The following is a 72,089-nucleotide window of genomic DNA, read 5'->3' as shown; positions in this document are numbered from 1 at the left end:
ATACTATAATGAAGATACCAAAAATAAAAAAAAAACATGGAGATAATTTTTAGGCAATAAAATAATGCTGACAGAGAAAAATTGCCAGGTCTTATCTGTCCTAGACATCTAAACCATGCTGAATGCATTAGAGCTCCGATGAGATGAGAGAACGTGATTATAAGAACATAATTATTGGCAAAAATGGTACTGCATAAAATGAAGAAAAATCAGAATTTCCCAGGAAAGCAAGAGCTGAGGGACTTAATCATTACTAGACTTGCCTAGAACAGATAAGATCAAAAGCAAGGTGTAGTTCCATATTGGAACTCCAGCTGGCTAGGTACCAGGTTTCCAACTCTCCGCTCTCCCCAGCAGTGGTAATCCAGCACAGTAGCTTCCCAACTACTACTCTAACATAAAAGAAATGAAATTTCTTCAATTTTGAAACAAAAGATGCTAAACATCAACACTAAAGCCTATGGACACTGGCAAAGCTATGTATATAAATAAATATAGACAGTGGTGGTGTAATACAATATTGTAGTACAAAATGTTTCCAACTCCCCCCTCTCCCCAGCAGTGGTAATCCAGAACAGTAGCTTCCCTACTCAAAACAGTTCTCAGTAGGATGGGTGTGCAGTGCAACCAGGATCCCTGGTAATAGAGATCGCTCAATTGAAAACTGCTAAGGGAGAGGGAAATGAGGCAAAAGTGTAGAGACCAACAGAGAGACCAGGAACTGGGAAATCTTCAGGCAAATAGGGAGAGAGTACTTGGCCCTCAAGTCATACAAGTGGACCCAAAAAGAGACCCTTGAGAGTTTCCCTGCAGGGACTGGCAAGTGGCACTCCCCCCTTCTAGGCATCCTGAACCAGGACCAGCCTTCCCACCCTGGTTACCTTCACCATCTTGAGGACAGAGATACCAGCTAACAACAGACAACCCCACTTATTGGATGAGAACAGAAGCATGAAAATACTGACCGATAAAACTATCAACAATCCTGGTTTCTTTCTTCAAGAATTTATTTTTCTCTTTTTCTTTTCTCCCTCTGTCCCCAAGCCTTCACATCCCCAACATATGTGAAACTTTCCATGAATTAGAATTCTGAGGACTGAGTCATCTGAATAACATATTATAGATGTGTTATATATGTTATTGTAAAAACAATAACATATACAACAACAACACATCTATAATATGTTATTATTTCTTTTCTTTTTATCCCATCCAATTTGTATTATTTTAACATCCTTTATTTTTCTGAATACATTTATGTGTTTGTTTTATGTACTCTACTGTCTTCCCACATACTTGTCTACCCAAAATTACTTCTTATCTATTCTCTTTCTACTAATCTACTAACTCTCTTCATTAGATTTCTCTTTCACATTTCCTAAGATATATTAACTCTATATCCTCACATCCTCAACATATCACCCTATGCCTTACCCCCAGTTCATTGTTCACCATCAGAAACTATAAACCCTTTTATAAACCTACTGATTACATTATAGATAATAATCGAATTCAACATTTCTCTATATTGTGACCAAACTGTAAACGTCTTAATAGCAATGAATTATTCATAGGTGATACATTGTTAATATTGGGATCTGTTAACATTGTCCTTCTCCACAAAAAAAGAGGTATTGGAACACTAAAGGATAACTACAAGCCTATAGGGTAAAAACAATAACACCCCAGACCCACAGAGCTAGAAGGGAAGACACACAAGCAACATGAAAAGAAAAGGGAAGAAAGTGCCCCAAACAAATCAAGATACCACATTATTAGAATCTATAGCACCCATGGCAGAAGGAATTCCAGATGTACATGATTAAAATGTACTGTGAATTGAAGTATGATATAAGAGAGGAAATGCAGGAAGCAAAATATCACTTAAACAGGGAGATAAAGTTTCTAAAAAAAAATCGAACAGAAATCCTTGAAATGAAAGAAACAATAAACCAAATTAAAAGTTTAATTGCAAGCATCACCAACAGAGTAGACCACTTGGCAGATAGGACATCAGATAATGAAGTCAAAATATATAATCTTGAAAAGAATGTAGACCACAGAGTGAAAACGGTAAGACGCCATGAGCAGAACATTCAAGAAATATGGGATAGCATAAAAAGACCAAATTTAAGAGTTATTGGGATAAAAGAAGACATCGAGTTCTAAACCAAGGGAATGAACAATCTATACAATTAAATAATATCAGAAAATTTTCCACATATAAAGAATGAATTGGAAAACTAAATTCAAGAAACCTACAAGATGGCAAATATACAAAATCACAACAGTTCCACACCAAGGCACATTATAATAAAAATGCATAACATACAGAAAAAGGAAAGAATTTTGAAAGCTAAAAGAGAAAGAAATCAGATTACATATAGGGGAAAACCAGTTAGGATAACAGCAGATTTTTCAACACAGTCCCTGAAAGCTAGAAGGTGCTGGGACAACATATATCAAGCTCTGAAAAAAAAAATAGATGCCAACCTAAAATCTTGTATGTAGCAAAATTAAGCTTTAGTTTTGATGACAAAATAAAAATCTTCCATGATAAAAAAAAATGTTAAAAGAATTTACAGCTAGAAAATAAGCACTACAAAACTTCCTTGGCAAAATATTCCATGAAGAGGAAATGAATAACAATTTTTTTAAAAAAGCAGAGGAAGGTAATACCCTAAAGGAAAAAATTAATCAAAGAAGAAAACATGTCAAGTTAAATAACAAAAATAAACAAATATGGCTGGGAATATAAACCATGTCTGAATAATAAACCTGAATGTTAATGGCCTAAACACATCAATCAAAAGACAAAGGCTAGCAGATTGGATTTTTTAAAAAAGACCCAACAATATACTACCTTCAAGAGACTTATCTGATAGGAAAAGACATACATGGAGAGAAGGTGAAAGGTTGGGAAAATTCAATCCACTCACATGGACTGCAGAAGCAAACAGGGATTTTCATCCTCATATCAAATAAAGTAGACTTGAAGCCAAAGTTAATAAAAAGAAATAGAAAAGGACATTTTATACTGCTCAAGGGAAGCATACACCAACAAGACATAGCAAAAAAAATATATATATATACATATATATATATATGTGTATATATATATCCCAAACAATGAACAATTGGATGAACAATCTATGTTCATCAAATAAATTCTTCTCAAGTTCAAGACTCAAATTGACCACAAAACAATAATCTTGGATGACATTAACAAACCACTCTCACCACTGGATAGATCTTTGAAACAAAAGTTGAACAAAGAAACTATAGATTCTCAATAATACAATCAATATCTTTGACTTAACTGACATATATAGAATACTTCATCTTTGATCAAGCAAATAAACTTTCTTCTCAGCAACACATGGATCCTTCTCTAAAATAGAACATATACTATGCCACAAAGCAACTCTTAGCAAATACAAAAAAGTATAGCTATTACCCTGCATTTTATCAGATTACAATGGAATAAAATGAGAAATTAATGATAAAATAAAAAATAAAAACTACTCCAATACTTGGAGACTAAACAAAATGCTACTGAATGAACATTAGGTTACAGAAGACATCAAGGAGGAGATTAAAAAATTCTTAGAGGTAAATGAGAACATGGACACAACATGTTGAAATCTCTGGGACACTGAAAGCATTACTAAGAGGAAAGTTCATTGCATGGAGTTCATTCCTTAAAAGAAGAAAAATTCAACAAATAAATGAACTAACATTACATCTAAAAGCCCTAGAAAAAGAAAAACAAATCAACACCAAAAGCAGTAGAAGGCAAAAAATAATTAAAATTAGAGTTGAAATGAATGAAATTGAGAAAAAAAGAAAAGAAAGAACTGAAAAAATTGACAAGGGGTTGGGAAAATAGCTCAGTTGGTAGAGTGGTTGCCTAGCATGAACAAAGCCCTGGGTTCAATCCCCAGCATCACCTAAATACAAAACAAGAAAGAAAAAAAATTGACAAAACAAAAAGTTGGTTCTTGAAAAAATAAACAAAATTGACACTTAGCTACACGAACAAAGAGAAAGAGAGAGAAAACTCAAATTACTAACATACGTGATGAAAAAGGTAATATCACAACAAACACTACAAAAATATAGCAGATAACTAGAAATTATTTTCAAAACTTATACTGTAATAAAATAGAAGACATGGAAGGCATTGACAAATTTCTTAAGTCACATGATTTACTCAAGATGAATCAGGATGATATACACAATTTAAACAGACCAGTATGAAGAGATGAAATAGAAGATGCCATCAGAAGCTTACTAAAAAAGAAAACCACATGACTGGATGGATACAGAGCTGAGTTCTACAAGACCTTAAAAGAAGAACTAATATCAATACTCTTCAATTTATTTCAGGAAATAGAAAATGAGGGAGTATTTCCAAACTCATTCTATAAGGCCAATATCACTCTGATTCCAAAACCAGGTAAAGTACACATCAAAGAAAGAAAACTTCAGACCAAGATCTTCAATGAACATAGATGCAAAAATTCTCAATGAAATTCTGGAAAATGTAATACAAAACATATCAAAAAGATAGTGCACTATGGTCAAGTGGGATTCATCCCAGGGATGCAAGGTTGGTTCAAATATGGAAATCAATAAAATTAGACATCAATGTCAATTAGACATCAATAGTCTAAAGATAAAACTCATATGATCATCTCAATAGACACAGAAAAAGCATTTGACAAAATACAGCATCCCTTTATGTTCAAAACACTAGAAAAACTTGGGATAACAGGAACATATCTCAACATCATAAAGGTATCTACGCTAAGCCCCAGGCCAACATTATTCTACATGGAAAAAAATTGAATGCATTTCCTCTAAAAACTAGAACAAGACAAGGATGCCTTCTTTCACCACCTATATTTAACACAGTTCTTGAAACACTGGCCAGAGCAATTAGACAGATGAAAGAAAGTAAATGGATATGCATAGGAAAAAAAGACCTTAATTAACACTATTTGATGATGATATGATTCTATACCTAGAAAACCCAAAAAGATTCACCAGAAAACTTCTAGAGCTAGTAAATGAATTCAGCAAAGTAGCAGGATATAAAATCAACACCCATTAATCAAAAGCATTTCTGTATATCAGTGACAAAACCTCTGAGAGGAAAATGAGGAAAACCAGCCCATTTACAATAGCCTCAAAAAATAAAATAAAATAAAATACTTGGAAATCAACTTAACAAAAGAGGTGAAAGATCTATATAATGAAAATTACAGAACCCTTAAGAAAGAAATCAAAGAAGACCTTAGAATATGAAAAGATCTACCTTGCTCTTGGATAGGCAAAATTACTATTATCAAAATGACCATACATCCAAAAGCACTATACAGATTTGATGCAATTCTGATCAAAATCCCAATGAATTCCTCAAAGAAATAGAAAAAGCAATCATGAGGGGCTGGGGATGGGGCTCAAGCGGTAGTATGCTCGCGTGGCATGCGCGGGGCACTGGGTTCGATCCTCAGTATCACAAAAAAATAAAATAAAATAAAGATGTTGTGTCCATCGAAAACTAAAAAATAAATATTAAAAAGTCTCTCTTTCTCTCTCTCTCTCTCAAAAAAAAAAAAAAAAGAAAAAGCAATCATGAAATTCACCTGAAATTATAAGATACCCAGAATAGCTAAAGCAATTCTCAGCAGGAAGAGTGAAGCATGTGGCATCACTATACCAGACCTTAAACTATACTACAGAGCAATAGTAACAAAAATAGCATGGTATTGCCACCAAAACAGACAATGGTACAGAAGTAGACCAATGGTACAGAATAGAGGTCACAGAGACTGACCCATAAAATTAAAATTATCTTATATTAGACAAAGGCACCAAAAACATGCATTGGAGAAAAGATAGCCTCTTCAACAAATGGTCCTGGGAAAACTGAAAATCCATGTGCAACAAAATTAAATTAAACCTCTATCTCTCACCATTCATAAAACTCAACTCAAAGTGGATCAAGGACTTAGGAATACAACCAGAGACCCTGTATCTAATAGAAGAAAAAGTAGGCCCTAATCTTCTTCATCTAGGATTAGGGCCCAAGTTCTTTAATAAAACTCCTATAGCACAAGAATTAAAACCAAGAATCAATAAATGGGATGGACTCAAATTACATAGTTTTTTATCAGCAAAAGAAACAATCTGTGAGGTGAATAGAGAGCCTACATCTTGCTAGTAAATTTTTACCCCCAAACACATCAGATAGAGTCCTAATTTCTAGGGTATATAAAGAATTCAAAAAGCTAAACACCAAAAAACAAATAACCCAATAAATAAATGGGTCAAGGACCTGAAGAGACACTTCTCAGAAGAGGATATTCAAACAATGAACAAATATATGAAAAAATTTTCATTATCTCTAGCAATTAGAGAAATGCTAATCAAAACTACTCTAAGATACCATCTCACTCCAGTCAGAATGGCGGCTATTATGCATACAAACAACAATAAGTGTTGGCGAGAATATGGGGGAAAAGGTACACTCGTACATTGCTAGTGGGACTGAAAATTGGTGCAGCCAATATGGAAAGCAGTATGGAGATTCCTTGGAAAACTTGGAATGGAACCACCATTTGACCCAGCTGTCCCTCTCCTCCATCTATACCAAAAGGATTTAAAAACAGCATACTACAGGGACACAGCCACATCAATGTTTATAGCAGCACAATTCACAATAGCTAAACTGTGGAAGCAACCTAGATGCCCTTCAATAGATGAATGGATTAAAAATGTGGAATATATACATATATACTCAGCAATAAAAGAGAATAAAAACATGGCATTTGCCGGTAAATGGATGGCGTTGGAGAAGATAATGCTAAGTGAAGTTAGCCAATCCCCCCCCCCAAAAAAAAATGATGAATATTTTCTCTGATATAAGGTGACTGACTCATAGTGGGGTAGGGAGAGGGAGCATGGGAGGAATAGATGAATTCTGAATTGGGCAGAGGGGTTGGAGGGGAAGGGAGGGGGCAGGGGATTAACAATGATGGAGGAATGTGATGGTCATCATTATCCAAAGTACATGTATGAAGACATGAATTGGTGTGAACACATTTTATATACAACCAGAGATATGAAAAATTTGTTCTATATGTGTAATAAGAATTGTGATGCATTTTGCTGTCATGTATTTAAAAAAATAAAAGCAATTTGAAAATAAATAAATTTTAACTTTGAAAAAAGAAAAAGAAGGACATCATATAATGATATAACAATCAATTATCAGGATATAACAATAATAAATATACAAGTACCCAACAGCAGAGAACCTAAATATGCAAGGTGGACACTGACAGATCTGAAAGCAGACACAGATTGCAACACATTTACATTAATACACTTCAACCTACTACATTCAATTTTGAACAGAAAATCCAGAAAAAGAATCAATGTAGAAACAGCTGCATTAAACAATACTATAGACCAAAATGACATTCTATTTGGCAACCACAAAATACATAACTCCTTAAGTGAATACAGAACATTCTCCAGGATAGGTCATATCTTAGGCTGCAAAACAAATGTAAACGAATTTAAGAATATGAAAATCATGCCAAGTATATTTTCCACGGCCACTGGTATGAAAACTGAAATCAGTAAAAGAAAGAAAAACTGAAAGGTTCACTAGTATGTGCTATTTGGCCCACTCTTGAACTTGATTAAAGAAGAAATCAATAGAAAATAGAAATAAATTAAAACAAAATCCAAGACACAACATAACAAACCTGGAATACAGGAGAAGCTGTACTAAGATGGAAGCTTATAGGAATAAATGCATCCAACAAAAAAGAAAAAAAAAGTGTGAAAAGCCAAAAACTAAACCTCAAGAAAAAAGAAAATGAAAAACTGAATTAGGCCCAAATTTAATAGAATAAATAAAATAATAAATATGTGGAGAGAAATAAATAAAATAGAGCAGAAACAATAGAAAAATCGATAAAACACAGAGTTCATTGAAAAGATAAAATTGACCAACCTAAGCTAGACTAACATAGAATATAATAAATAAGTCTCAAATAAATAAAATCAGAAATAAAAAAGGACAGATCATAACTAATGTCATAAAAATAAAAGTATTATTAGTCTACTATAAATAATTATTAGACAAAAAAATGGAAGACATAGACATAATAAATTCCTAGAAATATATATCCTACCAAAACTTAATCAACAAGAAATTGAAAATATGAGCAAATAATGACTAAGGTGATTAAATTATTAATTTAAAAACTTCTACCCTGTTTTATTCATCTTTTTCACTGCTGTGACCAAAAAGACTAACAAGTTTTAAAGGAGGAAAAGTTTATTTGGGGCTCACAGTTTCAGAGGTTTCAGATCATAGATTATTGATTCCATTGCTCTGGGCTCAAGGTGAGGCAGGAAGGACACCATGGCAACATCGAAAAGGATAAAATATTTACAAATAAGTTTCACCAAGGATAGGAAAGACTGTACACTGAAAACTACAAAACATTGGTGATAGAAATCAAGATACAAATAAATGGAACAATATCCCAAACTCATGGATTGAAAAACTTTAAAACTGTTAAAATATCCACAAAACTAAAAGTAATCCACACATGCAGTGCAATACTATCAAAATTTCAATGGCTTTTTTATGGTTTAGATCTGGAGTGTTCCCTAAAGGCCCATGTATTGAAGGCTTGGTTTTCAATGAAGCAGTGTTCTGAGGTGGGCCTTTTGAGAAGTCACTGGATCATCAGGGTTCTGACCTCATCATGAGTTAATAATTCATTAAGAGATTTGTATTTAATGTTGTTATTGGGAAGCGATGGAAACAGTAGGTGGTATGGTCTAGCTGAAGGAAGTAGGTCACTGGAAGCATGTCCACAGCCCTTTCCTTGCCCACCTCTCCCTCTCTCATTCTATTTCCCAGACACTAAGAGGTAAACAGCTTTAATCCACTACACCCTTTGGCCATAATGTATAATTTTATTTATGTTCTCTAGATTCTATTAGTGTAGATAGCTATCTTTTCAGATTTATTCTTAATTTTGAATATTATTGTGGTTATTTTTGTTTATCATGGAAGGATTTTATTTCGTCATCAAATTTGAAGCTTAATTTTGCTGGATGTAAGATTTATTGTAGCTATTACCACATTTTTATTTCTCTTTAATTATTCCCCAGGAACCTTTTGCAATACCAGGTTATTTAAAGCACAATAAGAGGTAAGAACCTATTTCCACAAGCTCTGTATTCCTCAGGGAATGGCTGGGCTTAGGATTTCATTGTGAATAATTAAAATTACAAAACTATCTTATGTGCTGAAGAAGTACTTTAATAATAACAGAGGAGGGGTTCTCAAATCGCAAAAGGCCATGACGTAAGTAAATAAACAGAAAAGGTTACCTTCATCTAGACCTTTATTTTGACCATAAACATGAGTATTGAAACAAAGGAGCAAAAAAGATTTTCAAATTTACTCTTCAGAACTCATGGCAGGTTACAAACTGCAGGGTCCAATTCTCAGAAGCCTCTCACATGCTTTCCACCTTCTGGGGTGCTATTTTACTCCTCCTGCAGAACTTTCTTCTCAGCACATACCACCACGTGAGTTACAATTTTCCATACCATGCAGCAACGTGTCAACTGTTGTGCATCTTTTTGCTCTGAATATGTAAATATTTGGTTCAAACAAAATTCAGAGACAGAAGCTTAAAAATATGTTTATGTTTCAGAGTCTAGGGAACATATTTATCTAGCTTTCTTATCATTTTAAAATATTATTGAGTATTATTTACAAGGAGGCCTGGGGATTTTGTGTGAAAATGTATAATGATAAACTTTTAGAGGTAGATTTATTATCAATATTATCTTAATTCTTTGCTGGTTCTATGAAAGAAACATGGAAATCTCTGATTCCATTCTAATATCTTATCTGTGCAACCATCATGTTGCTATCAGTTTCATTAGTTTAATATGCTTGGGTCTTATATGAAACTATCCTCTTTAGAATACAAGCCCATTTTGCATCTGTGTGGTTTTTTGTTGATGCACTATATAACCTTTGGATTGCAACTTTAGTATCCCTGACAAACATTACAACAGAAGATTCAAGCAGGGTGAGTATTGTCTTTGGTTTAAAGTATGATGGTAGGGTTTCAATTTCACTGAAGTAAGTAAGTAGCTACAGTAGCATCCTGAGAAATTAGGAAATAGGACAGAATATAAAGGACTAAAACAAAATGAATTAATTTTTTAGTCAAATGAGTTATAAAGAAATTTAATAGCTACTAAGACTTGTAGGGCAGCTAAGTGAATATTTGCTTCAATAACAGATTGCAACATTAATCATATGTAAGCATTCCCCAGGTAAGGACATCTTTGAATCATTTTAATATTACTTGTCTCATATTAAAATGAGACAAGTAATATTAAAGTTCTGCCTTCTCTCTGCCTATCCATATAATCACAATACATGTCTATAATTTAAAGATTTAAACTTGTAATAATCTTGAAAGCAAGATTCACCTTGCTGTCTCCAGAATAAAATGGCACTCATACTTCCTCCAATACTGTACAACATTCTACCCTGAAAAAAAAATGATTCAGTCATTCAGGATAATAAAATATTAAGTAAGGAATTTGTTTTAACCTTACTATGTGGATCACATTCAATCAAAGGAGAATCTATATCCATAAAAACAAAAATACAAACAAAAGAGTCTTGTTATTTCAGAAATTACACTGTGAGCCATACTACCATACTTCTCTACCTGTCGTGAAGTGATTGACAGATGAAACAAATAAATTGAATCATCAGGCTGCATTCACACTTCAAACATTCTGCATCATTCCACAAGCAATGAGATAAGGTTGATCCTCAACATTCTTTGGGATTGGTTCCAGAATGCCCTGTGGATACAAAAATCCCCAGATATTCAAGCCCCTTGAAGAAAATGTAGTGTTTGCACATAATATGCCCATTTTCTCCCATATTCTTTAAATCACCTAGAGATAATTTATGAAACATAACATGATGTAAATATTGTGCAAATGATTATTAGACTGTGATGTTTGGGGAACAATGAAAAGGAAAAAGTTATTCTTAGAGCAGATGCAAATTTTTCTAACATTTCCATCTGCAGTTTATTGAAAACATAGCTGTAGAACCCACAGTTACAAAGGGAAGACTGTATCAAAAACAGTCATTTCAATTTAAACACTAAATGTGATAGCCAAGAGCATGGTCCTAAGCAAATGAGGCACATAAGAGTTAAACTTCATCTCTGTGACAACAGACTGTGAGGGGGTGGCACAAGTGAGTGAAGCAAAAAATCATGTTTCAAGGTTGTTTCAACAGAAAAGACCTACAATGGCTGTAACAAGTACTAAAGTGTTTTTATACCAAAAGGATGCAAAAGAATAAGCACAGAAATCAGCTGTTAAAAAAATAATATGGAAACTACACACAAAAAAAAAAAACACAACTTCTGTCCATTTCACAATGGTATTTTTGCTTTGCTTTGTTTGGGCACTAGAGAAAGAACCCAGAGGTGTTTTACAACTGAGCTACATGTCCACACAACATTTTTTTCAGTCAGGGTTGTCACTAAATTGTGTAGGTTGTTCTTAACTTGCAATCACACTGCCTTAGACTCCCAAATCACTGGAATTACAGGTTAGCTCTTCGGCAGCAAAATTGTTCACATTATATATTGTAGATGTTGACAAAAATTTCTCTTCTAGGTCATTAGCCCCAAGTAGCAGATCTCATTTTCACATTCACATGGAGATCAATCAAAATTTTCAACCAGAGAATTTCAGGTATAAAAGTGTAGAACTCTTCCCCACAACATGCAGCTGAAATCACCATTCTTGATAAACAAACAAACAAAAAAAAAACACTTCCTAAACACCAAATATGCAATGAATATTATATTAAAAAACATATATTTTATCCCTGAAAAGTCTATTTAAAACCATTTTACAATATCACAAAAAGGCAAAAAGAAGAATATGCTCAGCTTCATTAATTCTATTACCATGAGTCAGGACCTTTGGAAATATTTTAATGTAATACTTCACTTGCTACCATTATCAATATGACCAATTTTAATAAATTATCTTTATATTATGCTTTAGAAAGAGCTTCATATGCACTGAGACTATGTGGTAAACATATAGCAACTTACAGAAATGTAGATGAAGCAACTTACCAAACTATAAAGATGCACCACCTTATTTTGGCTTTGTATTATTATCTGTAACTTACAAAATAAAATTTTACTCTTGAGAAAAAAGTTGTGGAGACTACTGTCTTATTGCTATTAACAGACACTTGATTGTTTATAATTTAATGAAAAAATATTTAAAAGAATAGACCACAATGAATCCTAAATATATATGTAATTATGATGTACTAATTAAAATAATAAAGGTGATTAATAAAGCAGAGCAAGAAATCAGGGGAAGGGAAGTACTGGGGAATGAGAGTGATCAGATTATGTGATGGGCATATATTAATATGGCATAATGAATTCTATTTTATGTATATATAATTATAATGTACCAGTGCAATAAAAATAATAATAAAGTAATTTGATGTTTCCAGGGAAAAAACAATATTCAACATTAAATGACAATAACCTCTGTGATCTCAGTGACTTCTACACCAATGAACGGGTCCAACCAAGAACACACACCCTCTGTTACCCACTTCATCCTCATGGGCTTTCCCTCCAGCCCAGAAATGCAGCTCCTCTACTTTGGGCTCTTCTCCATGACCTACACTCTGACCCTGATGGGGAACGCAGCCATTGCCTGTGCTGTGAGGGGAGACCAGCGCCTTCACAAACCCATGTACATCCTCCTGGGCAATTTCTCTCTCCTGGAAATATGCTATGTCACCTCCACCGTCCCCAACATGTTGGCCAACTTTCTCTCCACAAGCAAGTCCATCTCTTTTGTGAGCTGTTTTGCACAATTCTACTTCTTCTTCTCCTTTGGTTGTGATGAGGGCTTCTTCCTTTGCTTCATGGCCTTTGACAGGTGCCTTGCCATCTGCCGTCCCCTGCATTACCCACGCATCATGACCAGACAGCTGTGCACTGGCCTCGTCATCTTTGGATGGTCATGTGGGTTAATCCTCTTCATAACCCCAGTTGTTCTCATTTCACAGTTACCCTATTGTGGACCAAATACCATCAACCATTTTGTGTGTGATCCTGTCCCACTGATGATGCTGTCCTGTTCTGAAGACTCCACCACCCAGTTCATTTACTCTGCCTTCAATGCTTTCTTCATGATTGGCACTTTTCTCTTCATTCTTTGTTCTTATGCTCTGGTGATTCTAGCTGTGGTCAGGATGCCCTCAGCAGCAAGCAAACACAAGGCTTTCTCTACTTGTGCTTCTCATCTAGCTGTGGTGTTCCTGTTTTATGGCTCTATTATGGTAATGTATGTTAGCCCTGGATCCAGACACCCAGTGGAAGTGCAGAAAATCATTACCTTATTTTATTCTGTGATAACACCCCTCTGTAATCCTCTAATTTATAGCCTGAGGAACAAGGAAATGAAAGCTGCCCTCAGAAAAGTCTTTGGGACTGAAATATTGCTCATAAAACATAAATCAAACATCATAGCTAACTGAATTCCTTCTCAACCTACCTAATCAGACATGGTGGAAAACATTTTCTGGAGAATTCAATAATTTTGGTTAGGGAACTATTAATAAAGCCCCTTGTATCTTAAATATTACTCTTTACAATGATGGGTTAGCTTTGTTTAAGAAATAATATTATCTCAGAAAATTCATATAGAACTCAGTTTCTAAAAGGCAGTATAGATACAGTTTCAGAATTATTATTTCAGAATTAGGTGAGCACATAGAAATGTACTATAGGTCCTATCCTTGTTTCCAAACTCATGCCACATTTACTGTTCTTCACTGGTTACCAAAATAGAGAAAATATTTCTGTACGAAAAATGTCCAGCCATACTGGTGTGATCTTATCACTCCACCTCCAAAGAACACATGGTTTTACTGTAAGGATTTCAAAACAAAAAAATTAATAACCTTAGCTAGATGTAAAATGGGAGGTCATATGACACCCATGGTACAGATTAGGAATTCAGTAGCTATTTTTTTACCCCAAAGAGATGCACTAAATGTAATGTACTAGACACTCATCAGAATATCACTCTCTGTGCTAAAGTTAGTGTCGTGACAGGTTTGAGACCACATTCTATTTCAGTGTTTTTGCTTTGAGACATATTTAAGAATTACAATATTCCTCTCTAAATATCTTTTCTTCTCTGGGAATGGAACCACCATTTGACCCAGCTATCCCTCTTCTCGGTCTATACCGAAAAGTCTTGAAAACAGCATTCTACAGGGACACAGCCACATCAATGTTTATAGCAGCACAATTCACAATAGCTAAACTGTGGAGCCAACCTAGATGCCCTTCGATGGATGAATGGATTTAAAAAAATGTGGCATATATATACAATGGAATTTTACTCAGCAATAAAAGAGAACAAAATCATGGCATTTGCAGGTAAATGGATGGAGTTGCAGAAGATAATGCTAAGTGAAGTTAGCCAATCCCCCCCAAAAAAACAAATGCAGAATGTTTTCTCTGATATAGGGAAGCTGACTCATAGTGGGGTAGGGAGGGGGAGCATGGGAGAAATAGATGAATTCTAGATAGGACAGAGGGGTGGGAGAGGGCAGGGGATTCGAAAGGATGCTGGAATGTGATAGACATCATTATCCAAAGTACATGTATAAAGACAAAAATTGGTATCAACATACTTTATATACAACCAGAGATATAAAAAATTGTGCTGTATAAGTGTAATAAGAATTGTAATGCATTCCACTGTCATTTATTTTTTTAAAAAAATAAATTAAAAAATTTAAAAAATTTTTAAAGTAAATAAAATGCTTTGAACTAAGTTATAATAAAAGCTTAAAAATCAGAAAAAATATCTTCTTTAAAGTGTATATAATCACAATTGTTAGTTTGATAATACCTTTTATTTTAATCCTGGTCATCAATCCTCATTAACTCTCTAAAATATAATGAAAGACAGTCAGAAAATAAGATGGAGTTTACAAAACTGCATTACAGCTGATAGAAAAACACTTACATTAAAAAGCAAGGTACAAGTGTAATGGTCTTCCTTAAAGAAAGAAGAAAGGATTTGAGGTTATCTGGGCTTTAAGAGAAAGTCTTTCTGAGCAGTTTCAAAAGAGAAGGGATATTGCTATGGTCTGGATCTAAAATGTCCCCCAAAGACTGATGAGTTGAAATTGTAATCCCCAATGAAGAAATGTTCAATTCAGAGGTGAGTATTGGGAAGTGATTGGACCATGAGGGTTTTGCTCTCATAAATGGACTAATCAATTGATGGGTTCATAATTGTATGGACTATTTGGAAGTGGTAGAAACTTCCTAGGTAGGGCTTACTTGGAGGAAACAGATCACTGGGCCCATGGCCTGGAAGAGTGTATCTTATCCCCAGCCCTTCCTTACTCTCTTTGCTTCCTGGCTGCAATGAGCTGAGCATCTCTGTTTCACTACGTGCTGTCCACCATGACAGTCTGTCTTGCCAAAGGCCCAAAGCTATGGGGCCAGGTGACCATGCACTGAATCCTCTAAAACTGTGAGTCACAATAAATTTTTCCTACTTTAAGTTAATTATCTAGGTATTTTTGTCACAGTGACAAAGATCTGACTAACCCAACCTTCTTGAAGCAGATTTTTTTGTTGTTATTTTTTGTTTGTTTTTTTTTATTTCACAGAAATAAAGTGAATAAAATGTGAATAATTTCTTGAACAAATCATTTTCATAGAAAAACAATTCACAACCTCACCCAAAATTTTTAGTGTAGTTGTAAGATGATGACATCTTCCTGATTATTTTAACTTTGAATTCACTTTAGTTTCCTAAGTTTCTTTCATTCTATAGTCATTTATCTTTCTGAGAAGATATTTAAAGGAGATTTTAAATGTGTGGTTAAGTGTATAAATTTAGTTAAGTGTATTGTTAGCTGTTATTAAGGTGTGTGCATTTCTTCTTTGATGAACTTTGAACCAACAATTAACTAGGTTTTGCATATCTCAGACTATCTGTAGCCCAGCAAAACTTTAACCTCATAATTCAGATTGTTGCCACTTAATGTAATGAAATCCAAATTAGTAACTCTTGTTAAATTTAGAACTTATTAATTAAAAATATAACAAAATTTGAACTTCATAGTGGTCTAATACATTTTTAGACACAAACTATTTATAAGGATATAAATAAAAATCTCTTCTACTCAGTAGATTATTTCTTGTCTCCCCAACCCCCTCAAACACTACCAAAATCTTAAGTTTTTTTTAAGTTGACATTTTTTTTCAAACCATGTAAACACTTTTCTCATAAGAAAATAACATCCTTACAGCCTGCTTAATTTATTTCAATAACATAAACTATTTCTGAGTATTTATCAGCTTATATTAAAACAAACCACTTGTGCTCATGATCTACAAATTTTAAAGTATGTATCTGTTAGAGTCTGTAAACAAGTCGGGATGGCGCCTGGCATTTTGCAGAGGGAGTGGTTTGAGAAGTAACACCAGTGAGCCATTAAGTGTGGAGGTTCCTTATTGGTTGACTGCTGTATCTAGTTTATGTTAATTAGATAAACTGTGTGGAATGTATAAATACCCCTCCTGTCCTACAATAAACGGCTCCCACTCCTGCTGTATCAATCTACACAAGTTGCTCGTCACCCCCCAGTTATTTTGCTGCAGCCGGACTGCGGCAAGTATCCAGACACAATCCATGTGAAGAAAAAAGAGTGGGAAAATTCATATTTATCAATGTCATATTAATAGGTTAGAAACTTATCTAAATGTTCCATAGTTTCAAAATATCACACAATTGATAAATAATAGTGGAGAAAAAAATTACTATAGGATATATTTTTGTTGAACTTTTATTTTCACCTGCAAGTATATAGAACAGTTTAATGTAAAAATTAACACAAATTTACCATGTTATATTCAAAATTTATCACATACCTTTCACATCCCTATCTCAGTTTCTCAGAAACTGCCAGAGAACCCACAACTTATTAATGAATTTAACCTTGAAATGTTATGGAGGTCAATACAGAGAAATGACCTCTGGCTTTAAGTGGGAAGTGAAGCAGGTTTCACACAACCTGCTAACTAAAAGAGAACCTCAGGCTTGGGTCACAATTTGTTGAGAATATGCCAAAAGACAAAAATTCACTCTACTAGGAATGATTTATTCTAATTGCCAGTGATTGCTACTACATAACATGAAGACAGAAGAAAGGAGTGGAATGTAGAAGATGTACTGGGGCTTCTTTTGGCACTTTCATGCTCAGTGATAACATTGAACAACAACAACAACAACAAAAAACATATACAGCCTGACAAGGCAGAGCAACTAAGCTCTCAGAATCCTCAGAGATCAAGTTTAGGTTACCCCAGAGGGAAATTATGTAGATCATCTGAATTGTTCTCTGAAGATGAAGAGCTACAATAAATGGTAGAGGAGGAGATGATGAATATCTGTGGTCATTGGATCAAGTTTTGAGTTTAGTTTGAGATACCTCCAAAATATCTAAGTAAAAGTAAAAATATTATCTAGCAGTCAGATGAAAACATCATATAGCAGTTCTCTTTGGAAATTCTAAGGATGTACATTGTAATTTGATATAATTATGGCAAATAAGTGGTAACCAAAGTATGCTAGAATAAAATGGCCTACTTGAGAGCATAGCATTAAAAGATTTGAAGGAGCAGCTAAACAGCAGCTTGCCCTAGTCGGGTGGAATTGAGCGCTGAGGAGTTCTGGCAGCGTAGAGAAGCAAAATTTCAGATCCTGTGGAGATAAAGTGCGCCACACTGCCACTCTTGTCCCCACAGGGCATGGGACTGAGGACTGAAGTTTGGACTTAGTGGAGAAATAGCCCAGTTCCCTCCTCCTCACCAGACACCCCGGCGCGGAAACTGTCAGTCACCATCTTGGAAAATCTACCTCATCAGCTTTAGGCGGATCACATGGGCAGCGAGATAGGCAACATAACAAGTGGGTGACCCCCAGCCTCCACATCCACCCAGCTGGGATAACTCAAAAATTTTCTCACCAACTCTTGGTGGGCTGGGTGTGAAAATCAGAGCTGAGTGAAACTGAAAAGGCACCTGATCTCCAATTCCTCCTTCCCCGCCAACTGTAATAACCAAAACCTTTCTCACCAACTCTCAGTGGGCATGACTATCAGAGGGAATAAGTCAGAATAGGTTGCCGGTTTCCAACTCCCTCTCTCCACAGCTGTGATGACTGGGTGACTATCCAACAAAGAGAGTGCTCAGTTGATCACAAGTGTGGGGTGGCCAAGGCACCGAATACCCAGAGTGAAACCAGAGCTGTGGAAAAGAGTCCCAGTAATTGGGGCCTGGCGGGCAGGAGAAGTGAGGGTCATGACACTGGGAGCAACCCAAGGAGACCGGGATTGGAGAGGCTCCGGGCAGGGGAGAGAGAGCCGCCCCACACGAATTGCTTCCTACATCCTGAGAGCAGAGACTCAACCTGGAATGCACAATGCCATCTACTGGAGGAGAAGAAAACAGAATTCTAAGAGTGCATTTTTTTCTCTCTTTCTTTCTTCTTCTTTTCTTTGTACTTCTCTTCCTACTTCTCTTCCCCTACCAACCTCCCAAGCATTACTACTTCTACTAGGTGTAACTTACTAAATGCAATTAGGTGAATGTTTCTATGCTTTTTATAGCCCTCCCAAGTACTTAGCTACTCCCAAATACTCCTGTCTATTCTCCTGTTGATAACCCCCTTCATTAGAGCTCTCCTTCAAAGTAGCAAAGATATATTAACCCCCATATCCTCACATCTTTCCCCCTAAACATAAAATTCTATGTCCAACCCTCAGTTCTCTATATGCCACCAGAATCTGTGTGCCTTTTATGAAGCTAATGAATTTACTTTAAATTACAATTGAACCCATCATCTCAGACATTGTCTCCCTTCACAAAGGAGAGATCTCAAAGCTATAGAAAAGCAGCACAAATTAATAGGAGAAAATAATAACACAGCAGTCTCACAGAGCTGGAAATAAATGTGAGTGTGGGAGGCCAACCTTACGGGTGACTGAGTTACACTCCCCAGCTGGGTGCTGAGGCGCTCAGTTACAAAAATGAGGGTGTCTTGCTACAGCCCCATGGGTGAAGCTATGCTCACCTGTTTCCTTTGTAATATAACCCCTTGCCCTGTTTAGGATAGAATCTTCCATGGAAGTGCCTTGAGTGTGTCCCCTTCTCTTACTGTGCCCTTGGGTGTGGCCTACCCAGGTGTCAGTCAACCTGCTGACAGTGGACATCATGAAGACAGACTCAGCCCCATGAAACCTGACCCCTTGCCTCATTTGAATAGCTTCTCCTCAATAAAAGAGGTCAGCACGTGCTCTCGCTCTCTCTCTCTTCCTGCGGACCCTTAAGGTCAGAGGAGCCTTCACAGTGACCCCAAAGAAAAAGGTATTTGTGTCTCTTGTGTGGTTATTTCGTGCAGCCCAGTTAGCCCAGTTTAACTAGAGTGACCCCTGAGTCTTTTAGTTGCGAGAACAGAAACCTGGCACATGAGCATCATAGAAAAAAACAAGGGAAAAATGCAGGACAACTCAACAATAGAGGAGTTGGTAGCTACAGCAGAGAAAATTTCAGATAAAGACCAAGATATACATGCCCAGATGATCTGGAGTCTCAAGGAAGACCTTAGACAGCAAATCCAGACAATGAAAGATCACATTGACAATGAATTGCATAAACAAATCCAAGAAGCAAAATAGCAACTCTACAGGGAGATAGAGGTTATACAAAAAAAAAAAAAATCAAACAGAAATCTTGGAAAGGAAGGAAATTATAAACCAAATTAAAAACTCAAGTGAGAGTATCACCAGCAGAGTAGAACAATTTGAAGTCAGAACATCAGACAACAAAGACAAAATATATCATCTCGAAAAGAGTCTATCAACTCAGAAAGGCTGATAAGAAACCACGAGTAGAACATCCAAGAAATTTGGGATACCATAAAAAGATCAAATTTAAGAGTTATTGGGATAGAGGAAGGTATAGCGGTCAAAACCAAAGGAATGAGCAATGTGTACAATAAAATAATTTTAGAAAACTTTCCAGACATGAAGAATAAAACAGAAATCCAAATCCTAAAAGCCTACAGGACGCTGAATGTACAAAACCACAAGAGACCCACACCAAGACACATTATAATTAAAATGTGCAACATACAGAAAAAGGAGAGAATTTTAAAAGCCACAATAGAAAGGAGGCAGATTACATTTAGGGGTAAACCAATTAGGTTAATGGCTGATTTTTCAACACAGATGCTGAAAGCTAGAAGATTCTGGAACAACGTATTTAAAACACTGAAAGATAATGGGTTCCAACCAAGAATCTTGTATCCGGCAAAATTAAGCTTCAGGTTTGACGATGAAATAAAAACCTTCTATGATAAACAAAGGTTGAAAAAGTTAGCAGGTAGAAAACCAGCACTGTAAATCATTCTGGGAAAAACATTACAAGAAGAGAAAATGAAAAACAACAATGAAAATTAACAGTGGGAGGTAGCACAGTAAAGGGAAAAACTAATCAAAGAGGAAAAACAAATCAAGTTAAATAACAAAAATAAACAGACATGGCTGGAAGTATATTAACCCTAAATGTTAATGGCTTAAGCTCACCAATCAAAAGACATAGGCTAGTAGATTGGATTTAAAAAACAGATCCAACAATATGCTGCCTACAGGAGACTCATCTGATAGGAAAAGACATACACAGACTGAAGGTGAAAGGTTGGAAAAAATCATATCACTCACATGGACCTCAGAAGCAAGCAGGGGTGTCCATCCTCATATCAAATAAAATAGACTTCAAGCCAAAGTTACTCAAAAGGGAAAAGAAGGACACTATATACTGATAAAGGGAATCATTCACCAACAAGACATAACGATCATTAATATATATGCCCCAAACAATGGTGCAGCTATGTTCATCAAACAAACTCTTCTCCAGTTCAAAAGACAAAGAGACCACCAACACAATAATCATGGGTGACTTTAACAGACCTCTCTCACCACTGGACAGATATCCCAAACAAAAGTTGAATAAAGAAACTACAGAACTCAATAACACAATTAATAACTTAGACTTAATTGACATATATAGAATATATCAACCATCATCAAGCGGATACACTTTTTTTCTCAGCAGCACATGGATCCTTCACAAAAATAGACCATATATTATGCCATAGGGCAATTCTTAGTAAATATAAAGGAGTAGAGATATTACCATGCATTTTATCCAATCATAATGGAATAAAATTGGAAATCAACAATAAAACAAGGAAGAAAAATTCCTACATCACTTGGAGAATGAACAATATGCTACTGAATAAACAATAGGTTACAGAAGACATCAAGGAGGAAATTTAAAAATTCTTAGAGATAAATGAAAACACAGACACAACATATCAAAATCTATGGGACACTATGAAAGCAGTACTAAGAGGAAAATTCATTGCATGGAGTTCATTCCTCCAAAAAAGAAAAAGCCAACAAATAAATGATCTCACACTACATCTCAAAGTCCTAGAAAAAGAAGAGCAAATCAGCAGCAAATGCAGTAGAAGGCAAGAAATAATTAAAATCAGAAACGAAATCAATGAAATCAAAATAAAAGAAACAATTGGAAAAATTGACAAAACTAAAATTTGTTTTTTTGAAAAAATAAATAAGATTGACAGACCCTTTGCCATGCTAATGAAGAGAAGAGAGAGAACCCAAATTACTAGCATATGGAATGAAAAAGGCAATATTGCAACAGACACTACAGAAATACAGAAAATAATTAGAAATTATTTTGAAACCTTATACTCCAATAAAATAGAAGATAGTGAAGGCATCAATAAATTTCTTAAGTTATATGATCTTCCCAGATTGAGTCAGGAGGATATACACAACTTAAACAGACCAGTATAGAGTGAGAAAATAAAAGAAGCCATCAAAAGATTACAAACCAAGAAAATCCCAAGACCGGATGGATATACAGCAGAGTTTTACAAAACCTTTAAAGAAGAACTAATACCAATACTCTTCAATCTATTTCAGGAAATAGAAAAAGAGGGAGTACTTCCAAATTCATTCTATGAGGCCAACATCACCCTGATTCCAAAACCAAAGACACTTCAAAGAAAGAAAACTTCAGACCAATACCTCTAATGAATATAGATACAAAAATCCTCAATAAAATTCTGGCAAATCAGATACAAAAACATATCAAAAAGATAGTGCACCATGATCAAGTGGGATTCATCTCCGGGATTCAAGGCTGGTTCAATATACAGAAATCAATAAATGTAATTCACCACATCAAAAGACTTAAAGATAAGAACCATATAATCATCTCAATAGACACAGAAAAAGCATTTGACAAAATATAGCATCTCTTTATGTTCAAAACATAGAAAAACTAGGGATAACAGGAACTTACCTCAACATTGTAAAAGCTATCTATGCTAAGCCTCAGGCCAGCATCATTCTAAATGGAGAAAAATTGAAGGCATTCCCTCTAAAATCTGGAACAAGACAGGGATGCCCTCTCTCACCACTTCTATTCACATAGTTTTGGAAGCACTAACCAGAGCAATTAGACAGATGAAAGAAATTAAAGGTATAACTATTGGAAAATAAGAACTTAAACTAGCACTATTTGCTGATGATATGATCCTATACCTAGCAGACCCAAAAAGTTATACCAAGAAACTTCTAGAACTAGTAAATGAATTCAGTAAAGTATCAGGATATAAAATCAACACCCCATAAATCAAAGGCATTCCTGTATATCAGTGACAAATCCTCTGAAATGGAAATGACAAAAACTACCCCATTCAAAATATACTTAAAAAAAATAAAACACGTGGGAATCCACTTAATAAAAGAGGTGAAAGACTATACAATGAAAACTACAGAACCCTAAAGAGAGAAATAGAAGACCTTAGAAGATGGAAAGATATACCTCGCTCATGGATAGGCAGAATTAATATTATTAAAATGGTCATATTACCAAAAGCACTTTATAGATTCAATGCGATTCTGATCAAAATCCCAACAGCATTCCTTGCAGAAATAGAAAAAGCAATCATGGAATTCATCTGGAAAAATAAGAGACCCAGAATAGCTAAAGCAATTCTAAGCAGGAAGAGTGAAACAGGTGGTATCACTATACCAGATCTTAAACTATACTACAGAGCAATAGTAACAAAAACAGCATAATATTGGCACCAAAACAGGCTGGTAGACCAATGGTACAGAATAGAGGACACAGAGACCAACCCACAAAATTACAACTACCTTATTTTAGACAAACGTGCTAAAAGCATGCAATGGAGAAAAAAATAGCATCTTCAACAAATGGTGCTGGGAAAACTGGAAATCCATATGCAACTAAATGAAATTGAATCCCTTACTCTCACCATGCACAAAAGTTAACTCAAAATGGATCAAGGATCTAGGAATCAAACCAGAGACTCTGTGTCTAATAGAAGAAAAAGTTGGCCCTAATCCCCACTACGTGGGGTCAGGCCCCAAATTCCTTAATAAGACACCTATAGCACAAGAGTTAAAACCAAGAATCAACAAATGGGACGAATTCAAACTAAAAAGTTTTTTCTCAGTAAGAGAAATAATATGTGAGGTGAATAGGGAGCCTACATCCTGGGAACAAATTTTTACTCCTCACACATCAGATAGAGCTCTAATCTCTAGAGTATACAAAGAACTCAATAAGTTAAACAACAACAACAACAACAAAAAAAAAAAAAAAAAAAAATAACCCAATCAATAAATGGGCCAAGGACCTAAACAAACACTTCTCAGAAGAGGATATACAATAAATCAACAAATACACGAAAAAATGCTCACCATCTCTAGCAATCAAAGAAATGCAAATTAAAGCTACTCTAAGATACCATCTCACTCCAGTAAGAATGGCAGCCATTATGAAATCAAACAACAACAAGTGCTGGCGAGGATGCGGGGGAAAAGGTGCACTCATATATTGCTGGTGGGACTGCAAATTAGTGAAGTCAATTTGGAAAGCAGTGTGGAGATTCCTTGTAAAGCTGGGAATAGAACCACTATTTGTTCCAGCTATTTCCCTTCTCGAACTATACCCAAAAGACCTAAAAACAGCATACTACAGGGACACAGCCACATCAATGTTATAGCAGCACAATTTACAATAGCTAGACTGTGGAACCAACCTAGATGCCCTTCAATGGATGAATGGATTAAAAATGGCATTTACATACAATGGAATATTACTCAGCACTAAAAAATAATAATATAATGGCATTTGCAGGGAAATGGATGCCATTAGAGCAGATTATGCTAAGTGAAGTTAGCCAATCCCTAAAAAACAAATGCCAAATGTCTTCTCTGATATAAGGGGGTGACTCAAAATGGGGTAGGGAGGAAGAATATGAGAAGATTACCACTAAATAGGGAAGAGAGGTGGGAGGGAAAAGGAGGGAGAAGGGAAATTGCATGGAAGATGGAAGAAGACCCTCATCGTTATACAGAATACATGTATGACAATGTGAGGGAAAAAAAAGTGTGTCACATTAGATTGGGTAGAGAGAAGTGATGGGAGGGGAGGGGAAAGAGGTAAAGGAAGGACAGCAGAATAAAATAGACATTATTATTGCTATATATATATATAGGTGACTGCATGACCAATGTGATTCTGCAACCTGTATACTCAGAAAAATGAGAAATTATACCTCATCTGCTTCAAATGTATGATATGTCAAGATCATTGTACTGTCATGTGTATCAAATTAAAAAATTTAAAAAAATAAAATTTGAGGGTCTGGAATCCAGCCTCACAGAACTTTAATGTTTAATGGCCAAAGGGAGGGTGAGCCTCACAACTAGAGGGAAAGCTATAGCAGAAGTGTGGAAATGAATGTTATGTGTATTTATGTTTTGTGTATTAGTTAATTTTTTTTAAAAAAAGTTAGAATGTGATAAATATATAGAGTGGAATATTATTCAACATTGAACCTTAATAAAACTGTAGGGAGATTGAATAAGTTGAACCCCTGACATTTTCTACACACACACTCACCTAAACTTGTCTTTTTATTATTTTTTATTTTTAAATTATTTTTATATTTTATTATTTTTCTCCATTTAAACCCATTACCCATTATCTATGTAGTTTACTTAATGTCAGTCAAGTAGAGCAAATGTCAAGTAAGCAAATCTGGGACTTTTATCCATTTTGTTCATTGCTATATCGATGATCATTCAGAAAATTGCCCATAACAGAGACATTGAGTTATTGTTGTCACATTAACAAACCAGTTTTTAATACTAAAATATAAACATAATAGTCAATTTTATATTTAAATACAAAGATGAGTCTAACTATAAATGTAAGACTCCATCTAGTCTAGAGATAACCTCCACTATTAAATGGTTATGTCATCATTTTATTGCTGATAGGTTTTCTGACATATTTTACATGGAACATGTAGTTCCATTTCTATATATAATCAGGATGTATTTGTTAAAATAATAATTCTTCCAAGATATCCAAAAAAGGCAAAGCCTTCATAAATCATTGCTCTAAAACTACATGTAGACACAGGAACAGGGAGGTGGAGGGCATGGAGAGTAACCTGAGCTGACTATAAGTATCAAGACTTTTTCAGCATAAAAACCCTACAAAGATAGTTGTTTAAAATCCCTGTCCTGTGTGCAAGGCTTAGGCAATTACCATGATATATCAAAGTGTTACCACTGTCCCATATGTGAAATTTGAGTATTAAACTCTCTGACTTGAAAAAAATATAAAACTATGAAAACTAATTCAAAGGCAGGGAGACTCTCTAAGAAGTCTTAAATACACAGGTCTTAAACTCACTATTATTGCAAATTAGTTTCAATTTGGTACAATATATTGAGTGGAGAGAGCATCAGAATGATAAAAATCAAATCTGACTACAAATAATGGCACATGACTCCTCCCAGCTCAGTACTAAATGAAGAGCTCTGTGAGTCTCTTTTCCTTCTCTCAAATGACAAAAGGAAACAGGAAAGACTCAGAGTTTCACACCTGCTCAGGGGAGGCATAAATGGCAGTAGAGGCAACCCAAACACAAAGGTGCCTGGCTCTCCACCAGCCTGGATGCTTCCAAACCTGATCTCAGCAGAAAAATGAGCCGGCACCCACTGCAGGTGGACCACTTTATTCCAATTACTATCAAATGCCAGTTTCTGCCCCATAGTCACATCCAGAAACCCAAGCAGGACCTAGTGTCCACCAGGGGCCCTTAGCTCTGCTAGTAAGTGACTTTGGTCCCAAAGGAAGGAATTATTTTTGCTCAATTGTTTTTTGATTTTTTGCCACTCCACTGGAACACTTGGTTTTACTGGGCAATGAATGAGCTAGGATGATCCTGGCACATTCAGGCTACCTGACTCAAGCTCTCCCTGTTTCACTGACTCAGGCCAAAGACAATGTGATGAGGCAGAAGCCAAAGAGCTTGCTGCAAATGCCTCAGAGCCAGGGTCGTCATGCTAACAACTGAGAGATCACAGAGAAGAGAATGATAAGAGAGAAGCCTGTGGGGAAACTTGAAGAGTTATTGCAAAATGTACAATGTTTAAACTTGCAGTGGAGAAATGTATGGGAGTGTTCTGGAGAATGATACTTTTTCAGAAAGTTTGGCTTTGCAACATTTTCTTGGGGAGATGTGGTTTTATGGAAGAATTTTCCTGAGTTATATCTCATCTTGGACTAAAAAGGATATTGAGGTATACAGATTACTGTAATACCAAGAACTTCATGTGAAGAAAGTTATTCAGCCATGAAAATGGCAGAAAAATCAATAAACAGTTTCTATAACAGATCATTAAATAGGATATAAAAAAGTTTTAAGGTATAGTCTGAAACCCCAAAGGCTGTAAGATGTCTTCCAAAGTGTAAATTTGCAGTATCCTTGAGTTAGCATTGAAAGGAGAATAGGTTGGAGTTGGGTGACAGAAGGAACCTAGTGATCTAGGTGATGCGACTGTGGATAATTATTCTAAATTTCTCCCAGCCAACAGTGTGTAGCTCAGGCAGATGAGTAGGAACTTACAGGCCCGGGACTTCCATCAGTTTGCTCAAGAAATTATGAGGATCATTCTGCCACCTTGTGGCTTGGGACCAACTTGCATAAAAGTTGAAGAGTAAAAGGTACTGAAGGGAATCACTCAGTGAAGAAGGAAGGTTCAGAAACCCATCCTCCTCTCTCCTCTCTATAAATATTAACTTCCCCAAGACATCCCATCCTTATCCTCAGTGGGTGATGCTGTATTTACTTAATTGCTAAAAATGAATAGGATCTGAAATTTAGCTCTTGAGTGGAGTTTTTGTTAAGATAGAGTACCTATTTTTTTTTCTGATTCAAGTGATTTGGTATACTGTAATCTCCTTGAGGTCAAAGATGAATTAATTTTCTCTGCAGAGTCCAACTTCCAATGTTTCTTCATTAAATCAGGCTGTTTCATAAAACCAGAGAGAAAAAACATGATGGCAGGAGGGGAGTGAGCCACCCTGTGCCTCTCGCCTCCAGTTCTGCAGGTCTCGCCTAGTTGGAATACTACATCTCTAAAAGTGTTAGAGATCTTCTAGCGAGCTGCTCTCTGCGGAAATCACCAGGACTGTGACCCCATGTGGGGGTCTGGGCATTCGAGCAAGATCCAAAGCCTGAAGTTCCAGTTCATGCATGACTTGGCGAGTGCCTTAGCAAAATCTCCTATCACCACATCTACAGATTGCCAAGACTTTGCTCCACTCCAATGCAAGTCACTCAGCAGCTACCTACCCACAGCACAATGCCATTGCCCAATTCCCCCCACCACACCAGGCTCCTCTCACCTCACCAGACACCTCTGAGCCATCTTGACTCAACACTCTCACCATTTAGCTGGGGGAAGTTCCCAGAACGGATCTCCAGTGGCCAGGTACCAGGTTTCCAACCTTCCCCCCTCCCCAGTGGCAGTAACCCAACACAGTAGTTGACCAACACAGATATGCAGAGCGACCAGGTAGCTACCACGGGCGCCCCAGAGTGAGAGTTTCCTCAATTGGGAACTGCTAGGGGAGAGAGAGAGATCAGGAACTGGTAAATCTCCACACAAGAGAGGGAGATAGTACCTGGCGCTCACGGTATATGAGCGAGCAGTCCCAAAAAGAGACTCATGAGGTACAGTCTTTCTGCAGGGGCTAGTGGGTGCCACTCCTTGCATCCAGGCACCCAGCACCAGGACCAGTCTTCCCACCCTCGTTTCCTCCACCACCGGAGGGCAGAGACACCAGTTTACAACAGAAGACGCCACCTACTGGATGAGAAGAGAAGCAGGAAAGATACGGATTTCTAAAGCTAGCTCGAACCCTGGCTTCTTCCTTCGAGTTTTTGGTTGGTTGGTTGGTTGGTTGGTTGGTTTTTTCTCTTCTACCCTTCCATCCTCCGGCCCTCACATCCCCAACATATGTGAAGCCAAGAACTTTGCATAAAATAGGACTTTGAGGACTGAGTCATCTGAATAATATAATATAGAGGTGTTATATAAGCCCTTCATTTTTTTCCTTTTTATCCTTTCATTTTTCTTTTCCCCTCCAAATTTTCCTGTTTTAACATCTATATTTTTCTAAAAACATATGTGTGTTTGTTTTATGTACTCTACTGTCATCCCACATACTTGACTACCCTAATTACTTCCTGTTTGTTCTCTTGCTACTAACCCTCTTCACTAGATTTCTCCTTCATACTTCCTAAGATATATTAGCTCTATATGATCACATCCTGTCTCCTCAGCATATTGTCCTAAGCCCCACCCCAAGTTTATTGTCCACTGTCAGAAACTGTGAACCTTTTTACAAAACTACTGATTATATTTTAGGTAATAATTGAATCTAACATTTCTATACATCGAGACTAAACTGTAAACATCTTAACAGCAATGAATTTTTCATAGGTGGTATATTGTTGATATTGGGATCAGTTAACACAAAGGGGAGGTCTTGGAACCCTACAAGAGCACTACAAACCTATAGGGTAAAAATAATAACAATCTAGACACACAGAGCTGGAAAAGAAGATCACAAGCAACATGAAAAGACAAGGGAAGAAAATGCCCCAAACACATGAAGATACCACATCATTAGAATCATTGGCAGCCACGGCAGGAGGAATGACACAGAAGGAGTTTAGGATATACATGGTTAAAATGTTCTGTGAACTCAAGGAAGACATAAAAGAGCAAATACAGGCAGTGAAAGATCACTTTGACAAGGAGTTACATAAACAAATACAGGAAGCAAAAGATCACCTCAACAGACAGATAGTGGTGCAAAAAAAAAAGAGAAAAAAACAGAAATCCTTGAAATGAAAGAAATAATAAATGAAATTAAAACTCAAATGAAAGCATCACCAATAGAGTAGACCACATGGAAGATACGACATCAGACAATGAAGACAAAATATATAATCTTGAAAACAATATAGACCACACAGTGATAATGGTAAGAAATCACTAGCAGAACATCAAAAAAATATGGATCAAATAAAAAGACCAAATTTAACAGTTATTGGGTTAGAGGAACATATAGCGGTCCAAACCAATGAATGAATAATATATTAAATGAAATAATATCAGAAAATTTTCCAAACATAAAGAATGAATTATAAATCCAAATTTAAAAAGCCTACAGGATGCTGAGGGTACAAAATCACAACAGATCCACACCAACGCACATTATAATAAAAATGCCAACATACAGAATAAGGAGACAATTTTAAAAGCCACAAGAAAAAGGAATCAGATTACATATAGAGGGAAACCAATTAGGATAATGGCAGATTTTTCAACACAGACCCTGAAAGCTAGAAGGTCCTGGGACAACATATATCAAGTGCTGAAAGAAAATGGGTGCCAACCAAGAATTTGATATCTAGCTAAATTAATTTTTAGATTTGAAGATGAAATAAAAACCTCCCATGATAAACAAAAGAATTTATAGCTAGAAAACTAACACTACAAAACATCCTTGGAAAAATATTCCATGAAGAGGAAACAAACAAACAACAACAACAAAAAAAAAAACTATGAAAATCAGCAGAGGGAGGCAGTACCCTAAAAGAAAAACTAATCAAAGAAGAAAATCAAGTCAAGTTAAATAACAAAAATAAACAAATATGGCAGGAAATACAAACCATGTCTGAATAGTAACCCTGAATATTAATGGCCTAAACTCACCAATCAAAATACATAGACTAGCAGATTGGAGTAGAAAAAAAGACCCAATAATATGTTGCCTATAGGAGACTGATCTGATAGGTAAAAACATACACAGACTGAAGGTGAATGGTTGGGACAAATCATACAACTCACACAGACTGCAGAAGCAAGCAGGGGTTTCCATCCTTATATCAAATAAAGTAGACTTCAAGCCAAAGTTAATCAAAAGGGATAAAGGTGGAAATTACTTTTTGTACCGTACACCAACAAGACATAACAATCAAATATGTACACCCCCCCCAAAAAATGGTGCAGCTATGTTCATAAAACAAATTCTTTTTAGGTTCAAGAGTCAAACTGATTACAACACAATAATCTTGGGTGACTTTATCACATATTTCTCACCACTGGATAGATCTTCCAAACAAAAGTTGAATAAAGAATCTATAAAACTCAATAATACAATCAATAACTTGGACTTAATTGACATATATAGAATATTTCAACCTGCATCAAGTGGAACCATGTTCTTCTCAGCAGCACATGGATCCTTCTCTAAAATAAACCATATACTATGCCACAAAGCAACTCTTAGCAAATACAAAAAAGTAGAGATACTACCATGTATTTTATCAGATCATAATGGAATGAAATTGAAAATCAGTGACAAAATAAAAAATAAAAATTATTCCAACCCATGAAGATTAAACAATATGCTACTGAATGAACAATGGGTTGCAGAAGACATCAAAGAGGAGATTTAAAAATTCTTACAGGTAAATCAGAACATAGACACAACATATCGAAGTCTCTGGGACACTATGAAAGCAGTTCTAAGAGGAAAGTTAATTGCATGGAGTTCATTCCTTAGAAGAAGAAAAAAGTCAACAAATAAATGACCTCACTTTACATCTCAATGTCCTAGAAAAAGAAGAACAAATTAACAGAAAAAGCAGTATAAGGCAAGAAATAATTAAAATTAGAGCTGAAATCAATGAAATTGAAACAAAAGAAACAATTTTAAAAATTGACACAACAAAAAGTTGGTTCTCTGAAAAAATAAATAAAATTCACAGACTCTTAGCCATGCCAATGAAAAGATGAAGAGAGAAAATTCAAATTATTAATATATGTGATGAAATAAAATATCATAACAGACACTATAGAAATACAGAAGATAATTAGAAATTATTTTGAAAACTTGGACCCCAATAAAATAGAAAATATCAAAGGCATCAAAAAATTTCTAGAGTCATATGATTTGCCCAAATTGAATCAGGATGATATACACAACTTAAACAGATCTATTTCAAGTGAAGAAATAGAAGATGTCATCAGAACTCTACCAACCAAGAAAAGCCTAGGACCAGATGGATACACAGCTGAGTTCTACAAGATCTTTAAAGAAGAACAAATACAAATACTCCTGAATTTATTTCAGGAAATAAAAAAAGAGGGAGCACTTCCAAACTCATTCTATGAGGCCAATATCACCCTGATTCCAAAAACAGGCAAAGATACATCAAAGAAAGAAAACTTCAGACCAATATCTTTAATGGACATAGATGCAAAAATTCTCAATAGAATTCTAGCAAATCGAATATAAAAACATATCAAAAAGAGTTGCACTACGATCAAGTAGGATTCATCCCAGGCATGCAAGGTTGGTTCAACATAAGGAAATCAATAAATATAATTCATCACATCAAGAGACTCAAAGATAAGAATTATATGATCATCTCAATAGATGCAGAAAAAGCATTTGACAAAATACAGCACCCCTTCATGTTCAAAACACTAGAAAAACTAGGGATAACAGGAACATATGTCAACATTTTAAAGGCTACTTACACTAAGCCCCAGGCCAACATCATTCTAAATGGAGAAAAATTGAAGGCATTCCCTCTAAAAACTGGAACAAAACAGGGATGCCCTCTTTCCCCACCTACATTTAACATAGTCCTTGAAACACTGGCCAGAGCAATTAGATGAAAGAAATTAAAGGGATACACATAGGAAAAGAAGAACTTAAATTAGCACTATTTGCTGATGATATCATTCTATACCTAGAAGACCCAAAAAGATCCACCATAAAACTTCTAGAACTAGTAAATGAATTCAGCAAAGTAGCAGGATATAAAATCAACACCCATTAATCAAAAGCATTTCTGTAGATCAGTGACAAATCCTCAGAAAGGGAAATGAGGAAAACTACCCCATTTATAATAGGATCAAAAAATAAAATAAAATACTTGGGAATCAACTTAACAAAGAGGTAAAAGATCTATATAATGAAAATTACAGAAACTTAAAGAAAGAAATCATAGAAGACCTTAGAAGATGGAAAGATCTACCTTGCTCTTGGATAGGCAGAATTAATATTATCAAAATGAACATACTTCCCAAAGCACTATATAGATTTAATGCAATTCCAATGAAAATCACAATAGCATTTCTCATAGAAATAGAAAAAGCAATCATGAAATTCACCTGGAAAAATAAGAGACCCAGAATAGCTAAAGCAATCCTTAGCAGGAAGAGTGAAACAGGTGGCATCACTATACCAGACCTTAAACTATAATACAGAGCATTAGTAACAAAAACAGCATGGTATTGGCACTAAAACAGACTGGTAGACCAATGGTACAGAATAAAGGTCACAGAGACTAACCCACAAAATTACAATTACTTTATATTAGACAAAGGCACCAAGAACATGCATTGGAGAAAAGATAGCCTCTTCAACAAATGGTGCTCGGAAAACTGGAAATCCGTATGCAACAAAATTAAATTAAACCCCTATCTCTCACCATGCACAAAACTCAACTCAAAATGGATCAAGGACTTAGGAATACAACCAGAGACCCTGTGTCTAATAGAAAAAAAAGTAGGCCCTAATTTCCATCATGTGGGATTAGGCCCCAACTTCATTAATAAGATTCCTATAGTGCAAGAATTAAAACCAAGAATCAATAAATGTGATAGACTCAAACTAAAACGTTTCTTTGCAAAAGAAACAATCTGTGAGGTGAATAGAGAGCCTATATCTTGGGAGCAAATCTTTACCCCTCACACATTTGATAGAGCATTAATCACTAGAGTATATAAAGAACTCAAAAAGCTAAACACCAAAAAAAGCAAATAACCCAATCAATAAATGGGCCAAGGAACTGAAGAGACACTTCTCAGAAGATGATGTACAATCAATCAACAAATACATGAAAAAATGTTCATCATTACTAGCAATTAGAGAAATGCAAATCAAAACCACTCTAAGATTTCATCTTACTCCAGTCAGATGGCAGCTATTATGCATACAAATAACAATAAGTGTTGGCAAGGATGTGGGGAAAATGATACACTCATACACTGCTGGTGGGACTGCAAATTGCTACAGTCAATACGGAAAGCAGTATGGAGATTTCTTAGAAAATTGGGAATGGAACCACCATTTGACCCAGCTGTCCCTCTCCTCAGTCTATACCCAAAGGACTTAAAAACAGCATACTACAGGGACATAGCCATATCAATGTTTATAGCAGCACAATTCACAGTAGCTAAACTGTGGAATCAACTTAGATGCCCTTCCAAAGATGAATGGATAAAAAAAATGTGGCATATATACACAATATAAAATATTACTCAGAAATAAAAGAGAAGAAAATCATGGCATTTGCAGGTAAATCGATCGAGTTAGAAAAGATAATGCTAAGTGAAGTTAGCCAATCACAAAAATAAAATGCCAAATGTTTTCTTTGATATAAGGAGGCTGATTCATAGTGGATAGGGAGCAGGAGCATGAGAGGAACAGATAAACTCTAGATAGGGCAGAAGTGTTGGAGGGGAAGGGAGGGGGCATGGGGTAATTAATTGTTGGGACCTTTTACCTCCCTTGGGACTGCGGCCATTATTGGGTGTTGGCTGAGGTAGCCTCATGGTTCTACCAGAGCATTTCCGAATATGTGACCTGGCTGGATTCGCATTTCGCTGGCTTTTCACCTTAGCCCCGCCTAATGGTTTAATCTGAAATCTGCCTAGGCCCCGTAGTGATAGTGATGTAACTGCTCCTTATTGGTTCTCATTACTGTCTCTTCTTACCCCCTCCTATCACTATATAACCTTGTCCCTGACACAATGAAGTTGAGATTGCTGCACCTTCATGGTTGACTCATCTCCTGTCTCCGTGTGATTCTGGGCCAGATTGGGTGGTGGGCCAGGTCGCTGACACTTACCCTCTCGCTCAGCCCCGGAGACACTAGCTGGTCTAGTGCGCTTCACTACCTCTGTCGGCAGGCGATTCTGACAGCTGGTGCATCGGAGACGACAGGCTGATCCTGCCTGTCTCCCACATACCCTTGTCGCAGGGAGCGACAATTAATGATGGTAGAATGTGATGATCATTACTATCCAAAGTACATGTATGAAGATATGAATTGGTGTGAATATACTTTGTATGTAACCAGAGATATGAAAAATTGCACTCTATATATGTAATAAGTATTGTAATGCATTCTGTTGTCATATATAAATAAAAATAGATTAAAACTCAGAATTATGGCTGCAGAATGTCAATGGCTATAATCAGAAAAATTAAAGTGAATTCAGAGAATACTTGGCAGATGTTGTTTGATGTTTAATAGGTCCTATAAGAGAATCAATTATGTTGAAATCTGGAAAACTTGTAAAAAACAAAAATGTGAGTGAAAAGAACAGTGAAATACACATACCCTAAAAAAGGAGAAAGGACAGCCAGCATCAGAAAGGGGCCATGTACTTGGTTAATGTTGCTGCAACACAGTCTTCCTCCTTACTCTCCCATGTCAGATGCATGCCTCTCTCTAGTCTTCAGCAACGACTGTTCCTTCTGCCTGACATATGCTCTCCATGTCCTCATGGGTCTGTTCCTCCACGTTTTCAAGTCTGGCTAAAACTCTATTTAAATTTATAAGACCAATATCCCTACTGCAATCCCCAACCCTCTCCATCTTTCATTTTTCTCCAATGAAATATACATATACATAATTTACTTATTCTAGTAATTTTCTTCATTTTATGTTGCCCCACCACACATACACACTGAACTGAATTGAACTGAATTCAATTGAGCTGAATTGAACTTCTCTGTGTAGACAGGATATTTTTTCTCTTTCATTTCCAGAAATACAGTCACAATATCTGATAAGCACTCCATACATGTACATTCAATGACACAGATTCAGTCTTAGTACCTGAAATGCCACCTTTCCAATGATAGTCATCATGAAACTGACATGTGTTTGAACAACAAATTTGAGAACTCTTAATGTTGGGAAGAGGATATATTGTCCTTCACCAAAGATTCAGGGAATCAAATGGTAGATCTTCTTATTGTAGCTATTACCACAAATTTTATTTCTCTTTAATTATTCCCCAGGAACCTTTTGCAATACCTGGTTATTTAAAGCACAAGAGGAGGTAAGAGCCTATTTCTACAAGCTCTATATTCCTCAGGGAATGGCTGGGCTTAGGATTTCATTGTGAATAATTAAAATTACAAAAGTATCTTATGTGCTGAAGAAGTACTTTAATAATAACAAGGGAAGGGTTCTCGAATCTCAAAAGACCATGATGTAAGTTAATAAACAGAAAAGGTTACCTTCAAATGGGCTTTTATCTTGACCATAAACATGAGTATTGAAACAAAGAGCAAAAAAAGCTTTTCAAATTTACTCTTCAGAACTCATAGCAGGTTACAAACTGCAGTGTCCTATACTCAGAAGCCCCTCACATGCTTTTCACCCTCTGGGGTGCTATTTTATTTCGCTCGCAGAACTTTCTTCTCAGCACATGCCACCTCGTGAGTTAAAATTTTCCATACCATACAACAACAAATGTCAACTGCTGCGTATCAGTGAATTTACTGACAAGTGCTTTCTTCTTGCTCTGAATATGTAAATATTTGGTTCAAACAAAATTCAGACACAGAAGCTTAAAATATTAATTTTCTTTATGTTTCAGAGTCTAGGGAACATATTTCTCTAGCTTCCTTATCATTTTAAAATATTATTGAGTATTGTTTACAAAGAGGCCTGGGGGGTTTTGTGTGAAAATGTGTAACTTTTAGAGGTAGATTTATTATCAATATTATCTTGCTGGTTCAATGGAGGAAACATGGAAATCTCTGATTCCACTCTAATTTCTTATCTGTGCTATCAGTTTCACTAGTTTAATATGTTTGGGTTTTATGTGAAACTACCCATTTTTAGAAGACAAACCCATTTTGCATCTTTGTGGGTTTTTTATTGGTTTACTATATGACCTTCTTTGGATTGCAACTTTAGTATCCTTGAGAAACATTACAACAGAAGATTCAAGCAGGGCGAGTATTGTCTTTTATTTAATATATGATGGTAGTAGGGTTTCAATGTCAATGAAGTAAGTAAAGTAGCTGCAGTAGTATCCTGAGAAATTAGGAAACAGAACAGAATATAAAGGACTAAAACAAAATGACTTAAATTTTTCATCAAATGAGTTATAAAAAAATTGAATACCTACTAAGACTTGTGGGGCAACTAAGTGAATATTTGCTTCGATAACAGATTGCAACATTAATCATATGTAAGAATCCCACATATAAAGAAATCTTTGAAACGTTTTAATATTAATTGTCTCATATTAACATCAAGTTCTGCCTTCTCTCTGTCTATGCATATAATCACAATATATGTGTATAATTTAAAGGTTTATAATTTAAAGGAGTATAATTTAAATGTGTATAATTTAAACTTGAAGGTAGTGTTTTTCATTTTTAATAATTGATTGGAAATGGGCAAGATTCACCTTGCTGTCTCCAGAATAAAATGACATTCACACTTCCTCCAGTTCTGTACAACATTCTGCCCTGAGAAAAAATCATACAGTAATTCAGGATAATAAAACGTTAAGTAAGGATTTTGTTTTAATCTTACTATATGGATCACATCCAATCAATGGAAAATCCATATCCATCAAAACAAACAAAAGACTCTTGTTATTTGGGAAATAACATCTGTCATATTACTATAATTTTCCACCTATCTTGATGTGATTGAAAAACTAAACAGAATGCCCCATGGACACAAAAATCCCCAGATATTCAAGTCCCTTGAAGAAAATGTAGTGTTTGCACATAATTTATCCACTTTCTCCCATAAACTTTAAGTCAACTAGACATAATTTATGATACCTAATATGATGTAAATGGGCAAATGGTTGTTATACTGTGTCCTTTGGGGAAAAATGAAAAGGAAAAACATCTATGCTTAACACAGATGCAAATTTTTCTAACATTTCCATCTGCAGTTTATTGAAAACACAGCTGTGGAACCCACAGTTACAAAGGAACCCACAGTTACACAGTTACTGTACCAACAACAGTAACTTCACTTTAAATACTAAATGTGATAGCCAAGAGCAGGGTCCTAAGCAAATAAGGCACATAAGAGTTAAACTTCATCTCTGTGACAACAGACTGTGAGGGGGTGGCGCAAGTGAGTGAAGCAAGAAATCATGTTTCAAGGTTGTTTCAACAGAAAAGAACTACAATGGCTGTAACAAGTACTAAAGTGTTTTTATACCAAAAGGATGCAAAAGAATAAGCACAGAAATCAGCTGTTAAGAAAATAATATGGAAACTACACACACACACACACAAAAAAAAAAAAAAAAACCACACAACTTCTGTCCATTTCACAATGGTATTTTTGCTTTGTTTTTGCTTCGCTTTGCTTTGGCACTAAGGAAAGAACCCAGCAGTGTTTTACCACTGAGCTACATGTCCACACAAGTTTTATTTGTTTGTTTAGGCAGGGTTCTCACTAAATTGGGTAGGCTGGTCTTAACTTGCAATCATCCTGCCTCAGACTCCCAAATCACTGGGATTACAGGCTAGCTCTCTGGCAGCAAAATTGTTCACATTATATATTGTAGTCACTCACAGAAATTTATCTTCTAGTAGCAAGTAGCAGTAGCAGATCTCATTTTCACATTCACGTGGGAATGAATCAAAATTTTCTTGTTTTTAAATTTATTTTTTACTTGCAATTGGACCCTATACCTTTATTTCACTTATTTATTTATTTTTTTATGTGGTGCTGAGGATCAAACCCAGAATCTCATATGTGCAAGGCGAGCACTCTATCACTGAGCCACAACCCCAGCACCATGAATCAAAATTTTCAACCAGAGAATCTCAGGTACAAAAGTGCAGGACTCTTCCCCACACCACGCAGCTGAAATCACCAGTCTTAATAGACAAAAAATACTTCTTAAACACCAAACATGCAATGAATATCATATAAAAACCATATATTTTATCCCTGAAAAGTCCTTCTAACCATTTTACAATACCACAAAAAGGCAAAAAGAAGAATATGCCCAGCTTCATTCATTTTATTACCTAGAGTCAGGACTTTTGGAATTGTTTTAATGTAACTCTTTTCTTACTACCATTATCAATATGACCAATTTTAATAAATTATTCTTATATCATGCTTTAGAAAGAACTTCTCATATACTGGCCCTATGTGGTAAACATATAGCAACTTACAAAAATGGAGATGAAGCAACCTACCAAATTATAAAGTTTGCACCTCCTTATTCTGGCTTTGTTTCAGTTTGCCACAGTATGTTTTTTGTTTGTATTATTATCTGTAATTTACAAAATAAAATCTTACTCTTGAGGAAAAGATGGTGGAGACTACTGTCTTATTGCTTTCAACAGAAACTTGTTTATTATTTAATTCAATTATATTTAAAAGAATGTACCTTAATGAATCCTACATATGTATGTAACTATAATGCACTAATTAAAATAATAATAACAATAATAGATTAGTAGAGCAAAGCAAGAAGTCAGGGGAAGGGACGTACTGGGGAACGAGAGTGACCAAATTATATTATGGGCATATATGAATATGGTATAGTGAACCTATTATTATATAATTATAATACACCTATGCAAGGAAAATATGAACATGGTATAGTGAACCTATTATTATATATAATTATAATGCACCTATGCAAGGAAAATAATAATAATAATAAAGTAATTTGGTGTTTCCAGGAAAAAAACAATATTCAACATTAAATGACAATAACCTCTGTGATCTCAGTGACTTCTACACCAATGAACGGGTCCAACCAAGAACACACACCCTCTGTTACCCACTTCATCCTCATGGGCTTTCCCTCCAGCCCAGAAATGCAGCTCCTCTACTTTGGGCTCTTCTCCATGACCTACACTCTGACCCTGATGGGGAACGCAGCCATCGCCTGTGCTGTGAGGGGAGACCAGCGCCTTCACACCCCCATGTACATCCTCCTGGGCAATTTCTCTCTGCTGGAAATATGCTATGTCACCTCCACCGTCCCCAACATGTTGGCCAACTTTCTCTCCTCAAGCAAGTCCATCTCTTTTGTGAGCTGTTTTGCACAATTCTACTTCTTCTTCTCCTTTGGTTGTGATGAGGGCTTCTTCCTTTGCATCATGGCCTTTGACAGGTACCTTGCCATCTGCCGTCCCCTGCATTACCCACGCATCATGACCAGACAGCTGTGCACTGGCCTCGTCATCTTTGGATGGTCATGTGGGTTCATCCTCTTCATAACCCCAGTTGTTCTCATTTCACAGTTACCCTATTGTGGACCAAATATCATCAACCATTTTGTGTGTGATCCTGTCCCACTGATGATGCTGTCCTGTTCTGAAGACTCCACCACCCAGTTCATTTACTCTGCCTTCAATGCTTTCTTCATGATTGGCACTTTTCTCTTCATTCTTTGTTCTTATGCTCTGGTGATTCTAGCTGTGGTCAGGATGCCCTCAGCAGCAAGCAAACACAAGGCTTTCTCTACTTGTGCTTCTCATCTAGCTGTGGTGTTCCTGTTTTATGGCTCTATTATGGTAATGTATGTTAGCCCTGGATCCAGACACCCAGTGGAAGTGCAGAAAATCATTACCTTATTTTATTCTGTGATAACACCCCTCTGTAATCCTCTAATTTATAGCCTGAGGAACAAGGAAATGAAAGCTGCCCTCAGAAAAGTCTTTGGGACTGAAATATTGCTCATAAAACATAAATCAAACATCATAGCTAACTGAATTCCTTCTCAACCTACCTAATCAGACATGGTGGAGAACATTTTCTAGAGAATTTAATAATTTTGGTCAGGGAGCTGTTAATAAATCCCCTTGTATCTTAAATATTACTCTTTACAATGATGGATTCGCCTTGTTTGAGAAATAACATTGTCTCAGAAAATTCATATAGAACTCAGTTTCTCAAAGGCAGAGTTTGTATTTCAGAATTAGAAATGTAGTATAGGTCCTATCCTGTTTCCAAATTCATGCTACATGTATTGTTGTTCACTGGTTACCAAAATAGAGGAAAGATTTCTGTATGAAAAATGTCCAGCCATACTGGTGTGATCTTGTCACTCCACCTTCAAAAAACATATAGTTTTACTGTAAGGATTTCAAAACAAAAAAATTAATAACCTTAGCTAGATGTTAAATGGGAGGTCACATGGCACCCACAATACAGATTAGGAATTGAATAGCAATTTTTTACCCCAAATCGATGCACTAAATGTAAAGTGCTAGGCACTCATCAAGATATCACTCTCCTTGTTAAAGTTAGTGCCATGACAGGTTTGAGGCCATATTCTATTTCAGTGTTTTTGCTTTCAGACATATTTAAGAATTATAATAATCTTCTTTAAATATCTTTTCTTCTTTAAAGTGTATATAATCACAATTGTTAGTTTGATAATATTTTTTATTTTAATCCTGGTCATCAGTCCTTCATTAACTTTCAAAAATATTATCAAACACACCAAAATAAGATGCAATTTATAGAGCTGCATTACAGCTGACAGAAATGCACTTTCATTAGAAAGCAAGATACAACTATAATTGGTCTTCCTTTAAGAAAGAAGAAAGGATTTGAGGTTGTCTAGACTTTGAGAGAAAAAGCTTTCTGAGGGGTTTCAAAAAGGAAGGGATGTTGCTATTATCTGGATATAAAGTATCCCCCCAAAGACTGATGTGTTGAAGGTGTAATCCCAATGCAGCTATGTTCAATTCAGAGGTGGGTACTGGGAAGTGATTGGATCACAAGGGTTCCAATAAACTAATCTATTGATGGGTTCATAATTGAATGGACTATTTGGAAGTGGTAGAAACTTCCTAGGTAGGGCTTACTTGGAAGAAATAAATCACTGGGCCCATGGCCTAGAAGAATATATCTTATTCCCAGACCCTTCCTTTCTCTCTGTGCTTTCTGGTTGCCATGAGCTGAGCACTTCTCCTCCATCACATGCTGCCCGCCATGACAGTCTGTCTTGCCAAAGGCCCAAATTATGAGGCCCGGTGACCATGCACTGAAGCCTCTAAAATTGTGAGTCAAAATAAATCTTTCCTCTTTTAATTTTGTAGACATTTTGTCACAGTGACAAAAATTTGATTAACCCAGCTATCTTAAGGCAGATTTAATTTTTGGTTTTCTGTTTTTGTATTTCACAGAATAAAATGTTAACAATCATTCAAACAAAGTATTTTCATTAGAAAAACACCTGATTCACAACCTTGCCCAAAACATTTTCAGTGTAGTTGTACGATGGTGGTGTTTCCCTGACATTTTAATTATGGTTTCCCGTTGGGTTCCTAAGTTTCATTCATTCAATAGTCGTTTATATTTCTGAAAAGAAAGGGAAATGAGATGGAAAATTGTGGTATTTAGTTGAATGTATTTTTGGCTGTTTATAAAGGTGTGTGTGTTTCTTCTGTAATCAACTTTGAAAACAATAATTAACTAGGTTTTCCATATCTCAGACTATCTGTGTCCCAGCAAAACTTTTACACCTCATATTTCATATTATTGCCACTTAATATAATGAAATCCAAATTAAAATATTGAAATAACAAAATTTTAACTTCAAAGTTGTCTGATATACTTTAAGACATGAACTATTTATAAGAATATAAATAAAAATAGCTTCTACTCAGTGGATGATTTCTAGTCTCTACACACTCCCCTCAACCACTAACAAAACTTAAGTTTTTTTTTAAGTTGACTGTTTTTTTTTCAAACCACATAAACACTTATGTTCTGTATATGCTGATGGCAGCCCTGAAGCCTACTTCATTTATTTCAATAACAAGAACTATTTCTGAGTATTTATCAGTTGCTTATATTAAGACAAACCACTTCTACTCATGGTCTCCAAATTTTCAAGTATATGATTCTAGACATACTCCAGGTGAAGCAAATAAGAAAGGAGGAATTAATAATATGAATAAAGCAAATGTTGTATTACATCAAAAGAAAGCAATTTGTGAAATGTTCAATAATATCATAAGCATTGTAACTCTTCAAAGTATTTGGTAAAGGTCTTTATCCAATGTATACAGAACAACTTCCTTTCCACCCAGTGCTCTCATGGAACTATTATACCTTGAGTATAATTTGAGGACAGTCACTTCAATTTTGTTATATGCACCTTCAAATATATCCCACAACCTCAGGGGCATACTTTTCTCAATATCATATAAATAGTTTAGAAAACTAACCTAACAGTTTTAGTGAGCTTCCACAGTTTTATAATGTCACACAATTGATAAATGATAGTAGAGAAAAATGATTATTGTAGGAGATGCTTTGGAAGAGCTTTTATTTTCACCTGCAGGTATATTGATCATCACTCCTGAAGGACTATGAAGAGCCCCTGTAGGTGACAAGTCAGGTGGTGGTAACCCCTGAATAGACCAGCATCAGACTCATTAGGCTTTTTCTCTTGATTAATTTGGAGGAGGCTACAAAGAAGGGGAAGCCATCAGCAACAGCTCTAGTACAGCCTATCTGTGCCCTGGGCTTAGCCTTTTAGAATGAGGCCACCCAGAGCTTGATTCTTTGAGCTCCAACAAGCAAACTGGAGATGCAAGGGAGCCTCAGTTAGTTATATTGGCAGTTGATTCCAGAAGGAGAAGAAAGGAAAAGGAAAGCAGATGATGGAAAAGGAGAAAATGTAAGAATTATGAAGATTTGAAAGAAAAATGGGATTCACATTTACGTTTGAAGAATTTATCTGAACCTCAAACACCTAAAAATTTCTTTTGTTTTTAACAATAGCTGTCTTCTTGGAACAGGTTACACAGCAGAGGTAACTGGTTTCTAAGTTACTGCTGAAATTAAAAGGGTAAGAACTGACTGGGAAAGTCACATAGTAACAGAATCTCAACATAAATATTAATTAAAAAAATGCATGCCCAAATATAGATTGTATTCAAAAAGTTAGATGGATAGCCATCAAAGTGACGAAGAATCAACATTAGTTTTTCATAAGCAGGTCATTGAAGGAAGATATTAAAAAGGAGTCTCCAAGTAAAATATGAAAACATCCATGAGTCCAAAACTTTCATATGCACCAATAGTATTTCTGAGAGTCAGCACTTGGAGAAGTCACAGAACATGAGGACAGCAGTAAAAGAACCTGGCTAGTGCTACTCAGAAATGTATTAGTGCCAAGTCACCTGCCCTCTGCAGCAACTGGTGGACACTAGGAAACTGTGTGGGTTGCTTTGCTGCCTTTGTCAGCTTGGGCGAGAGACATACTAGCTGGTTTCTGCCAGCTCTGCTAAAATGGTCAAGTCTTTAATAGAGAGGATCCTGAATCAAGTTGTAGAATCTAACCAAAGGAGACATCTGAAAGGGATCCAACTCCCATATTCTATGAACCATGCAAGAGTTCAAATCTACCCTAATGTCAATACGAGCTTCTCCTATGGATCTATTTAAGAAGCAAGGAAAGAGAGGGATCAAATCTACCCTAATGTCAATACGAGCTTCTCCTATGGATCTATTTAAGAAGCAAGGAAAGAGAGGGATCTTGAGTTTTGCCCTTACATGGGTTTTTTTTTCAAAAACTCTTTTGCTAAAATAGTTTCAGGAATTATTTGCTAAAGTAGCTTGTTACCTTGAAAGTCCCTTCTGGCAATGATCAATTTGAATTATCTTTGTTTACAATCAGTATCCATTGTTTCAAAAAATTGGCTGTACCTAAATAAATTGGAATTGAAGCTATAGAGCCCAACTTCTGAATGAATTTTCAAATATAGTGTTTGAAGTAGGGAATATTTAAATAACTCAGAATAATGTTTATAGTTTTCTAAAGTGGCCAAAAGTCATAATAACAACCACAAAGTCATGACAAGCTGAAGCCACTGGCAGATTAGACATAATTTTTCCCTTTAGACACCAATTCATAGAACAAAAGAAAACCAAGTTGAATCACAACCAAATCTAAACACTTGGCTTTCTTAAGCTTCTGTTTAACTATTTTAAAATGGTAGAGCTGTCTTCAAAAAAATGTTATGAGTATCATATTAGATAATGCATGTTAAATCTGTTAATCAGCATATGGTTGAGACTAAAAACTATCATCTAAGTATGATAAGAATCCTGGAGAGAGTGTTTATATCCATTGGGCTAGAGGAAGAATAATTTTTAAAATTAATTTTAAGTAATTTTAAAAGTACACCTGGGGCAAGTTTGTGAGAGGAGGTTCGGAATGCTTGGGAGACCTGGGGAATTCCTGTACTCAATGTCTGGATGCAACAAGACAATACTAGCAGGCATCGTTTGCCTTCTCCAAAATCCACCAGAGAAATAAAGGAGAAATAAATAAAATAAAAATATATTTTTATATTTAATTGACACATTTAATTGTGCATATTTGCAGGGTACAGGTTGATATTTCCAGACAGGTATATTGTGGATTATACCTGCAGGTATAATGACCCAAGGCAGGGAGAAAATGATCCTCAGCATACTGAACTGAGAAGAGTGAGGCAGGAAGAAAGGGATTCTCAAAGAATAAGACGTCAGCTCCTGAATGGGAGAAGGAGGAAGGATGGGCAATATACAAGCTGTATTACACCCAAGAAATTGAAAGAAAATCACTTCTTATCTCTTTCTCTATGTATATCTTTTTCTTCTCCATCAAATTTTGATTAACAAACGTTCATCCAAGAACCACCCAGAAAACACCAAAGTCTTCTTCTCAAAGGCTCGATATGCTTCCCTTAAGATTGAGGTCAATTTACACTGACTCCAAGCAAATGTGAAGGGGGATTTCTCATTCAAATACAATACCCATGAAACTCACGTGCCTTCCGCTCTTGTCTCTTCCTTATCACATTTCTTTTTTTTTTTTATTGGTTGTTCACAACATTACAAAGCTCTTGACATATCATACTTCATACATTAGATTGAAGTGGGTTATGAACTCCCAATTTTACCCCAAATGCAGATTGCAGAATCACGTCGGTTACACATCCACAATTTTACATAATGCCCTATTAGTAATTGTTGTATTCTGCTATTTCTTTGCACTGTTAACATGCACTCCTGCTAGCTGTCGCTAGTTTAAGCATATCAGTTTTACTATGGTCATCAAAAGCATGTGGGGACACTTACTACACACTATTCAGTTAAATCTCAAGTACAGAAAATTTAGGTTCTCTCATTATGATTTAAGCATCATAGTATCCCTTCTAATCAATGTATGTCCATTCCACAACCTCTCCCAGTGAGCCCATTATAACCTTATGGACATGAGCTGAGATACATTTCTGTTAGAGAGCAAGGATCTCCAAATAAAAGGTTGAAGCCAACTAGTGTCTCTTTTCTCTATGTCAAACTAGCTATTGCTCAACAAACAGAAGTAAACACCAGCTATAAGAGCTAATAGATTCATGCTAGAATAGAAAGGAGATGAATTAGTGAATGCAGAACCATTTGGAACATTTTTATAAAAGTGCATTGAAGGATGTGACTAATCCTAACTAATTCAACTCTTAAGTATAAAAATTGCATGTTGATTGTGAACACAATATATCAAAGGATGTAAATATCTCATTAATAGTGCTTTTAGCAACCAAGTAAAAAAAATCCTGGAATTTGAAACATCTTTAACCCGAACAGACCATGGATATTCAAATCTGTTTTGAGTCAGCCATGTCTTTCAATAGTGTATCTCCAGGCACACTTCTGAACCCAAATCTTCTTACCTTTCTTGGTAGCATCCCCTTGAACTGGTACTCTAATCATATTTGTTTAGTGTTTCTACACTCAGTTGAATACTGTCTTGTTTTCTTGCTCACAGATCAAACTCCCTCACTTTCTTCCTTGGATTTTCTCAAAATTCACCTTAAGTTTAGCCTTCCCAGACCATCCTATTCAAAAAACCATCATCCCCTGCTACCATTGTCATCTATTTCTTTCAACTTCTTTTTCTTAAAATAACCTATCTCCATTGGAAATACATTTGCTCTGTTTCTTGATTTCTATCTCCCCACACTAAAATGTGGACTTTATTAGAACTAGACATCACGGCTTATATCCCCAGTGCCCAATAAAATGCCTAATAATAGCAGAAACTCAACAAAGTTTCCTTGAATTAATTTGTTAACAAAATTGTTAATTGAGTTCTTAAAATTGTAGAAGCCATTCTGGAGCCATAACAATATAATATAACTCATTTTTTCTGCCCCAAAGAAACCTAACTGGTAGGGGGGTCAAAATAACACAAACAGTGTTGCAACAGTTATCCAAAACTCAGACCAACTGGAAATAAACATTTGGCATAACACAAAAACTTTGTGAATTTCAAAAATAACAGCCTGATGGCAAGAGAATTTCCATGAGCGGTGTTTAAAAATGGGCAAGGTATGAACTGAACAATTTTAAGTTGAGGCTATAAAGCTATGATTATTCTACAATTGGTGATAATACTTCAAATAGCAGTGGTAGAAAATACATTTAGCAAAAAATGAATAAAATTTGAGGACAGGTTGAGAGGAACTTTGAACTACATACAAACTGAAGAATTTGGGATTTGTCCTGTGTACAATTAGAGTGGAAATAAGGGTGAGGACTGATGGAAAGGAGGTTTAAGAAGATAATTCTGGAATATGAAATGGATCAGAACCAGAGAGACTATTTATGAAGTTACTATGCCATCACAGGTATGGCACGCTGAATCTGGACAAAAATGATGAGTTTAGATAACCAAAGATTTTAGGGAAGATGCTAGAGTTTAGTTGTGCATTCAAGAAGGTGTAGAATTTTAACATTAAGATATCAAGTTCCAGTTACAGGTAAGTAGAACCATTGAAGAATAGGGATGGTAAGAGCTAATATTTTTAAAACAAAAACTAACAAATATAAGATTAAACATTTGTATTTAAACTGGATCCTTGTGTAAAAATATCCAACAGAAGGCTGCAACAGTTTGGCTACAATTTGGAAGTAATATTACTGCTAGACCTATCGGAGAACCAGGATTTAACTCAAGGTTTCCTCATGAAGTGTTATACTATAAATTAAGTTACTACTCTAGAAAATAAGAGGGTAGATAGTAGAAATTAAGTTTAGGGGACACTTATGCAGTGTAAAGAATTATAGTATTGTAAAGCATTCCACTGTTGTATATTTTAAAAATAAATAAATAAATGGAGACAGAGACAAGGTGCAGGGGCAGGGAAGGTGGCAGAGTGGATTTTTGTCCAAGTGGCCACGTTTATTAATACCAATAGGTTACATTAAGTCATTAGTACCATAACCACATTATTGTTTAGAGTATCACTAAGGGTCCTTATGCTGCAGTTATGTTTCACAGTTACAATATGCAACGTTAGGAGCTTTGTGCAGCTTTGTGCAGAGAGTCCATTGTCTGAAGTTACTGTTAGGTGGGCAGCTCCAGGAGCACAGGAGCTTGATGAAACATTGTAGTTATCAAACAAATTCTTCTATTCCCAGAATACGTGTGCCTAAGATCAAGGTCAAACCCTCCTGAAGAGCATTGCTACAGTGGCCAGGCATCCCATGTCTTTGACATGGGAGTTTCCCAGTAGCCAGGCATTCTGCACGTTTCCACAGAAACTTCCCAGCAACCAGGCATTCTGTATCTTTGCACAGAAACTTCCTAGCCACCAAGCATGCCACAATCATGAAGAGTATCAGAGGCCCAATCCCAAACTCCTACAATGCAGAGTTCTATTGAGAACCACATGAAAAATAAGTGCATCTTAGACCTGGATTGGCAGTGACCTCACAAATTCTATAACTGTTTGGCTCGCACCTACTAACACTCGTATTCCTGCATATACTAATGTGCTATCAGTAGCCAAAAGGGAACAGGGTTTGTCACAAATCAATATAACACTATTGAGGTCCCTGATTGTGCCTAAATCTATACTTGGAATCATGAAGAACACAAGGTAGGGTTTTAATGTCCCTGATGTTGAAGATTTGGTCTTTGTGGGGTTTTCTAATCTGACCATCTAATCTAATCTAATCTCATCTGGTCATTATTGGTAAAGTATCTGTGCATTTGCAATACTTTCAACAACATTTTTTGTGGGAATAGGGGTACTAAAAATTGACCCCAGGGGTACTTTACTACTGAACTAACCCAGCCCTTTTTATTTCTTTTAAGACAGGGTCTTACTAAATGTTGAGACTGCCCTTGAACTTGTGATCTTCCTGCCTCAGTCACAACTTGCCTCAATGAAGGCAGAATTTAAGGATGCTGAAACACACCAACAGAATGAAATAAAAACCCAAAGGGTAAGAAGAATGTCAGCCATAGAGAAGTATATCAAAGTCATATTAAGTTGAATTGCAAAAATAAAGAAGTCTCTATAAGGCACAGACATATTAGGAACATAATAGCAATAATTTCCTAAGATTTGTATCATAGGTCTAATGAATCCTTTAAAATTGTCTTCCCAACATATAAAAATAAAATAAGAGGAAAAGGGGAAAGCATGATCTCATTTGCCTCATGATCTTCCATCCTCCTAAGCATTAAGATTATATTAAATTTAACTCTTGAGTCCCATAGATTCCCTATTATAACACACAGAGAAATTTCTTTAGTGCCTCCTTTATATCTTTGTTCCGAAAGTTGTAGATAATGGGATTAAAGAATGGGGTTGCCAAAGCATAGAACAAAGTCACAAATTTCTGCATCCCATGATAGTGCCCAGAACTGGGGCTAACATACATCACCATGACTGAACCATAAAACAGAGACACTACAGAAAGGTGGGAGGCACAGGTTGAGAAAGCCTTGTACCTTCCCAAATCTGAGGCCATATGGACGGTATGCCAAGTATGTACAGGAAGGTAAGGAAGATGATGAGAGAGCTAATGACACCACAAGTCAAGGTAATTTCAGATATAGGAGCACAGGACAATGCCAGCAAAGGTGCCAGATCACAGAGAAAGTGGTCAATAGTGTTTGGACCACAGAAGGACACCTGAGATATTAGGATCACAGGGGTTAGTAACCAGAGAAAGCCACCCAGCTAGCAGAAGATGACTAGCCGAACACACAGGTGATTGCTCATTATGGTGGGATAGCGTAAAGGTCTACAAATGGCAAGAAATCGATCAAAAGACATCACTGACAGAAATAAGCCCTCAGCAGCACACATGGAGAAGAAGAAGTAGAACTGGACCAGGCAGCCAGCATAGGATATGCTCTTGGTCTGGGAGATAAGGTTGGCCAATATTTGGGGCACATCAGAACTGACATAGCAGATTTCCAGGAAGGAGAAGTTGGCCAAGAGGATGTACATGGGTGTGTGGAGCTTCCGGCTGGACCACACAGCACAGATGATGGATGTGTTCCCTGTGAGAGTCAGCAGGTAGATGAGGGAAAAGATAATAAAGAGGAAGATCTGGATCTCCCGGCAGCAGGGGAAGCCCAGGAGGATGAACTCACCCACAGACCCAGAGTTATTAGTTTCTAAGGCTAACATTGTCTGACCTGTTGAGGTGGCAGAGATAGTAAGAACCACAGAAATATTTACATAGTTTTCTTCTTGGAAAAGAGATACATTTTTATTTTCTTCAACATGAGTTTGTGGTATTACCATCTTCCCTTTAGAAAGATGAATTGTTTTTTCCTCTTGTCTTCCTTCCTTCTTAGTTACTCAATAAATATGTATTTACACATTGTTATTGTCAGGCACTGTTCTAGAAAATAAGGAAAGAATGATGAATAAAACAAGCAAAATCTGATCTTATTGAGCTCAGGTCAAATACTTTCTGTTCACAGCAACTTTAAACAGTATGTTGGTGACTAGAATTTCTAAATACAGAGAGATTAGGTATTTGAATTCGATTGGAAGATATTTGAGGAGATTTAACTTAGAACTTATATACTGTTTTTACTTAGAGTGTCTGTTCATTTGTGGCAACTTCATGGAGAGCTTATACAGATTATGGGTTAGATGCTAACATCCCTCCACCTTTATTCTGATGCTGGTCATGGACAAATAACAAAGGAATGTAACAAAAACAATTTTATTATTATCTGAGACACCAATATTATAATCAGCTGAAAATAATAACAAAAATTTTGTGAAGAAAAAAAATAGATCTTGGCAAAGATAGAATTTCCAAATCCAATGATGAAGGAAAAACATTACTACATCATAATAATATGGGGAAAGATTTGGATGGAGACGAGAGAGAGAGAGAGAGAGAGAGAGAGAGAGAGAGAGAGAGAGAGAGAGAGAGAGAAGAGAGAGAGATCCAAAAGATAAAAGTTAGAGTACTTTCAAAAGAATTGTTGAGTAGAGGTAACAGAGGTAGGGCCATAGGACACACTGCCAGTTCTGACTAGATCAAGCTTATTTTGCTGATTAAGGAAAAAAAACTAGAGGTAAACTACTGAAAGAGTAAAATTACCAAAGCTTTAGGAAACAGCAGTTTTCAGGACCACTTGGTACACATTAATGAAATTAGCAGGAAACTATTTGAAAGCTATTACAGTAGTCCCAGGAAAAAAGTGTAAAGAGCTTGGCACAGAGTGAAATGTATAGAAACAAACCAGGACTGGACTCAGAAGAAGTGCAAAGATAGAAACCTAATCTCCCTTCTTTTAAATCACCAGTGGTTATTACATACCCCGCCAAGGGGCAGAGGAGAAGAACAGGGGAAATGCAAGGCTTCGCTTTTCATCTGCCACAGATTTCACTCTACCTGGGATTCCCCACAGAAAGGAGGATTTTGGATTCCCCACAGGAAGGAGGAAATGGATTCCCCACAGGAAGGAGGAAGTCACTCCCTGCACAATAGCCCCACTCTGTGGATAACATACTCCCATCTTGCTCTGGAATTTGGGTACCTCTCAGATCCCAACAGATGATGCACAGCTCACTGTTTTGAATATGAATGTTATATTTCTTGAAATAAACTACTATTTACAAAGTTTTCCTCCCCTGCACACTACACAGTAGTTGGAAGTAGACTATGCTATGATCTGTGTGAAAGAGAAGTGGAAACCAGAGGGTTAGTCATCTAAATTATTGCCATAGTCTTTACTCATTTTCCTCTGGTAGGATTATAATCCTTTGGAAGATGACCTGAAAAAGCAAACAACAATTTATCCAAAAAAATTTCTTAATTCTCTGTCTTAATAAGGTTTATATGATAGGAAAGCTGTTTGTAAAGAATAATCAGGGAAATTTATGCTCCTTTTTCATTCAACATATAAAGCAAAATGGACAGAGAGACATGATTAAGACATTGCTGCTCATGGTCTGTTACCACACCCATCCCCACAGAGCCTAAATGCAGCTCAGCAATGTGAAGAATCAGTCCCTCAGAAAATTTTCTTCAAAAGTTTCACTCATAGACGAAAACATGTCACAAATCTCTCTATTCCCCGTAACTTATCCCTAGACTCTGAGGCCCTATGTTGGGAGACCTCAATCCTGAGGCTGTAGGAACAATTAATGTGTATGATACATACCTGAATGTGTTTCTTTTCAGTAATTATTGCACTTGAGATAAAAGCTACATAGATATGCATACATGCATATGCGTTAGCACACTCACACATATTCCAGGCTGTCAGAACAGTTGTGTTCCTTCCAGAGTTTCCTCTTCTTTTTTTTTATAGATTATTTAAAGCATTACAGAGCTCATGATATATCATCTTTCATACATTTGACTCAAATTGTGTTTTGAACTCCCATTTTCACCCCAAATACAGATTGCAGAATCACATCTGCTACATATACACATTTTTACATAATGCCATATTAGTGACTGTTGTATTCTGCTACCTTTCCTATCCCCTACTATCCCCCCTCCCCTCCCCTCCCCTCCCCTCTTCCCTCTCTACCTCCCCTGCTGTTGTTCAATTCTCTCCCTTTTTTTCCCTCCCCCTTGCCCCTCATGACCTCTTATAATTTTATGTATCATTGAAGGTCTCCTACCATTTCCGTATGCTTTCCCTTCTCTCTCCGTTTCTCTCCCCCCATTCGTCTTTGTTTACTATAGTCTTTTCCTCATGCTCTTCCTTCCTGTTATGTTCTTAGTTGCTCTCTTTATATCAAAGCAGACATTTGGCATTTGTTTTTTAGGGCTTGGCTAGCTTCGCTTAGCATAATCTGCTCTAATGCCATCCATTTCCCTGCCAATTCTATGATTTTGTCATTTCTTAGTGCTGCATAATACTCCATTGTGTATAGATGCCACATTTTTTATCCATTCATCTATTGAGGGGCATCTAGGTTGGTTCCACAGTCTAGCTATTGTGAATTGTGCCGCTATAATCATTGATGCAGCCGTATCCCTATAGTGCGCTCTTTTAAGGTCCTCAGGGAATAGTCCGAGAAGTGCGATAGCTGGGTCAAATGGTGGATCCATTCCCAGCTTTCCCAGGAATCTCCATACTGCTTTCCAAATTGGCCTCACCATTTTGCAGCCCCACTAGCAGTGTACAAGTGTACCCTTTTCCCCACATCCCCACCAACACTTATTGTTATTTGACTTCATAATGGCTGCCAATCTTACTGGAGTGAGATGGTAACTTAGGGTGGTTTTGATTTGCATTTCTCTGATTGCTAGAGATGGTGAGCATTTTTTCATGTACTTGTTGATTGATTGTATGTCCTCCTCTGAGAAGTGTCTGTTCAGGTCCTTGGCCCATTTGTTGATTGGGTTATTTGTTATCTTATTGTTTAATTTTTTGAGTTATTTGTACATTCTGGATATTAGGGCTCTATCTGAGGTGTGGGGGGTAAAAATTTGTTCCCAGGATGTAGGGTCTCTATTTACCTCTTTTATTGTTTCTCTTGCTGAGAAAAAACTTTTTAGTTTAAGTAAGTCCCATTTTGTTTATTCTTGTTATTAACTCTTGTGCTATGGGTGTCCTATTAAGGAATTTGGAGCCCGACCCCACAATATGTAGATCGTAGCCAACTTTTTCTTCTATCAGACGCAGTGTCTCTGATTTGATATCTAGCTCCCTGATCCATTTTGAGTTAACTTTTGTGGATGGCGAGAGAAAGGGATTCAATTTCATTTTGTTGCATATGGATTTCCAATTTTCCCAGCACCATTTGTTGAAGATGCTATCCTTCCTCCATTGCATGCTTTTAGCCCCTTTATCAAATATAAGATAGTTGTAACTTTGTGGATTAGTCTCTGTGTCCTCTATTCTGTACCATTGGTCCACCTGCCTGTTTTGGTACCAGTACCATGCTGTTTTTGTTACTATTGCTTTGTAGTACAGTTTGACCTCTGGTATCGCTATACCTCCAGATTCACACTTCCTGCTTAGAATTGCTTTTGCTATTCTGGGTCTTTTGTTTTTCCATATGAATTTCATGATTGCTTTCTCTATTTCTACAAGAAATGGCGTTGGGATTTTGATTGGCATCGCATTAAACCTGTAGAGAACTTTGGGTAATATCGCCATTTTGATGATGTTAGTTCTGCCTATCCATGAACAGGGTATATTTTTCCATCTTCTGAGATCTTCTTCTATCTCTCTCTTTAGGGTTCTGTAGTTTTCATTGTATAAATCTTTCACCTCTTTTGTTAGGTTGATTCCCAAGTATCTTATTTTCTTTGAGGATATTGTGAATGGAGTGGTTTTCCTTATTTCCATTTCAGAGGTTTTGTTGCTGATATACAGGAATGCCTTCGATTTATGCGTGTTGATTTTATAACCTGCCACTTTGCTGAATTCATTTATTAATTCTAGCAGCTTCTTTGTAGACTCTTTTGGGTCTGTTAAGTACATTATCATGTCATCCGCAAATAGCGATAATTTAATTTCTTCTTTTCCTATTTTTATGCCTTTAATTTCTTTTGTCTGTCTAATTGCTCTGGCTAGTACTTCGAGAACTAAATTGAATAGAAGTGGTGATAGAGGGCATCCCTTCTTGTTCCAGATTTTAGAGGGAATGCCTTCAGTTTTTCTCCATTTAGGATGATGCTAGCCTCAGGTTTAGCATATATAGCTTTTACAATGTTGAGGTAAGTTCCTGTTATCCCTAGTTTTTCTAGTGTTTTGAACATAAAGGGATGTTGTACTTTGTCAAATGCTTTTTCTGCATCCATCAAGATGATCATATGGTTCTTGTCTTTAAGTCTATTGATGTGGTGAATAGCATTTATTGATTTCCGTATATTGAACCAGCTTTGCATCCCAGAAATGAATCCTACTTGATCATGGTGCACAAGTTTTCTGATATGTTTTTGTATTCGATTCGCCAGAATTTTATTGAGAATTTTTGCATCCAAGTTCATTAGAGATATTGGTCTGTAGTTTTCTTTCTTTGAAGTATCTTTGTCTGGTTTTGGGATCAAAGTGATGTTGGCCTCATAGAATGAATTTGGAAGAGCTCCTTCTTTTTCTATTTCTTGAAATAGCTTGAAACGTATTGGTATTAATTCTTCTTTGAAGGTTTTGTAGAACTCCGCTGTATACCCATCCGGTCCAGGGCTTTTCTTGGTTGGTAGTCTTTTGATGGCTTCTTCTATTTCTTCCTTTGTTATTGGTCTGTTTAAATTGTGTGTGTCTTCCTGTCTCAATCTGGGCAAATCATATGCCTTAAGAAATTTATCGATATCTTCACTATATTCTATTTTATTGGAATATAGGGTTTCAAAATACTTTCTAATTATCTTCTGTATTTCTGTAGTGTCTGTTGTGATATTGCCTATTTCATCCCATATGTTAGTAATTTGAGTTCTCTCTCTTCTTCTTTTCGTTAGCATGGCTAAGGGCTTGTCTATCTTATTTATTTTTTCAAAGAACCAACTTTTAGTTTTATCAATTTTTTCAATGGTTTCTTTTGTTTCAATTTCGTTGATTTCTACTCTAATTTTAATTATTTCTTGTCTTCTACTACATTTGCTGTTGTTTTGCTCTTCCTTTTCTAGGTTTTTGAGGTGTTGTGTGAGTTCATTTATTTGTTGTTTTTTTCTTTTTTTGAGGTAAGAACTCCAAGAAATGAATTTCCCTCTTAAAACTGCTTTCATTGTGTCTCATAGATTCCGGTATGTTGTGGCTGTATTATCATTTGACTCTAAGAATTTTTTCATCTCCTCCTTTATGTCTTCTATAAGCCATTGATAATTCAATAACATATTGTTCATTTTCCATGTGATGTAGGATTTTTCCTTCCTTCTTTTATCATTGATTTCCAATTTCATTCCATTATGATCAGAGGTGCAGGGTATTATCTCCACGCCTTTATATTTACTAAGAGTTGCCTTATGGCATAATATATGGTCTATCTTTGAGTAGGATCCATGTGCTGCTGAGAAGAACGTGTATCCACTTGATGATGGTTGATATATTCTATATATGTCGGTTAAGTCTAGGTTATTGATTGTGCTGTTGAGTTCTATAGTTTCTTTATTCAGTTTTTGTCTAGAGGATCTGTCTAATGGCGAGAGCGGTGTGTTGAAGTCACCCATAATTATTGTGTTGTGGTCTATTTGACTCTTGAACTTGAGGAGAGTTTGTTTTATGAACGTTGCAGCTCCATTGTTTGGTACATACAAATTGATGATTGTTATGTCTTGTTGGTGGATGGTTCCTTTTAACAGTATATAGTGTCCTTCTTTATCCTTCTTGATTAACTTAGGTTTGAAGTTGATTTTATTCGATATGAGTATGGCCACTCCTGCTTGCTTCCGAGGGCCATGTGAGTGGTATGATTTTTCCCAACCTTTTACCTTCAGCCTGTGTATGTCTTTTCCTATCATATGAGTCTCCTGAAGGCAGCATATTGTTGGATTTGTTTTTTTGATCCAGGTTACTAGCCTATGTCTCTTGATTGGTGCGTTTAGGCCATTAACATTTAAGGTTATAATTGAAATATGATTTGTACTTCCAGTCATGCTTCTTTATTTATTTATTTTAGTTTGGCTAGTTTTACTTTTTGGTTACTTTCCTCCCCCTTTACTGAGATACCTCCTGCTGTTAGTTTTGGGCACTATTTTTCAATTCCTCTTCTTGTAGTGTTTTGCTCAAAATGCTTTGCAGAGCTGGTTTTCTTGCTGCGAATTCTTTTAGCTTTTGTTTATCATGAAAGATTTTAATTTCATTGTCAAATTTGAAGCTCAATTTTGCTGGATACAGTATTCTTGGTTGGAATCCATTATTTTTCAGCGTTTGAAATACATTGTTCCAGGATCTTCTCGCTTTCAAAGTCTGTGATGAGAAATCGGTCGTTAACCTAATTGGTTTACCCCTGAATGTTATCTGCCTCTTTTCTCTCATAGCTTTTAATATTCTCTCCTTGTTCTGTACGTTGGCTATCTTCATAATTATATGTCTTGGAGTTGGTCTATTATGGTTTTGAATGTTTGGGGTCCTGTAGGCTTCCAGGATTTGGCAATCCATTCCATCTTTCATCTCTGGGAAGTTTTCTAGAATTATTTCATTTAATATGCTGTCCATTCCTTTGGTTTGAATCTCTGTGCCTTCTTCTATCCCTATGACTCCCAAATTTGTTTTTTTTTATGCCATCCCATATCTCTTGAATAGATTGCTCGTGGGATTTAAGCATCTTTTCTGTGTTGACTATATTCTTTTCAAGTTGATAAACCTTGTCTTCATTATCTGATGTTCTGACTTCTACTTGATCAAGTCTATTTGTAATATTCTCGTTTGAGTTTTTAATTTGGTTTATAGTTTCCTGCAATTCTAGGATTATTGTTTGATTTTTTTTTAAGATCTCTATCTCCTGGTAGAGCTCGTTCTTTGCCATTTGAATTTGTTTCTTTAATTCATTTTCAAAATATACTTTTATTTCTTGGACTTGCTGTCTCATGTCTTCTCTAATATTCCTTTCCATTCGAGTTAGGTATGCCTTGAGTTCTTTCCCTATCCCTGTTTCTGATGTTTCTATGTCCTCCTGTAGAATTGAGTTGTCTTGCATTGTTTGTAATCCTTTTTTCCCTTGTTTTCTCATGTTGTCCATGTTACTTTCCAGCTCTATTTGATTGTCGTGTTTCTGCTCTCTTCTATAGATTTGTTTTGTTTCTGTATTACTCTGATGTCTCTCCTTTGTGTTGTTAAACTATGCCTGCTAACGTGGATTCCACTGGGAAGGAATTCCGACGTCCGAGCTCCAGTGACGACACTACTCTGCTATGACGGGCCCCCGTCTCCTTGCCGGGGTGTCCTGATGGGGGGGTGTGACTGGACTGTCTCTGTTTGGTTTCAGCTCCCGGTCGCGGCAGGCAGGCAGTCTCCAGCCGCCCAGTATCACAGGCCGCGGGCAGGTGATCAGTCGCCAGTGGGCGGGCGTTCTCCTACCACCCAGTTATGCGGGCAGTGGGTGAACTGTCGCCGGCAGGCCTGCAGTTTACAGCTGCCCAGTCACGAGGGCCTTGCCTCTAGTCCCCTGGTTTCTCCTGCTAGTCTTGGTTTCTCCTGCTAGACCAGATTTCCCCTGAGTGATGGTTCTCGGCAGTTCAAACTGTACTCTGGGCCTGCCGTTTGTTGGGTGTGGAGGGTGGCTATTGGGAACCCCGGTACAGTTCTATCCCCCACTATCCCTTGTGGGGGATAGAACTGTACCGCTTCCTTCCCCGTCTGAAATGCCGTACTCAGCCCAGGGGTCAGTGCGGGCTTGGCTGGCGGGATTCCACTGTTTCGCAGCCACTTATTTCCCTGCTTGCTAGTTAATCCCTTCTCTGCAGCGCCACGCCTTCTGTAGCCGCGGGGCAGGCCGCGCGAATCAGACAGCCTGGATCTCCGGGGTCACACAGTTGGCTTTTGGGATCCCCGGCCCTCTATGGTTTTGATTTTTTCTGCTTGCCCCTCCCCCAGTGCTGGCTAGACAGGTTTTGTTTTGGCTGCTGTTGGGAGGGGGGGTTGAAGGTCAGGTGCCTCTAGTTTCCCCTTAGTCTTTATGCAGGCTCACTCTGATACTCCCTCCCCCGGAAATTCTAGGAAATCCCCCTATGTATGGGGGCTGAGCTGCGTGACACACACCTGTTTTGTTGTTGCAATCTGTCGGAGAGTGGCGGTGGATACTTCAGCTCTCCAAGATGGTGGCCGCTGATTGCCTTAGTGGAGTGTCCCTTGTAGGGGATGGGACTGTACCGCTTCCTTCCCCATCTGAAATCCCCTCCTCTTCTAATCTTAATAAATTACCTTTTACAATGAAGCCCTAGATTTGATCCATAGTACCACAAAAAAAAAATTTTAAATTACCTCCTATATAACAAAATATTTCTGACATGAGATGTACACCATTATATTCAAACATTAATCTTAAAAACCTAAACCTAGAGTTCTCCATTCATGTTGCCCAAATGTCAGTTTAAAGTGCTCATCCACTAAATCCAGAATGACTCTGATTCCCAGATATCCAGAGCTACCAATCTCCATTCCTTATAAACTCTTAATCATCATATATAGATAAAAAAATAGATATTAGTCAAACAAGAAGTTAAGACATCAGTTGTGAGACAGACAAAAATCAATATTTTCTTCAAATCTACATCAGCTTTCTATGCATCCTATGGAGTTAGATGATCATTTGCCTGAGTTCTTTTTTTCCCACATTTTTTATTGGTACATTACAATTGTACATAATGGTGGGATTTGTTGTTACATATTCATACATGCACCCAATCTAATAATATAATTTGGGCAATATAATTTCTCAATATTTTCCTTTTTCCTCCCCTCCTCCCCTTAATCCCTTTCCTGTGTTCTACTAATCTTTCCTCGATCGATTTTCATGAGATTCTCCCCAACTTTGTTTTCCTTTTTCCTCTTTAGCTTTCACATATGAGGAAAAACATAGAACCCTTGACCTTCTGAGTTTGGCTTGTTTTACTTAATATAATATTCTCAAGTTCCATTTACTTTCTCACAAATGACATAAATTTCATTTTTCTTTATGAACTGAATAAAATTTCATTATGTACATATACTATATTTACTTTTTTCCATTCGTCTATTGATGGACTCCAAGGCTGGTTCCATAGTTCAGCTGATGGGAGTTGTGTTACTGTAAACATGGATATGCATGTATCACTCTAATATGATGACTTTAATCCCTTAGGATAAATACTGGAGAGTAGTATAGCTGGGTCACGTGGTGCTTCCTTTCCTAGTCTTTTGAGGAACCTCCACACTCATTTCCATAGTGGTTATACTAATTTACAGTCCCACCAACAGTGTTAAAAGTGTTTTTTCTCCACATCCTCTCCAACATTTATTACTGTTTGTATCCTTTATGGGTGCCTTTCTGACTGGAGTGAGATGAAATCTCAGTGTAGTTTTAATTTGAATTTCCCTAATTGCTAATGATGTTGAGTGTTTTTTCATATGTTTGTTGGCCATTTGTATTTCTTCTTTTGAGAAGTGTCCATTCAATTCATTTGCTCATTTATTAATTGGGTTTTTTCTTTTGTTGCTGTTGTTTCTTGTTTTAGTTCTTTGTATATCCTAGAATATTAATTGTGTCAGAAGAATAGCAATGAAAGATTTTGTTCCATTCTGTACATTCTTTCTTACAATCTTGTTTTCTTTGCTGTTCAAAGTTTTTTTTTTAATTTGATGCTATCCCATTTATTAACTCTTGATATTATTTCCTGAGTCTCAGGGGTTCTATTGAGAAAGTCATTACCTACACCTATATACTGGAGTGTTGATCTTACATTTTCTTCTGGAAGTTGCATAGTTTTCTGGTATAATTCCTGGTCTTTGATTATTGTTGAATTTATTTTTATGCAGGGTGAGAAATAAGGGTCTGGTTTCATTCTTTTACTTGTGGAAAATCAGCTTCCCCAGCACCATTTAACAAAAAAAAAGGCTGTCTTTCTCCAATGTTTGTTTTTAGAATCTTGGTCAAGAATCATATGTCCTGTGCCTGAGTTCTAGATCACTGATTGTAATTAGAATTGATGTTCAGCACCACAATCCTTACCCATGCAACATTCTCAATAATTTCTGATACAACTGAGCCACAGTAGTGCTAGAATTCACTTATCAAAGAGAATCAAGCAAAAATAAGGCCAAATATAAAGGGTCCGAGTTCAAGAATCACCACTTGAAGAATCTGCCATAAGGAACACTCATTTGTATTTTAAGTGAACAATAAATAAACTTCTTTCATTTTTGATCTACTTTTTTTGGGGGGGAGGGAATCAGTTGCAGAAAAACAATGTGACTGGTTACATCAAATATTAACATTTTGATTTAAAGAAAACAATCTGTGAATGACTGTATTGACAAGTGATTTGTTCTTTTATTGCCTTCAAAAATCTTATTGTAAAATTATTGGAAGAGAAAGAGGGTTGGGGTTATGGTTCAGTGGTAGAGCACTTGCCTAGCATGTGTGAGGCACTGGGTTTCATTCTCAGCACCACATATAAATAAACAAAATAAATATTTATCAAAAACTAATAAAAATAAAATAAATAAATTCTTTTCAAAAAGAAGTCTTGAGGGGGGGATAGTAGAGGATAGGAAAGGCAGCAGAATACAACAGACACTAGTATGGCAATATGTAAATCAGTGGAAGTGTAACTGATGTGACTCTGCAATCTGTATACGGGGTAAAAATGGGAGTTCATAACCCACTTGAATCAAAGTGTGAAATATGATATATCAAGAACTATGTAATGTTTTGAACAACCAATAAAAAAAATTAAAAAATAAATAAAAAAGAAGTCTTTTAAAAATTATAGGAAGAATTAAGAAAATAATTTTTATAGAGACTGAGAACTTACCTGGAGGAAATAGAAAGTGAATGTCAGTAAATAAATTTACCAATAAATCACCATTGGGTCTTATTCAGATACAATTTGTTTAAAAAACTATAATATTATAGCTTTCTGTGTTTAAGAAAGCTTCATCATTCTTCCTTTAGTTTGAACTAAAACCTGAAAAGCAGACAGAAAAAAAAAAACCTTATACAGCTGGCAATATTATACAGTGGGCAATAGTGTGGAATGGTGGTGGGGTAATGCAAAAGGTTAGAGACAAGCTCCTTTGAGGACATTGAATCAAATGGGCATAGCTACAGAAAAAAAAAATTTAGAAAGAACTGTCCACCCCAACCCCATTCAATTAACAGCAGTAAAAAAGGAACTGTAAGCCCAGCTGCAGGAAGTTGGACTTAGGGTAATTTCAAAAGCTTATAAAACCTGAAATGGTAAGTAGAGTAAAATTGTTATTAAAGTCAGTCACAGAAAACAAAAAATTATAAAATAAAGTTTAATTAAAATGTAGAGTGAATTTATAAAATTCACTTTATTAGATGTTATAGAATTAAGCTAGATCCATTAACAGAAACAAACTCTTTTTTAATTTTGTATTTGTTCTTTTTAGTTATACATGACAGTAGAGTGTATTTTGACACATTACATATACATGGAATATAACTTCCCAATCTTGTGGTTGTACATGGTGTGAAGTTACACTGGTTGTGTATTCGTTATATGAACACAGAAAAGTAAATCTGATTCATCCTACTGTCTTCCCTATTCCCATCACTCTTCTTTTCCCTTTATTGTCCTTTGTCTAATACAATGAATTCCTATTTTTCTTCTCCGCATCCTTATTTTTTGTTAGCACTTGCATATCAGAGAGAACTTTTGGCTTTTGGTATTTTGAGAATTGGCTTATTTTGCTGGCAAATGCCATAATTTCATTCTTCTTTATGTCTGAGTAATATTCCATTGTGAATATAAACCACATTTTCTTTATTCATTCATCTGTTGAAGGGTACCTAGGTTGGTCCATAGCTTAGCTACTGTGACTTGAGCTGCTAAAAACATTGATGTGGCTGCATCACTATAATATGCTGATTTTAAGTCCTTCAAGTATAATCCAAGGAGTGTGATAACTGGGTCAAATGGTGGTTCCATTTCAAGTTTTCTGAGGAATCTCCATACTGATTTCCAGAGTGGTTGCACCAATTTGCAGTCCCACCAGCAATGTATGAATGTCCCTTTTCCCCCACATCCTCGCCAACATTTAATATTGCTTGTGTTCTTGATAATTGCCATTCTGACTGGAATAAGATGAAATCTTAGTCTTGATTTGCATTTTTCTAATTGCTAGAGATGATGAACATTTTCTCATATCCTTGTTGACTGATCATATTTCTTTTTCTGAGAAGTACCTGTTGAGTTCCTTCATCCATTTATTGATTGGGTTATTTGGGGGGGGGGTTGGTGGTAAGTTTTTTTTAGTTCTTTGTATACCCTGGAGATTAATTCTCTGAGATACAGGTGGCAAAGACTTTTTCCCATTCTGTAGGCTCTCTCTTCACACAGAACAAAATTCTTAAAATATTATATAATTGCTCTATTTCACCTTTTGGGGGGTTTGTAGCATGAATTCCTAACCACCATGGCTTCACACATGCTGCTCTTTCTGCCCATCATTTTTTGTCCTTGCTAACAGAAGCTCACCATCCTTCAGCAGACCACATGCTGGCTTTTAAAACTCCCATATGGAAATTACATATTACAGTCACCCACACATCTCTGGGCAATTAGGTGTAATCTTTTAACCACCTAACTTCAAGGTGCCAGGGAGATAATGGTTAATGTTGCAAAATACTGATGAACAGACTAAACTAACAGACAGACTAACAGACTAACAACTACTTCAATCTTTCTTTAAAGCCCCCTTTTCTTTATGCAATTCAATATTTATTAAAATAATGTGAAAAAAATTACAAGTGTAAGTTTATTATAATACTTTAAGCTTTTATGCATAGGTCCTTTTAACTTAAAAAGCTATAAAAACCATGGGTTCTCATTTTGTATCCAATTAAAACATTTTAAAAAATGTACAAATCTTCTATAGCAAAAAAATGCACTGAAAAATATAAGTATTATATACAACCTGCTCCAGAACACTTCTTCCTGGAAAAGGGTCATGTATGTTCTCAAGACCATTGTTAAAGTTTTGACAAAGTTTTAACTTGCTCCCAGAAAGATTTGCTAGCTATTTTGCCAAATTTTATTTCTTCCTTTTTATTTTTTTACTCATGTTTCCATCCTTAAATTATTGTATTTCACAAATACATTGCTATACCATTCAGAGTTTGGTAAAGGAAACATAAATGATATTTTTAGCAGAAAGAAATTTAGCACAGGGAATTAAATGCTTGATTAAATCCTTTTATTTTTTAACTAAAGATGTAACCTAATTTTATGACCTTGAGATCATTTACAGTCTCTCAATATCTTATTGTAGATACTTCAAAATGTCCTGTCCCAGGTATTTGATGATATTTTTCACATATGCCATCATTCCTTCATTCAATCATTCAGTCAAACGTTTGTTGAACCATCCTATTCACCAGACACTTTTCCATCCACTGTTAATATCATAGAATACAAATTTCTCCCCAAATGTAATTTATTTAGTGATCTGGGAAACCATAGATAATTTGAGGTAATATGATGGGTTCTGTGGTAGATATGATGCTTCACTTTTAAGCAGAGGCATCTAGAAAAAGTAGGAAATGAGGTTCAAGCTCAGAAGAGGGTAATGAATTTATTAAATATTAGAAGTTTTAAATAGAAAGGGTATTTGAACTTAGGGCCAGACTGCCTAAGGAACACATCCAAGAAAAGAGAAAAAAATCTGATGTCAGGTCATCAGCAATGCTATAAAAAACATAAAGAAATACATAGGGGAAAAGTACAGGATCACAAAAAAGTGAAGTGAGGAAAGGAAAGGACAGAGGAAAACAGATGAATGCACTAATATAAAAGCAAAGAAAATGGAGTTTTCTTTGTATTTTCTTTGAGAAAGTGGTCAGCCTGGCCAAATACCACTGAAAAGTCCAACGAAATAAGAAATCACAGTTTAAAATTTATTTAACCACAAAAAAATTAATTTTGACCCTGGCAAAAATTCAACAAAGTTATGAAGGAGGGCAGAATGTTGCAAGTTGAAGAGTGAATGGCACTGGGAAGCAGAACAGGGTAGACCACAGGGATGGCTCCAAAGAAAAGAAGAGAGGGAGACTAGGAACTGAAGGGGTTGCTCATTTAAGAAAGAGCTATTAGGCTTTTGGTTTTCATTTTCTAGGACAAAAGGACTAATCAATCAATAGGGAAGGCCAAGGACAGACCCCTGTGAAGAGATTCAACTTGAACAGGGGATTAAAATGTCTTTTTATTGTTATAGGGAAAACAAAAGAAATATGAAGTCAGATATCTTTTTGTCCTAATGTGTTCAAATCAGCAATAACTATCTCACCTGTCACCTGTTATTGGTGATGTGTTAAAGTCAGAAACAGTAGTATATTGATTCCATCCCCCAAAGCCTTTTTTTTACTTAAGTAATCCATCCACATAGAAAAAAATAGCAACCTATAATAATTATTTATTTATAATAGCATTATAAATACTATACAGTAAATTAATAAATATACTATACAATAAATTAAAATGACATTTTATGATAAATAATAAAAATAACTATTTCCATCCCAAGAAATTAAATTCTCCTCAAGAGAACCACTATTACTAGTTTAAAGAGAAAAATATATGCACTTACAAATATATGTATAAACACATTTTTATACAAATGACAACACACCAATCTTGCCCTACTAAAAGTACTTTACTTAGTTCACTTGGTACTATCTCTTAAACATTGTTCCTCATCAGGGTGTGTATATTTATCTCAATTCTTCTTAAGAGCTATGTCATTTTCCACTCTCTGGGAATACAACCCATGATTTATTTAATCAGTCACGTATTAATGGACTACTATTTGTTTCTAGGATCCAATTATAACAAACATTGTTGAAAGATTATTAGTGTACATAGAGGTTTGAAAAATATACAAGAATATCTGAAAGTGAAAGTGTTGAGTAGAAAAATGTGAGCACTTTAAATTTTGGTGAATGTAGCCACATTTCCCTCAAAAGAGGTTTCACTGTTTTCTTTATTATTGTTGTTTTTTTCCTCTCTATCCTCAGCAAGAAAGCCTGGCTCTTCACATATGCTGCTGATGGTTCAGACTCTTCACCTGACATAACCCATGTCTGTCCTTCAGATCTCTGTTATACAAGGCTGATGACTACAAGAAATAAACATCTGGTGGGGAAGGCCTGCACCTACTACCCACATCCATTATTGAACCCCCCTAGCCCCCTCACTGTTTTAATATGGGCATATGATAGATATAGGATCCTTCAGAATTCACTGGATCTGTTGCCAAACAAGGTCATTGCCATAGAACTCCCACCACATCTTTCAAATACACTTTGGCTGGGGAATTTTCATGTTCTGATTTCTTGGGATGGGCTCTACAATCTAGTATATGTTTTTTTTCTACATTTAATTACATTGAGTGTAGTACATTTAATTACACACTGTTTCTATGGCTCATAAAAGCTATATGACATTTAACACAGACTTTGTCATAATTCTATAAACAATTGAGGAAAGTCTCCAAGGAAGTATGCTATCAGCACAGGGCATGAGTAAGGAAATGCCAAATACATGGTAGAATCCCAGGGAATTGTTACACTCTTTGGGGATATAAGGCTTATTAAAAACCCAAAAGTTTGGTTTGGACACATACAATTAAAAACAAAATATGATTATAATTGATTGTCTACCCAAGTGAAATAGCAGGCCATTAATTAGCTTTAAATTCTGGTCACATTAGTTTAAACAGAGATTTCCTGCCATGATCTTCTAAGACCATGAGACACTGGAAGTATGCCCAAGGGGAATTGTGGAATTCTCAAAGGATCCCGATAATACAATTAATTTTAATTCACCTTCTTCTTAAAGTTAATTGGAGAGCTTACAACACATGAGAGGAAAAGAGAAGGAGCTTAATTCTGGCATCAAATAACTCAACAGCCCAGAACCTCAGCCTAAAGATAGCAAATTTTCAAAAATGCAGATTTTATTATATCACTTTCTTATATTCAGTCCTCAAGTGTTGGTTCTCCCCTGTAGGATCCAGGTCTACCTTGCTAGCATATATATGTAAGTTCCTACATTCCTAATGTCGTCTCTTTTCAGGATTCCACATGCATTCTGAAGTAGGACAGAAGAGGCTGGACACCCAAGGAATTTTCAGGAAGCAGGTTTATTGGCTGCAGATGGATGGTCCAGAGTGCGGATCATGCCTGAAACATTCTCTGGACTGAGATTTTGGAAATTCTTTGAACTTTGTACCCAGTTGTGTCAGGGGGGTGGCAGGAGCTTGGAGGTTCACATAACAAGTGCTCTCTCTTCTATCCCCTAGATCAGACACAGGTTTCACAAATTTTTTACCAAAAAAAAAAAGAGAGATAATATATTTTGTACAACAAGTTTGCAGACTCAACTGTATCACCCTTTTTGTGTATAAACCTGGCATTTACAAGAAAGAGACAACTTCAAACCACAATGATTTCTGCAGACATCCCACCTACTGATACTCTTGTAAAAATATTTCTGACAAGAGGAGAAGCTTATTTATGGCAAGGGTCCTCTGGATGAGGGTCTCTAACCTGTTCCAATTCTACACACAGTGGGCATTAGGGCCCCCTGTATACTACTCCTTCTACAGGTACTAATACCATCTTCCCCCACCCTCCCTGCCTTCTATCAGAACAACTTTGGCACTCAAAGCTGAGCTCAAATGTCAGCTTCTTGGGTTGGGGATATATCTGAGTTGTAATGTGTTCAAGGTCCTGGGTTCAATTCCCTGTACTTAAAAAAAATCAGCTTCTGTGAAACATTCTCTGACATTTAACACTACCCTCTACTCTCAGTATGAACTTCTCTTTCCATGGTACCATATACTTTCCTCTTTTAGCATCTGCTTTGATTATTGTTAACACATCTGTACTTTCATAAGCCAGAAGATTCTTAAAAACAAATTTTTTTTTTAAAAAAAGTGATCAATATCAACTATACCACTTGGTACATGACTGGAGTTTAAGAAGTTTTGACTGCTCAGGAGTTTCATGTTTAAAAATACAAATCTACTGATCTACATCCCACCATCAATGAGATGGAAGAGTAGGCCATAGAACTCTGTCAGCTCCCAGTGAAGCCCCTTTCCTTTCCCATCCTCTCAACCTTTCTTCATCCCCATAACAATCTTCGGGGGGAAGCATCAATCCAAATTCCATTGTGCACCTTTCCTCAAGATGGCCTGATCTTACTCTATTGAAAGTAGAAAAAGATTTTTCTGGTTTCTTTGGCTGCTTCCAGGATTTTATTCCTCACTCCTCTATAAAAAACATGTTTTAAAGTTTAATCATCCTTTGGAAGAAAAAGACAGAAGGAGAATGAAGGACACTCAATAAGTCATATATTCAAGATTATTTATGAAAGTTCCCATTATACTAAGCCTACCTCACCATACTCCCATGACCAAGGATAACCTAAGATGCTTCAGAGGTGCACTAACATGGTCTAGTTACATGTATGGCTACTGTGCTCTCAAACTGTGGCTAGTCCAACTTGACATATGCTCTAAGTATAAAATTTACAACAAATTCCCAAGACGTTATGAAAAAAAAATGAATGCAAACTACCTTTAGAATAATTTGGTGTTGATTACATGTCAAAATGATATTTTGATGTATTGAACTAATAGATGATTCAAATTAATTTCAGGATATTTTTTTAAATTTTTCTGGGGTATCTAGGAGATTTTAAATGACATGTATTGCTTGCATTGGGGCCTCACTTAATATTCTCCTGGGCAGTTCTGCTTTAGCCTTCATATGTCCTTAACCTAGAGGCAGGGGCTGGCTCTCCTCTCACTTAAGCCCAGATACATCAGATTGTTGCCCACAGTGGAGGAGGCTATGGATCCAAGACAGATCCAGCCTGCTCAACCAGGCAGTGTTTCTGAGCTTCAGAGACTCTGCCTTTGAGACCTGAAGAATGAACAACACTGGCCAGTCTTCAGCGAATTTGTTCATGTTCTAAGAGTTGAAACACCTTTGTAGACTTGATCTTACATTTCATCCCAGGACCCAAAATGACTCCTTTCCTTCATTTTACCCCTGGTAGTAGTACATCTAACAATTTTGTGCAATGGAATGAAATAAACTGCCTGAGATGGAGGCCTCTGAGGAAAGCAGATGGCTACCTCATTGAAGCCATTCTCTCTGTCATCAGAAAGCAAAGCAAAGAGACACCAAGGAGGGCAGAATGCTGCTGGAGTTGGGAAGAAGGAAGCATTCAAGATCTGATGAGAAGACTCTGCCTTTTTTTTACCTTTTTTTATTGAGGAAAATCCATAACAGCAACATCAGGAAGGAAAAAGTGAGCACACACAGACAAGATTACAGCTGTGGAGGCTACTAGAGAAGAGTAAAGTGGACATGTTAATAAAATAATAATCCCAAACGACTGATGTTGGTAATGTACTTTGATTTTACAAACATAGTACATGCAATCTCTTATTTGATCCACGTAAAACAACAATAAATACCCTTTTAAAATATGAGTATGAGAGTTTACTTGCTAAAGTGAAACCAGAAGGCAATCATAAATTTTTTTTGCTATGAATCAGATTTTTAGCATAAATCTACCAGAAGACAAGTGAATAAGGAGGAATATGCAAAAATAACTTTTTTGTTTGAATTTATACAGATCTCCTTGAATAAACAAAACAGGTTTTTTCTTTAAAAATTAGCACTTTTGTCTCTTTTTCTTCCTGGCTTTCTGAGGATTGGCCCCAACATGAATGATACAGTAACTATCTAGACCAGGAAGTACATGACCAACCACTACTTCAGAGGAAAGAAATGGTCTTTGATGTCCTCCACCCTGGGAAGGCAGCAGTACCTAAGACAGAAATTCAGAGGAAGCTAGCCAAAATGTACAAAACCACACTAGATGTTACCTTCGTGTTTGGATTCAGAACTCATTTTGAAGATGGCAAAACAACTGGCTTTGACATGATTTATGTTTCCTTGGATTTTTCAAAGAAAAACAAATCTAAATATAGACTGCCAAGACATGACTTGTATGATAAGAAAAAGACAACAAGAAAACAGCAAAAGGAACATAAGAACAGAATTAAAAAGTTCAGCAGGACTTCGAAGGAAAATATTAGTGCTGGTAAAAAGCTAAAGGAGGGAACATGGCGGCGGGCGCAGAGAGATCAAGTCTCTGACCTCTTCAGCTGTGCAAGCATAGGGAGTCATAAACAACCTAAATCTGTTTGTTCAGGATCACTAGGCAATGCTGAGCTGACGTGGATCTGGGGCGAACAGTCTGGGCCTCTCAGAACACACTCTGAGCCCGGATCAGCTGAATTCAAGCTCCCGTTCGCCTGCTTCCCGCAGACAAACAGCTGTAACTCAGCACTAATCCATCCGGCTGAAACAACTGGTCAGCCCTTCTCATCCTACAGAGGTAAATGCCTACCGAGCCTTCATAGGTAGTGGCCACAGGTTTGAAACGGGGCTTGGGAGAGACAGTAAGACCCACCCATTGCATTGGTTGCCCAGCAAAGGGAAACGAACTGTCTCCATTTGCAAGAGATACCACCATGGCAGAGAACTGACGTCATCAGACTGCGGCAGAGGAGATAACTTCATTGAAACCTTTGGCTACAGGTGTGTAATTCCCTAGCCTTCCCTCTCCACACATCGGGGAAACCTTAAGGGCACCTCCCAGCTCTCCCGTAAGGGCCCCTCCCAGCTCTCCTGTGAGAACGATAGCCAGACCCAGGGAATCAGAGGTGGCGCGGGACCCGCGGCGCGGAACTACCGCTCCCACCAGTGCTGACAGCTGAGGTCTCTTGCACCAGCTACCGGGGGCGTGGCTACCTGAGGGCAAGTAAAATTCGCTGAGGATTCTCAGCCCCAAGCTCTACAAATTTAGGGTCTGAGGGAATGGCAAACTGGAAGAGTGTGCCCAGTCGTTCATGAAAACAGGGCTCCCGGGAGCAGCAGACCTGGCGTGTAGCCAGTATTGTGGTGAGCGGCACCCGTGAGAGGGGCCTGGCTAGAGGAAAAGGGGGAAGTGACTAGACACAAGAGGAGGCCCTAGGCACTCAGGATTGGAGACTCGCCCAGTCTGGGAGGAGCTGCTGCACAGTAATTGGTTCCCGCTTATTGACAGGAGAAACTTGGCCTGGTGGGCACAGCGCCACCTACTGGAAGAGAAGTTAATCAAACTCTAAGACTGCATTTATTAGTTTTTTTTCTTTTTTTCTTTTATCTTTTGTTTGATTTGGGTTTTTCTTTCATTTTCATTTTGCTTTCTTGTTTTTTAAATTTTTTTTACAATTTTTTAAAATTTTTTTTCTTCTAATTTTAATTTTAATTTTTTTTAATTTTTTTTCTTTTTTTATTTCCTATTTTTTTCTTTTGTCTTTTCATTTCTTTTCAATTATCTTATCCCCCCTTCCTTGAATTCTACCTGCTTACTCTCATTCTCTTTAGTGACTTCTTCCCTTCCCTTCTAATAACTTTCCTCCTAAGCATCTAATGGATTTATAGGAGTAAAAAGTAACTCATCAGTCAAACAGAATAAGAAGGAACATGAGCAGCTTCAAAAAGCAAGGAAGAAAAGGAGTACAAACAATGCAGGACAGCCTAAATATTCAGGAGGACCTAGAGTCATCAGAAAAATGGTCATATAAAGAACTCAAGGAACACCTTAGACAGATGGAATGGAACCTTAAAGAGGATACAAGACAGCAAATTCAAGCAGTGAAAGAACACATTGAGAATGAATTACATAAACAGATAAAAGAAGAAGTTAAGCATCTTTATCAGGAGATAGAGATTATAAAAAATAATCAAACAATAATTCTAGAAATGAAGGAAATGATAAACCAAATTAAAAACTCAATTGAGAGTATCACTAACAGAGTGGAGCAAGTAGAAGTCAGAACGTCAGATAATGAAGACAAAATATATCACCTTGAAAAGAGTCTAGCCAACTCAGAAAGGCTGGTAAAAAATCACGAGAAAAACATCCAAGAGTTATGGGATAACATAAAAAAACCAAACTTATGAGTCATCGGGATAGAAGAAGGTACAGAGATTCAAACCAAGGGAATGAGTAACCTGCTGAATGAAATAATTACAGAAAACTTTCCAGAAATAAAAAAGGAAACAGATATACAAATTGAAGATGCATACAGGACACCGAGCACACAAAATCACAGTAGACCAACGCCAAGACACATTGTTATGAAGATATCCAATATACAGAACAAAGAGAAAATATTAAAAGCTACAATAGAAAGGAGACAGATTACATTCAGGGGTAAACCAATAAGGTTAACAACGGATTTTTCATCACAGACGCTGAAAGCAAGAAGGTCATGGAACAATGTA

General features: G+C 36.4%; 2 protein-coding genes and 1 pseudogene across 3 annotated transcripts; 2 read left to right on the top strand and 1 right to left on the bottom strand.

Annotated features, from left to right (window-relative positions):
- Positions 1-12,697: 12,697 nt before the first annotated feature.
- On the top strand, positions 12,698-13,672 carry LOC308648246 (olfactory receptor 11G2-like; the record flags this gene model as incomplete). Its single annotated transcript, XM_081292902.1, has 1 exon — positions 12,698-13,672. The coding sequence occupies one exon, from the start codon at positions 12,698-12,700 to the stop codon at positions 13,670-13,672; it is 975 nt and encodes a 324-aa protein (XP_081149028.1).
- Positions 13,673-39,572: 25,900 nt separating this feature from the next.
- On the top strand, positions 39,573-40,547 carry LOC308648245 (olfactory receptor 11G2-like; the record flags this gene model as incomplete). The annotated part of the gene is made up of 1 exon (XM_081292901.1): positions 39,573-40,547. The coding sequence occupies one exon, from the start codon at positions 39,573-39,575 to the stop codon at positions 40,545-40,547; it is 975 nt and encodes a 324-aa protein (XP_081149027.1).
- An 8,812-nt stretch (positions 40,548-49,359) lies between these two features.
- LOC308646077 (olfactory receptor 11G2-like) lies at positions 49,360-50,273 on the bottom strand (annotated as a pseudogene). The gene has a single exon. The product of its transcript is annotated as an olfactory receptor 11G2-like (transcript).
- Positions 50,274-72,089: the final 21,816 nt, after the last annotated feature.

This window comes from Spermophilus citellus (genome assembly GCF_964194105.1).
Source record: "Spermophilus citellus genome assembly, chromosome: 4".
Taxonomy (NCBI): Eukaryota; Metazoa; Chordata; class Mammalia; order Rodentia; family Sciuridae; genus Spermophilus; species Spermophilus citellus.
This window is presented reverse-complemented; position numbering and strand designations above follow the sequence as displayed.